At 44.3% G+C, this 53,889-nt stretch overlaps 5 protein-coding genes and 1 pseudogene across 9 annotated transcripts in view; 4 read left to right on the top strand and 2 right to left on the bottom strand.

Annotated features, from left to right (window-relative positions):
• The window catches only part of LOC117591217 (low-density lipoprotein receptor), a 57,335-nt gene extending 56,868 nt beyond the window's left edge, over positions 1–467 (top strand). The window contains exon 10 of the mRNA XM_034284370.1: positions 452–467. The gene's annotated coding sequence lies outside the window, so the exon portion shown is untranslated. The remainder of the gene's footprint in view (positions 1–451) is intronic.
• Positions 468–23,044: 22,577 nt separating this feature from the next.
• On the top strand, positions 23,045–24,801 carry LOC117591220 (probable cardiolipin synthase (CMP-forming)). 2 transcript variants are annotated; one of them, XM_034284393.1, is made up of 6 exons: positions 23,045–23,153; positions 23,218–23,286; positions 23,406–24,001; positions 24,068–24,283; positions 24,351–24,486; positions 24,554–24,669. In XM_034284393.1, exons 3-6 carry the CDS (start codon positions 23,486–23,488, stop codon positions 24,667–24,669), a joined length of 984 nt encoding a protein of 327 aa, XP_034140284.1. In that variant the 5' UTR covers positions 23,045–23,153; positions 23,218–23,286; positions 23,406–23,485. The 2 variants fall into 2 exon arrangements, with proteins under 2 accessions (XP_034140284.1, XP_034140283.1); XM_034284392.1 differs by lacking the exons at positions 23,045–23,153; positions 23,218–23,286 and having other exon boundaries at positions 23,486–24,001; positions 24,554–24,801.
• A 1,635-nt stretch (positions 24,802–26,436) lies between these two features.
• LOC117591221 (60S ribosomal protein L27) lies at positions 26,437–27,438 on the top strand. Its single transcript, XM_034284394.1, has 2 exons — positions 26,437–26,560; positions 26,929–27,438. The coding sequence occupies exon 2, from the start codon at positions 26,937–26,939 to the stop codon at positions 27,342–27,344; it is 408 nt and encodes a 135-aa protein (XP_034140285.1). The 5' UTR covers positions 26,437–26,560; positions 26,929–26,936; the 3' UTR covers positions 27,345–27,438.
• A 450-nt stretch (positions 27,439–27,888) lies between these two features.
• On the bottom strand, positions 27,889–30,812 carry LOC117591219 (isocitrate dehydrogenase [NAD] subunit gamma, mitochondrial). 3 transcript variants are annotated; one of them, XM_034284388.1, is made up of 7 exons: positions 30,653–30,812; positions 30,477–30,554; positions 29,626–30,405; positions 29,373–29,559; positions 29,229–29,304; positions 28,283–28,634; positions 27,897–28,191 (listed from the first exon to the last, which is right to left on the bottom strand). In XM_034284388.1, exons 1-6 carry the CDS (start codon positions 30,707–30,709, stop codon positions 28,604–28,606), a joined length of 1,209 nt encoding a protein of 402 aa, XP_034140279.1. In that variant the 5' UTR covers positions 30,710–30,812; the 3' UTR covers positions 27,897–28,191; positions 28,283–28,603. The 3 variants fall into 3 exon arrangements, with proteins under 3 accessions (XP_034140281.1, XP_034140279.1, XP_034140280.1); XM_034284390.1 differs by lacking the exon at positions 28,283–28,634 and having other exon boundaries at positions 27,889–28,191; XM_034284389.1 differs by lacking the exons at positions 27,897–28,191; positions 28,283–28,634 and having other exon boundaries at positions 29,225–29,304.
• Positions 30,813–31,838: 1,026 nt separating this feature from the next.
• Positions 31,839–52,072, top strand: LOC117591216 (nuclear pore membrane glycoprotein 210-like). 2 transcript variants are annotated; one of them, XM_034284361.1, is made up of 18 exons: positions 31,839–32,108; positions 32,788–33,850; positions 33,906–35,276; positions 35,333–36,083; positions 36,153–36,470; positions 36,725–36,856; positions 36,953–37,152; positions 37,289–37,552; positions 37,770–37,895; positions 38,105–38,210; positions 39,044–39,165; positions 39,223–39,321; positions 39,378–39,611; positions 39,673–39,819; positions 43,777–43,929; positions 44,839–44,974; positions 51,440–51,496; positions 51,571–52,072. In XM_034284361.1, exons 1-18 carry the CDS (start codon positions 31,951–31,953, stop codon positions 51,684–51,686), a joined length of 5,553 nt encoding a protein of 1,850 aa, XP_034140252.1. In that variant the 5' UTR covers positions 31,839–31,950; the 3' UTR covers positions 51,687–52,072. The 2 variants fall into 2 exon arrangements, with proteins under 2 accessions (XP_034140252.1, XP_034140253.1); XM_034284362.1 differs by having other exon boundaries at positions 37,289–37,558; positions 37,776–37,895.
• Positions 52,073–52,346: 274 nt separating this feature from the next.
• LOC117591227 lies at positions 52,347–53,250 on the bottom strand (annotated as a pseudogene).
• Between the last annotated feature and the right edge of the window lie 639 nt (positions 53,251–53,889).

The following is a 53,889-nucleotide window of genomic DNA, read 5'->3' as shown; positions in this document are numbered from 1 at the left end:
CGAGCGCGGGATCCTTAAGGCACACAGCCTGTACGTCGCCTCCACGCCTCGCCCACGCGGGCGCGGCGTACAAGATCTGCGAAGTCACTACACTCGTCAGGAGCTCCCGCGTTGCATGCTTCTGGCCTCTGGTGTTCAGAAGTATTCGCGAGAGCGATCCTGCTGTTCCGATGGCCTTCCTCTGCACATACTCCAAGGGCTCTTTAAAGGAGAGGCGTGTGTCAATGAGCACCCCCAGGTACTTGATTGCCCTCTTGGAGCGTATCGTGGTGCCACCGACCTGCACACATGCAGTTTCGACAACTTTCCGGCTCGATATGAGCACCGCCTCGGTCTTCTGCGCTGCCAGGTCCAATACGGGGACCGTAAGCCACGACTACACGGCTCGAACGGCCGCGTTGGCGAGCTCCTCCAGTGCTGCGAGGTGCTTGACCACCTCCACTAAGGCTACGTCGTCAGCAAGCCCCATCATGTTGGTGTTGGCTGGCATCGGTAGTCTCAGGACTCCATCGTAAATGACATTCCAGAGCAGGGGTCCCAAAACGGAGCCCGGAGGGACTCCGGCTGAGACATTGTATGCCCTGGAGCCCAGACTGGTCTCGTACGTCAGCACCCTGTCACTGAAGTAGCTACGTACTATCCTCGGCAGGTATCCAGGGATGTTAAAACGCTGAAGGGCCTCTAGAGTGCGGCTCCAATCGGCCGAGTTGAAGACGTTCCTTATGTCCAGTGTCACCACGAGAAAGTAGGATTTGGACCCTCCTCTCCATCTGGAACCAGCGGAGGCTTCCTCTGCCGTTTTTAACACCTTGGATATGGCGTCTAGCGTCGACTTCCCCCTTCTGAACCCGTATTGCACCGGGGAGAGACCGCCTGCTGCTTCGATGGCTGCACTCAGCCTCGTGGCGATCACCTTCTCAAAGCTTCCCTATCGTATCAAGGAGGCAGATTGGCGTGTAGGAGGACGCCTCGCCCGGCGCCTTTTCCGGCTTGGACAGCAAAAGGAGCCGTTACCTCTTTCACCTCGTTGGGAACGTAACCTTGTGGAGGCATCTGTTGAACAGAGCCGTGACCTCGCTCGGGATCAGCGCTAATGCCAGCTTCTCGCGTTGTTAGGAATCGCGTCCGGCCTCGGTACCTTCTTAGGGTTCAGGTCTCTGCCTGCCTGCAGCACCTCTTCTTCTGTGACCTCGCAGATGTCGTCCAGGCTGTGTTCTGGGCTCGGGGATGTTGTTATGGGCCGCCCTTGCGGGAACAAGGTCCTAACAATCCCCTCCAACACTATTGGGTCCGTTGGGGCTCTGCTTCCGGAGTTAATGCTCTTAACCTCCATCTTGTAGGCGCCTCCCCAGGGGTCCTCCTCGGCGTCGTCACACAGCTTGAGGAAGCATTATCTTTTGCTGTCTCTGATGGCGGTCTTCAACTCCTTCCGCGCGACTTTGTATGCCTCGCAGCAGGTCACTAGACACGGAGTTCCCCTGGCTCGTTGGAGCTGTCTTCTCGGGCGGTGGCAGATTTTGCGGAGCTCGGCGATGTCCTCGTTCCACCAGAAGACTGGGGCATGGTGCTTCCCAAACGCACTTCGCTGGAGCATGCTCTGGTCGCAGGCCGCTTCCACTGCCTCCCCCAGCGGGGTCGCCCACTCGTTGGCTCCTTTAGACTTTGATGCCGTGTTGGGCCGGAGGGCGCTTGCGAAGGCCTGTATCCTCAGCGTGGCCTGCCGGTACGCCTTCCTATGCTGAGTAGGGGCTGCTCTTCCCCGGTCCGGTCCGCCAAACACGCACTCGATGGCCTCGTGGTCGCTAGCGGTGTAGGCGTCGCTGATTCTCCAACTGGCGTTTCTGGCCAACGCACTGCTGGCGAATGTGAGGTCAATGACTGACCCCATGCCTCCCCTGCTGAACGTTTGTTGGTACCCTTCGTTGAGCAGCACCATGTCCAAGGTGGCGAAGTCCTCCAGCACCGTACGTCCTCAAGCGTTGGTTCTGGAGGACCCCCACTCCTGGGCCCACGCATTGAAGTCGCCTCCGACCACGACGTCGCTTCGTCCTCGCAGGTCTCCGATCAGCTCGTCGATGATTCTGCTGAAGGTCTCCAGCGGGAGGCTGGGCGCCAGGTAGCAACTATAGACCCACATTCCGCCTACTTTGCCTCGGACGAACCCATCAGATCTGGGGCATCTCCACTCCGCATGTCCACAACGCAGCTCTACACGAGCGATCTGTGGCCCAGTCGCTGCAGCTGGGGACCCTATAGGGCTCGCTCAGGATTGCAACCTCCGATCTCCGCTCACGCACCGTCTGTTGCAGGAGGTCCTGTGCGGCCCTGCAGTGGTTCAGGTTGAGCTGGATCAACCGCATGTCTTGCTGCGTTGACCGACCCCGCTGAACGCGGCCGTGCAGCTTTGGACTCCTTCTTGCCCGCTGCCGAGCAAATGAAGCATGATGGCTCATTTGTGCAGACAGCGGCTTTGTGCCCCTGCTCGCCGCATTTGATGCAGCATCCACTCCTATCTATAGTGCTCCTGCAGCTGCTCGCAATGTGCCCAGGTTCCAGGCATCTGTAGCACCTCAGAAGACCTTCTCTTTCTCGGATCCTGCAGACAGTCCAGCCGATCCGCACCTGTCCCAGCTGTATTACAGCTTTGCCCAGGGAAAAAGGCAAGTTGACTACCGCCGTTTGGGACTCCGCGTAGCCGCGTCACCCTGACTCGTCCCTCCTCTATCCCGAACTGGCTCGCGATGGCGGTACATATCTCGCTCTCTCTCGCGAGGTAGTCGAGATCGCGGATCTCCAAGGCGACGCGGGCGATGCTCTCTTTCATAGCCTCCGCGCTCTCTGAGCTGCCTTTTGCCACCTTCAGCAGAAGATTACCGTTGACGGTGCGGCGTACCCTGGAAACGCAACTTCCCAGGTCCGACATCTGGTTGTCCTCCCTCCTGATCACCATAGCCAGCACCTCGCTGTACGTCTTGCCGCCTGCTTGCACTACAACCGCGTCGGGGCGTGCTCGGTGAGCTGTCCTCGTCTTCTTGGCCACTACCCTCCACCCGCTATACTGGTTTTCGTGGCTCTCTTGTTGCTCTGTTTTCCCCAACAGGACCATCCGATACAACAGGCTGGCTTAGCCTTCGCCACGGCTCGGTTTGCGATGCGGCGTCCTTCTTCCAGACGGTCGTTGTCTGCTGCTCCTTGTCCGCGCTCTTGTTGCTCAGTGCACATTTCGAGCAGAGGACTACGCCCTCCGCGCCCTCCTGCATGTCGCTGCTACCCGCTGCGGCTGCCTGGTTGGCATCCTGTATGGCCGCGTGCAGCTTCTTAATGCGTACGAACAGGCTTCTAGTCGCCTCGTTAATATGGCGGGTGCTCTTTTGCAAGCATCCTAGACGTGATCTCCTCCAGGAGTCTACCCAGCTTCGCTAGGTTCTGCTGACCGGTAGCTTCCTGCGATGCCTTACTCTTTTTTGGCGGCGTCGATCTCTGAGAGCTCGCCGGGCTTGCGGGTTCCCGAACCCTTTTGGGGGTCTCTTTGGGGTCAACCTCAAAACCCTGAACTGCTCCTGGCGCTGTCTGGAGTACCGGTGATCGGATGAGATTGTTTCTCTTTACGACCACCGAAGCATCAGCTTTCGTCCCTTCTTCCGGCAGTTGGCGCGGCGATCTTGCCAGCCCCGATCTGCCCACGAACGGGTTTCCCGTATCGATATCCGCGCTATATGCGCTACGTAGCTACGCGGTCCGCACTTGTGGGCTCCCTCGCTGGCCACGGATTTCCCCTTGGCTTCACGATGGGGGATATATCGCCCCACCCCGGTCCCGCCTGAGCGGGGGATCGTAGTGTGGTCGGATCCGTGACCTTTTTCCAATGCCCCTTGTGCAGACTTTCCAAGCCTGCTACGTGACAGCTGCCGACGGCGGAGTATCGATATATCGGTATATGCAAGCTCGCTTGCGCTCCCCACCACTATTAGCGATCAGCTGTTCGCAAACAAGCAAAGCAGAGTGCGGAAATGGGAAAATTGTTTTTGTCGTCCAAAGAAGAGAGCGCGAAAAACCCGTGGCCTCCTCGCCTCTCCTCTCCTCCTCTGTGTGTGGAACGTCCCCCAACGACTGGATTCCGCGCAGGGAGACTCACCCTGAACGCGTATGTCGGCCTTGCTCGGTACGTACCCATTCCTATCGGGCACCTTCTCACTTTTACCTTTTTTCAGGCAGTTTCACACACGGAAAATGATTTAGACGCTGGACGCTTTCACTCTCTTTGACTTGTGTCGTGAGCTGAAGTGTAAGTTGGTATGTGTGGCATACCCTAAACTTCTTCTGGCCTTGGCGAAAAATTGTCGCCTGTCGACTGTCTTCTGCCTGCTTCTGCCGTCCAGCACATGTGCGGTTTAAACTTCACTTTTTCATGTGGTGCGCTGGTGGTAAAACATTCGAGATTTCTTTCACTAAGCTTGTGTCGGGTAAAATTACTTTCGCATATCGACTGCCACCGTGCCGGTAGAAAACTAATTGCTGCTACACTATTTTAAATTTAAGTAAGAAAAATATTAAATTTAAATATGAAATATATTCGATTTAAATATGAAATATATTAAATTTAAATATGTAAAATATTACATTTAAATACGAAACATTTTTAATTTAAATATGAAACATATTAAACTACAATTTTAATATATAATAGTTATTTTAAAGAGTTTTAAGATTAAATAATAAATTAAATATTCATAATAGTTTTATAATCTCTTATACTAATATGCTATTGTCGCGCTCATCGCTCCCTCTCACAGTGCATAGAAGCGAACGCATATGTATGCACCCTTCGTACTGCTTATATTGCAGCGCTTTGCCCTTTTCTTTGGCCCAGTCTAAAATATTGTCTAAAATCACGGCCACGCCCCCTTTAAATTGTATAAAATTGTCCAATAATAAACAAATATATCAAAAACTAAAAATGAGAATAATTGTCGTAAATGTGGAGTCAGAGTTGCCGAAAAAGCTCGGCAGCTTCCAACAATGACCGTATTAAAAAATCCATTTTAATACAATTTTACTTGAATCAAAGTTTTTTTTTTTTTTTCTCTCTCTTTATATTTACAATCTGTTTTTAAACAATAAGTAAATTGTATAATTAATATTCAATTAACAGAAATAGCAGTTTTCCAATGAGCCCTGCTATTATATATAACATCTTTTCAGTTTGTTGGATTTATCTATCAGGGATATCGAGAATGTGGTATCTTTTCAGTCTTCTTACTGTTAGGCTATTGTCTAATAGACTTAAGGCTAAATTATTTTCGTGGTTGTGGAGTCTGTCGATGTATTTCTTACTAGTTTCCTTTATTTCTTCTTTAATGGTTGGAATATTCAGATCTTTGTGGATGTTTGCATTAGATACGTAAAACGGAGCATTGACAATGTGTCGCAAAGTTTTTTATTGGTAACGCTGAAGTATCTCAATATTTGAGTTGCTAGCAGTTCCCCAAAGCTGTATAGCGTAGGTCCAAACTGGCTTCAGTATGGATTTGTAGAGGCGAATTTTTTTTTCCAAAGTGGTTTCTGATTTTCGACTTATCAACCAGGACATTTTTAGTGTTTTAAGTCTAAGTTGTTGACATTTTGCTTTAATGTGGTTTTTCCATGTTAATCTGCGGTCGAGATGCAAGCCGAGATACTTCACACAGGTACTTTGTGGAATTGGTGAGCCNTTTAATACAATTTTACTTGAATCAAAGTTTTTTTTTTTTTTTCTCTCTCTTTATATTTACAATCTGTTTTTAAACAATAAGTAAATTGTATAATTAATATTCAATTAACAGAAATAGCAGTTTTCCAATGAGCCCTGCTATTATATATAACATCTTTTCAGTTTGTTGGATTTATCTATCAGGGATATCGAGAATGTGGTATCTTTTCAGTCTTCTTACTGTTAGGCTATTGTCTAATAGACTTAAGGCTAAATTATTTTCGTGGTTGTGGAGTCTGTCGATGTATTTCTTACTAGTTTCCTTTATTTCTTCTTTAATGGTTGGAATATTCAGATCTTTGTGGATGTTTGCATTAGATACGTAAAACGGAGCATTGACAATGTGTCGCAAAGTTTTTTATTGGTAACGCTGAAGTATCTCAATATTTGAGTTGCTAGCAGTTCCCCAAAGCTGTATAGCGTAGGTCCAAACTGGCTTCAGTATGGATTTGTAGAGGCGAATTTTTTTTTCCAAAGTGGTTTCTGATTTTCGACTTATCAACCAGGACATTTTTAGTGTTTTAAGTCTAAGTTGTTGACATTTTGCTTTAATGTGGTTTTTCCATGTTAATCTGCGGTCGAGATGCAAACCGAGATACTTCACACAGGTACTTTGTCGAATTGGTGAGCCGTTAAGTGTAACATTTGGGCAGTTAGCTGGTCTTAATGAAAACGTAATTTGGACGGATTTCAGGGAGTTTATTCTAATTTTCCATCGAAGGAAACAGTCTTCAATTAGGCTTAGGTCACTCTGCAGGAGTTCAGAAGCTTCATTTATAGATGTGCTTGTGGCTAAAAGTGCAGTTGTTTGTAACTGGCATGTCGGCCGTATATAGGGTGTAGAGAATTGGTCCCAATACGCTTCCTTGTGGGACGCCTGAGTTGATGAGAAGTAGTGATGAACTATCGGTTTTCTGCTGCACGTAAAAGCATCTTCTAGCCAGATATGATTTGATTAATAAATAGTACGGAGCAGGTAGCCATTTCTTTATCTTGTACAGCAAACCTTTGTGCCAGACTCGATCGAACGCTTGTTGAACATCAAGAAATGCAGCAGTGCAGTATTTTTTGTTTTCAAATGCCGAAACTATATCATTAATAACCCTGTGACATTGCTCAGGGGTCCCGTGACCCCTCCTGAATCCGAATTGGTATTCAGCTTACTACCTTTCAAGCAGATTTTAACCATTGTAAGAGAAGAATAGTATTTTTTCAAACACTTTCGAGAAAATTGTCAACAGACTAATGGGACGGTATGATGTCAATTCCGTTTCTATTTTGTTTGGTTTTAGGATCATAACGATCTCTGCACATTTCCATTGACTTGGAAAGTGGTCTAGTCTGAGAATCGCGTTATACATAAGAGTGAGAAACCGAATGCATTTTGGTGGTAAACTTTTTATGGTGATACCGTCTATTTTATCAGGGCCTGGTGCTTTTTTATTGTTCAAGCATTTGATTTCTGTCACAACTTCTTCATATTTAATTAATGAATCAAAGTTAATTCTATTTAATTTGACACTGTTTGATTATAGTTATTTTTACTAAGGCTTTTTTCTATCAGTGTTTGTATCCAACCTTAGTGTGACAAGAAATAAAATAACTTTGCAGACTGTCGTGGAGCGGAGCGTGTGGAAAATGTAGAATGTACATATGTATTCTGACTGAGTACTGGGTACACATCCCTCTTCGTTTTTTAACGTATGCGTTATTTTTATTTTCTTTAATGTGCTCTCGAGAACCTCAACTTAATTTCCAAGCTGAAAGCACATACATATATAATTTCTGTGTGTCGTTTTCTCGATTGCAATGCCATCGCCATCGCCAGAAGACAGAGAACAAAGCCCAGGCATAGTTTTAATTTTGTTCCCATTTCTAGAGAGAGAAGCAAAAGTTCACTGCGGTTGGCAGTCGCCTACACTTGACAATGTGTGTATTTGTGTGCGTGCGTGCGTGAGCCTGAGAGCTGGTTGCCATTTTGTTAACATGTTAAATAGTGTGTGTGACAGGATTGCAGTTCCAAAAGCAGCAGAAACAGCTGCAATAAGAATCCAACCCGTCGGTAGTACTTCCATGTGTATACCTAATTAAGAACAGACAAACAAATCGGAAACCATTCGAACAAATAAATCAACAGGCACGGATTTTAGCAAATTAATTATATTTAACCGAATGCCAGTTGTGTGTCATTACACATTTTGCCAAGTTATCAAAGTGCCTCCCACAGACCATCACCCCACTGGCCACTATGTTGGCCCAATCTTAGTTGTTCCATCGAGTGCGTGTGGCAGCTGGGCAAACAGGGTGAGTCCAGCATGGCAGATAGATAGGCAGACAGAACAGACAGAAGACGCAATGGAGAGACAGAGAGAGGTGGCAACAGGCGCAGGCGGGCAGGAACAGTCGGTGAATTGGCTGCCAGCACGTTTAATACCAAAATTGACATTAAATTGCTTGTGACCTGCATCCCAGCCAGATTCTGCTCCAGTCGGGATAGCTTGGCCCCTGTTATCGACTTTTACGACATTTTCCAATAAAGAAACATTGCAAACGTTGTCCTGTCAGCATGAAGCACTTACCCTGCAGCTGACACGAAGCGTTTTTGGACAGAGCGAGCGAGAGAGATAGGGAGAGCTATTGAGTTGTTTCTAAGAATAGTTAGACCCTTTACAGGCGACAGGTTAATGTACGAGAAAATTATGAAAGCGAAAAGAAAACCGTTGTCAAAGACAGCTGTGGAAAGGATTTTCAAAGGATTTTGGAAACTGATAAAATGTTATTTGTTTTGTACATCATTATAACAAATACTTCCATTATTTTAATCAAATTGAAAGGATTCCTGCACTCCACAATAATCATTCCCAAGTATTGCTACAGCATCTCTTTATTATTTAGAAAACTCTGGCCACATTGACCGGCATGAAAGGTGCCAAAAAAGCGTACGCACCTTTTGCTAATATGATTTTGTTATTACTTTTTATACCCGGTACTCGAAGAGTATATAGGGTATATTGTATATGTGGGGAATAACGGCTGTATGTAACGCACAGAAGGAAACGATTCCGACCCCATAAAGTATATATATTCTTGATCAACATCGATAGACGAGTCGATTGAGCCATGTCTGTCTGTCCGTCTGTCCGTCCGTCCGTCTGTCCGTCTTGTTTGTCGGCTAGTTCTCAGAGACTATAAGGAGGCTAGAGCCCCCAAATTTTGGTTCCAGACTGCTGTATGCTCACACTGAAGCCAGTGTATTTAAAAAATTAGCCAAGCCAAAAGGACGAAAACCTCCCAAACCTATAGTTTTGAAGATAAAAGAAAACTAAAGACGCCATTCCCTAGGGAATGACCATATCTATCAGATTGGGATCCGATTGGATCATTATTATAGCCAGAATGAAGACATTAATATTCAGTGGCTAAACCAACCCCGTCCCGCAGCTTATATTTGTTTTTTGCACATTCTCTCATTCACACTCTGCTTCGCGCAGACACGTCTCTGACGCGTCTTTGCCCTGACTCTGCAGTGTGTGGCTCTAGGTGAGGGTGGCGAGCTAAAGGAGCGTGTTGGCGTGAGAAGTGTTGTTGATGTAGATGACAGATGAAGAAAAAATGTAAAACTTGACAAATAACCGCTAAGGTGCAGATGTAGTACTGAGTGTCGGGTATAAAAGTTATGACGCGTAAGAAGCGTCTAACACGTCTCTTCTCGTTTTTGCTGAGTTGGAGTGTTGTATGGTAGAGGGGGGACAAGCACACGTTGTCAACAATTGGCATGGCTGCCCCCCACTAGCCACCACTTCCTTTGGCAGCCATTTTCCTCAAAATGAAGTTGTTGATTATGTCGAATGCTGTTGTTACACGTGGCTCAAGCAAATAAATATGTACGATTGCGGGTACGGGACCACACAACAACAAGACAACCAAAAGAGGAGACTCCCAGCAATGGATTATGGTATGAGTAAGCGATTCTCCAGCAGGGAATATGGGACTCGGAACTCCTGAGTTCCTCCTAGAGGATTTTTGGATTTCCTTGCTGCTGTTCACTTACGTGACGTAAATGCCTAACGTAATTGTTATAACGGTGGCAAAGCGACCTCCTCAATGCACCAATCTGTTTGGAAAGCAAATCCCATGGCACACATTGTTAAAGATCGACCAGTGTTCATGTAGGGGGATTCATAACAAACCCACACACACTTGTGCTTTCGTACACTCATGAAACAAGAAAAAACCAACCGAAACAAAATAAAATAAATAAAAATATGAAGACGCAGAAGTAAAACTAATTTAAAACGACCTTCGACATGTGGGCAGTCTGCACAATGACCAGGAAGCTATGTTGCAATCTACAATATGTGTCCCTACACATGGGTATGTAACAGTGAAGGGAGGGATTCCACGGGGTAGAGCATAGTACATACATATGTACGTATAGAACTGTGGGTGTGTTGCCAACCACAACATGTTTAACTTCATTTAAGAAAAGGCGAGAGTGGCTACACAAATTGTTCAGTGTAAATGGGGAATGACTGAAGAAGGGCAGGTTTAGCTTAAGATATTTTACCTCCATATCGATAAGTGGTCGTCAGCGTCGTTTGCAACGTTCATGGGAAAAAAGATCACTGGCAGAACATCCACAGCGCATAATGCAACTCGTGGTCTCTTCGGCAAAAAGTAAATGATGATTAAAAAAGGTCAATTTTTTCTGCAAAACGCACTGAATAATAGTTGACCGAAGGCCGAATTTTCGGGAAGAATGTACGAGACCACCTTGCATAATTACATCATATCACAGCGTATCGTAAAAGCTTCGTGTGGCTTCGGCTACAAGCAAGACACGTTTTTACCGTCGACTCTCATACCTCTGCACACAAATAACCTTCGTGCAAATATCCTGATTTAGCTGTACAAAATAAATGCCTCTGCTTGTGATTAGAGTTTAGTTTAGTTTTACTTGAAGGAAACTTTACAGCAACTGCACTCACCACCCTCTGCTACAGAGGCCGCACGCCAGGCCCATCCTCACTCTCGATTTGCCTTGCCTTTTCTGCTGGGAAGGCACTGCACCAGTCCCATTCATTCTTCAGTGCCATTCAGTGCAAAGAATCGCCTCAATGCTAGTTTAAGACTACAGCTCAAACAGCTGCCTTTTAGCATTTTTCTCTCCGTTTTCGCTTTTCGTTTTGAGTTTCCTTTTTCCTTTTTATACTCGGTACTCGAAGAGTAAATAGGGTATATTGTATTTATATTGTATATTTATTGTATTGTATTTTATAGGAAACGTTTCCGATCCCATAAGGTATATATATTCTTGATCAGCATCAATAGCCGAGTCGATAGAGCCATGTCTGTCTGACCGTCCGTCTGTCTGTCCGTCTGTCCGTCTTGTTTGTCGGCTTGTTCTCAGAGACTATAAGAGCTAGAGGCACCAAATTTTGCATCCAGACTGCTATAATCTCACACTGAAACCAGTTTATTTAAAAAATGAGCCCCACCCCCTTCCGCTCCCGCAAAAGGCCGAAAGCCTCCCAAACCTACAGTTTTGAAGATAAAAGAATTCCGTAGGAAATGGCCATATCTATTAGATCACCAAATTGGGATCCGATTGGATCCTTATTATAACCACAATGAAGAAATTAATTTCCAGTGGCTAAACCCACCTTGTCCCGCAGCTTTTGTTGTTCTTTTCACATTCTCTCATTCACACTCTGCTTCTGCTTCACTCAGCCTCAGCCTCTGCAGTCCCTCTGCCGTTGCCTCTGGCATCTTTTAACCCACCCCATCCAGCTGCTTATATTTGTTTTTTTTTTTGTGTGCGGGCGCTGCCTCTGCCTCTGCCGCGAGTCTGCAGTGTGTGGCTCTAGGGTAGGGCGGCGAGCTAACGGAGCGTGTTGGCGTGAGAAGTGTTGTAGATGTAGATGACAAATGAAGAAAACATTTAAAATTTTACAAATAACCGCTAAGGTACAGATGTAGTACTGAGTGCCGGGTATAAAAGATGTAACGCGTAAGATGCGTCTCACACGTCCCTTCTCGTTTTGTTTGGAATGTGCCGAGTGACCAACACTCGGGCGCCCACATTTAAGGCTCTCTCTACTCCGGTCGGCTCGCTGGGCCCTGCCCTGCCCACTGCTTATTAGGTTGGTCTATAATTTTTCCTGTTTTCGCCTTGGTTTTGCTTTGGTTTTCTGCTTCTCCTTTCAGCTTGCCCATTCTGGCTTTAGTTATATTTTCCGCATCTTTTTGGCGCTTTGCTTTTGCTATTTTAGTTTTCTAACCAACAAAACAAATTGAATCACGTTCGCCTGAGAGAAACGTGAGTATTTTATTTTTTCCGTTAAACATTTTCATTTTTCTTCCCTAAAAAAAAATTAGTAAAAAATAAGCAGGCGTGACAGAATTTTGAATACCCTGGAAATTATAAACGTAAATAAAAAGAAAACCAAAACAATCACTTTAAAATGTAAAATAAAACAAATCAATAATGTTTAAGGACAATTTAAAATTTACTTATTGTTTACAAAAACAGATTGTAAATATAAAGAGAGAGAAACAAAAAAAAAAATGTTTAAGGAAAATTTTTATTTAAAATCACAACAAAACACAAAAATAATAATTAGCAAGCAATAGTGTAAAAACCAGCATTGGTATCGGCTAACGTAAAAAACTGTTCTTCCTCTCCCGCTCACAAAACTTTTGCAAGTAGCTCTCTCTGCGACCTGCTCTCTGCAGCTGTTGCCGCAACTGTTCTTCTTTATTTTCTTCTTTCTCCGCTCAGTTTCTTGCGAATATTCCACCATTTTCTTTTGAAGCTGATCAGTCACTTATATTTGCTCTAATTGAAACACCCTCTGCAAGGGTATCGAAAGAAACCATTTTCATGGATTCGATATGGGGACTGCGAACTGGCGTCTGGATGAAACTGGGACTGTGGCACTGCGTTTTCTCCGATAATGACGCCGTTGAGTCGTTGTTGTTTCTGCCTCTGAACGTGTTAGCTGCTGAAGCATGCCCCAACACCGGCCCGCCCTCGGTGTGTTTTGTTTATTAAAAAGAGATTGAGCTCAAAAAAATTCCTATTTTTGTCATGACTGCTGCCTGGTGGCCACTTGGGGTTGGGCGGGCGAGGTCCAGTCTCTAGGCAAGAGCAAATGCCGAGACGAGGCGCACCCATTCATCATCATTCCAGGAAACGTTTTGGGATTTCCAGACTAATGATTTTATTATAGTTTATCTTTACCCTCCTCAAGCATATTTTGATTGATTTGCTCGTCTTTTGACCAGACCTCTCCAGCATTTCCAGCTTCCATATTTTAGCTTCCTGATTCATTGTCCTGTAGAGTAAGTGGCTTCATTATATTAAAAGCGATTTAATGACGTCGCCATGGAGATACTTTCAATTAAAAAAAAAAATCCTTTTTCATTATTTTGCATTGCAAACAAAGTCAAAAGAATTTCAGTGCACAGCAACGATTTGAGGAGCAGCTTAAGGAAAGTATTTCATGATATTTTCGGTTTTCTTTGAAAATTTTTTTTGGGTGCCATAGACGAACTTCGAATGCTCTAAGTTATATCTTCGTTGATATAATTTGTTATATTTTGTGAATAAAATTGTCTATTAACTAAAATAAACGGTATACAAAAAAAAAATTCGAACAAATTGATTTTCATCTTAAAGCCCTTGAACACAACAAAATTTTAAACGAGTGTTTCTTTGAGCTGTGAATGTAAGTACATGTGTACGTACATATGACATTTGTACATTTACGAAAATCTATTATCAGTGGCATCTCCGGACACACAGGCAATCTTTTGTGTGTAAAGAACCCTTGAAATTTCGCTTATCTCTTGGTCTTTTGTTTCTGCTGACTTCACTCACGATTGTTAATTTGTTTGCGGTTTCTCCGACTGCGACACCCATCTGCAGGACACCGTACCCCGCTGTCGAACCCTGTCAAGGCAGCCCGCATAGTCGAACCTCCAGCCTCGCTTCTCAACTTTTGATGCAAGAACATTGTGAAGGCATAAACGAAAACGTGGCCCACAGCATAGAGCATCGCATTCCCTCCCTCCACTCCCACATTGTTATAACTACGCGTAACTTTCGACAAGTGTCGCCTGAAAATCGCCAAGCGTTCTCATGTAAAGAGAGCCCTCGACCGAGTCCCGGCCCCCAACAGGAGCGGTTCAAAGTGCTCTACCAGTGCCGTTGGAGACGAACGAATCCGCTCTTGATGGCCCGCTGCCAGCTGTGGTTTAATCTTCTTTTAAGTTGCGCCCCCCACCGTCCAAGTGGGGAAACCCTAGAAAAAGGAGGGCGACACCGTAAAGCAAAAAGTTTGCCGCCACTTGTGGGTTGATAACATAGAACAAAGCAAAGTTGGGGGCTAGCTCGACTAGGGTCGGGTCTACTAGCGCAGTGACTGTGGCTGGGCTACTGCCAGTCCTTAGTCCTGAGCACAGCTTGAAAATAGTTGGAGTTTGTAAAAAGTCATTGTAACATTTCTGAAAAGAAGACTTTGCCGTACTCTGCTCTCCCTTCTGCACTCTAATTAGTCGTCCCTGGCTTGTGATTTGTGGGCGGACTGTGGGCAGTTGCGGAATTGAAGGACCGACATCCGATCACCTGAAGAGGGGCTGGACTGCTGGTGCTGCCACAACTTTTCCCGCCACAAATTCAACTTGTAATATTGTGCTGATTTTTTTTTTTCACAGTCCGGAAAATTCCATATAAAATACACTGAGAAATGGCGGCCAAAAGTAGTGGTTGCCAGGGAATAGAATTTGACATTACTCTCGGTATTTCGCTCAGTGTGGAAACAGCTTGGGCACGATAAATCTTGAACCGCATCTGGCCAAGTCTCGGACTCCGGCTCGGACTCCAACTCGGACTTGGTTTCTCTCTCATTAGTGGAGCCAATTATACATATACAGTTCATACATGTCTCGATTATTTCAGCCCGCAAGCGTTATAGAAGGCCGCAAATAATTTAAAGCCAAATGAGCCTGCCACATTTTATGTTGACCACATTAACCATTTTTGGCAGAGCGAGAGAGAGGGGAGAGGCCAAAAGGCCGACAAAGTATTTAATTAAATTAAGCATAAAGGAAAACACCGGACAGCGAGTGCTGAGCCCGGGAGACTTCTGCTACGGATGAAGTTGGCTTCTGTTTTTATGGTTTGGCCTTTAAAGCAGTCATAAATCATTTAAGAAAATGGCCAATCGTGGGGAGAAGTCTGTGGCTCAGAGCGAGAAACGCACAGATATTTCCGCTAATGGCCAGTGGTTGCTCATTGTCCGAGGCCGATCACGCCCGCCGCCCAGCCACTCGAAACGCATTAAAATAGACTAAAATATTCGGTGTCCCTACTGGACTGCGTTTATGGCCACTTAATGTAAAACAGTTAATTAGCGGCTCACACATATACAAACATACACACCCATATATCGTGGTAGCGGTGGGCAGACAAAAGCAAGAGAAATGTCCAACCTTAATGCAAAATGGCAGCCATCATTTTCGCTTTTCTTTCCTTCCTATTCTTTAACAGCTTCTACTGCTTTTCCTCTGCCGCTGCTGCTGACGTTTGCCATCTTCACTACGCCAGGAACACAGTAGGGAGGTATGCGGGGTGTCCAGTGTGAGAGGCGGAAAATTACTTTTATTAATAAAGCGCAATGAGGCGTGCAAAAAAAAAAATAAATTAACATTATACAAAAAACGAGAAGGTACGTTTGAGACGCTTCTTCCGCGTCACAACTTTTATACCCGGTACTCAGTAGGACATCCGTACCTTAGTGTTTTTTTCCAAATTTTAAATTTGATCTACATATGTCATCTACATCTACATCACTTCTCACGCCAACACGCCCTTTTAGCTCGCTCCCCCAACCATAGAGCCACACACTACACGAAGCAGAGTGTGAATGAGAGAATATGCAAAAAACCAAAACAAAATGCTGGATGGGGTGGGTGTTAATTAATTAATAAAAAATTAATCTCTTCACTATGGCTGTAATAATTATCCAATCGAATCCCAATTCGATGATCTTATAGATATAGTCTTTTCCAACGGAATAGCGCTTCTAGTTTTCTTCTATCTTCAAAATTTTAGCTGTGGGATATTTTCGCTCTTCGGGCCGGGGCTAATTGTCGAAATACACTTGTAACAGTGTGAGCACACAGCCATCTGGATGCAAAATTTTGAGGCTCTAGCTTATATAGTCTTTGAGATCCAGGCGCTCAACAAGACGGATGAACAGACAGACAGACGGACGGACAGACAGACATGGCTCTATCGACTCGTCTATTCATGCTGATCAAGAATATATATACTTTATGGGGTCGGAAACGTTTCCTTCTGTGCGTAAAAACATCCGTTATTCCCCACAAATGCAGTATACCCTATTTACTCATCGAGTACCGGGTATAAAAAGGAGATGGAAAAAGTAAAACGCAAAAAATGAGAATGGCGAAAATTAACATACAGAATGACTTTTGACATGCCTCGGACATTATTGTGTCGAACACCTTCGCCTGCAGTTTATTATTAATACTGATGCAGTGTGGACACTTGGGAGGGATTGCAACTTTTCTTTTGTCAACTTTTCGGCACCCTGTCCCTGTCCCACTTGTAATTACGATGATGGCCATCGAACGCGCCGGAACGTGACACAAAGGAAACGAGGTGCTGTAATATTTAAAGTTTGCCTTGCTGTTTGTCTCGTCGAAAATGCACACCTGGCATTTTTATAATTATTAGCTCAGTATCGACATTTAAATGGGTCCATCACTGCCGTCCGTAAATTCAGCCCAATGCAGAACATATTGGCAGCTGGCAACTTTTGACTAAATTGCCAAAGTATATTTTAAGTAATAATCATTAACCGCGACTTCATTTGCATATTCAAGACGGCAGGCACCGTCAGTCGCCCGACCCAACCACCAAGCCATGACAGCGTACGCTTTGGTTAAGTGGGAGCGTAATTTAAATTAGGTTCGGGGCGGGCCTGCGGTCTAGCTTATTAATGATGCTTTCATTAAATTTGATCTCAGCTGGTCACAACGGTGGCTTGATTTAATTTCGCAAACCACGTCAGGATATCTTCATGTTTTTTTTGTTTTTGAGGTTCTACCCTTGGGTGGAGAGGGATTATTTGGCCGCCCGCCTTTACAAGGTGGAAATCGCCACGTCGAGATATGTAACTTGTTACAGTTTTACTCAAATTTTGTCGATGAACTCGATTAAAGTTTGGTACGAGCTAATTTGTTCTTTTTCGAAGAATTTATAGATATTATTATATTTCCTTAGCGATGGGTAGTTTAGTCTTATTGTGTTGTACTTGGTACAATTAAAAATTATATGCGATGCGTCATCGATAATATCGCAAGTATCACAAATGTTACTTGCGACTACGTGCATTTTGGCAAGTGTGTGCCTATCAAATGCACTGCCGCTAAGCAGTCTATTGATCCTTTTAGCGTCAATGGCTTTTAGCTGATTTCTATTTAGGAACCATTGTTTTGTTGAGGTAGAGGGAAAAAGTGAGCAGTATCCTCTGCGTTTAACGCTGGCAAACTCGGCATACTCTCTCTCCCATTCTTCCTTCAGTATTCGGTGTATCTCACATATTGCATCTTTAAGATTCCATTTAACGACTGTATATTTTCCCAGTCTGTGTGCTTCTTTGGCTGCTGAGTCTACTGTCGTGTTCTGAGGGATGTTGGCGTGGCCGGGTATAAAATGGATTTCTACCTTCTTTAGGTATTGGGCTTGACGGATCTTCTCCCTGATTTTATAAGCGATAAAATTATCCTGAATGCTCCTTGCCAGTATTAGAGCCCCGTTTCTGCTGTCCGTTAGGATGGCTATACGAGAAAACCCGCGGGAAATAGCATGGTCCAGGGCCTTTTCAATTGCAATCAACTCGGCGGACAAAGATGACAAGGTTTTGTGCGTTTAAAAGCTGTCTATGAAACCTGAGCTGTCGTGTAGGAAAGCTGCGCTAGAGTTTCTGTTAGCTACTGATCCATCAGTGTAGTAGGTCTCGAAGCCTTCCCTTGTCAGGAGTGCCCTTTTTTCCCTATGGAGAACCAATATGCCTGGTCTAAGCTATGGTTGTTCTCAGCAGCCCCCTTAAAAAAGTCTAAGTCTGACCTAATTTTGGTGCAATGCGAAGTTGTACTCTCAAAGACCTCGATATTCTCCAGAATATCACCGAACTCCCGAAATGCCTTGGCGTAGCCTGTGTTTATGTCCCTGTTTAGGGACACTGTCCTACTCGCTGGGAGGCTGTACGCAAATGCCTTGGCTAACTCTCTTGCCGCTAGGAATCTCATTTTGTATTCCGGGGGAAGTTCTCCTGCCATGTGGTAAATAATCGGGATTGGGGTGCAGATGAAAAAGCCTAGTGACTTTCTAAGGTGGTGGTTACAATGAGATTTGATTTTGGCTAGAGCGGATTTGGACAAGTTGCTGAAAGACGAGCAAGCGTATTCTAGTCTACTCCTGACAAAGGCCTTGTAAACTATGAGCCCTCCCTTGGGCTGATACCGTAATGGCACCCACTGAGTAGTCTTAGGAACGCACAGGTTCTGTTTGACTCCGAAATGGCTTGCTCGATGTGCACTAAGGCTGAGTTGTTCGCTGAAATTATTCTGCCTAGATATTTTATCTGATCTACTTGCATAATCTCGACTCCTTGGTGCACAATGTTCAGCTCGGTTCTTCGGATGCTGAAGTGAACCACTTTGGATTTGGCTGGGTTGAAAGCAAGGTTAAGCCTGTTGCATCTTGCCTCAAAGCTGTCTATTTTTTCTAGGAGCATACGTTTGGCAATGGAAATCTCCTTGTGGAAGCAAATAATAAAGAAGTCGTCCGCATACTGAAACAGTAGGCAATTGCCATCGTTTATCTCGTGCAGTTCACGCCACATGTTCAACTTGTCTCAACCTGACTCTGTCGACGGGACTGATTGGGGGGACAAGTGGAGTTGGAGTGAGAACGGGAACTACTCTAGACGCTTGCTCAGGAAGCTGGCAATCCAGGCAGTGTGATTCGGGTCGAACTGCATGACATTCATCTTCTGCTCTAGCGTGTCGACTCTTACGCAGTCAAATGCCCTTCGTAGGTCAACACAGGCCGCCACGACCTGATTACCTCTCGCCTTCAGAGCCAGGACCTCGTTGATCAGGTCGTTGATGCAGAGCGCCGTGGACCTGTTCCTCCTGAAGGCGTATGATCTGACCGGCAAAAGCTCATGCCTTGTAATATGTTCGTCCAGCTTTAACTTTATCAACCCCTCTATAGACTTAAACAAGGTATTTATTAGGCAAATAGGTCTGTAGTTTTGGAAGGAAGCGGGGTCCGCATTCTTCTTGGGGATTTGTACCACCTCGATTCTACGCCAGACCTCTGGGATGTTGCCACTGAGCCATACCCTGTTTATAATTTCAAAGGTGGAATGTTCTCTGGGGGTCTACTGCTTGCAGTGGAGGGGATGTCTTTGACCATTTTTAGAAAGCCATTGTCGTTTTCGTCTGTCCATGTGTTCCCTACGTATTTCTTTAGGTTCTTTACTCTACTCCACATGGAGGGCGTATAGGAAAGCTCTTCTAAGAACTTTAAGAAGTTTGACCTTCTGAAATTTTTAATCTCATTTTGCAGGCTGCGGTCGGCCTCTATAGTGGCCCTGGCATCCTCAAATTTTTTTGGTGTAATAGTATTTTTGCCTGCACGCATTTCTAACGCGAAATAGTCTCTCTATCCCCTTGTTTCAACATTTTTTGGCAATATACTTGTTGGTGCTGGGAATGGTGACTGTGTTCTTACTGGTCAGGGATTTGACCTTATCGTTGAGCTCTTGTTGATTGGTAAAACTGCTTGCTCCTAAAATACGATTTATTCTATTGTGCAGCACTTTCTTCTCTTGAATGTAGGCATCTAAACCTTCGACTGTTATGACGATTGGGAAGTGGTTGCTGTTGGTTATTTTGGATTTAAGGGCTTGCCAGTCGATTCTACCGATCCTGTGATTGGAAAAGGTGAGGTCAAGAACAGAGAATTGGGAAGGGTTCCTGGAAAACGTTGGAGATCCGTCGTTAAGACAGATAAAACCCGCCTCACGAGTAGCATTCTCGATGCTGTGGCCCTTGCGGTCACTGGAAGGGTTTCCCCAGATGGAAGACTTGGCGTTGAAATCTCCTCCTACGACTGAAGGGTAGTCTAGGGACTCCGCAAGCTCGAACACCTTTTAAATGCCCGATTTGAATTGGGAAAGTGTCATTGAAGGCGCAGCGTATGCGCTAAAAATGTTGAGGTTGTTTTTGAGGTTCAAGGTCTTAATACCTACGATCTCTAGATCACTGTCTATTTTCAGAATGCTAAATCTAATTTTCTTTCTAATATAGATTCCTACTCCGCCGTAGCCGTCTTCTCTGGGCTTGCCGATGAAGTTGTAATCTAAGATACTGCAGTCCGCATTATTTACAACCCAGATCTCCGAAAGGATTGCAATGTCTATTTCGTTGTTTATTAGAAACATATTGAGGAGCTGTTTGTTGTTGTTGTAAGTCAGACTTTGAATGTTTAGTTGTAGAATCTTCATTGTTTTTTGTTAGAGTATCCCGCTTCCACCCCTTGCACAATTTGCAAACGGTCGAGTTCAGCATTGGAGGAGCTAACATACTCCAAGATCTGTTGGAAAAACTTCTGTAACAAATCCCCCCTGGAAATGTTTCTGGGTTCCACCAGGAACGCTGTAAGCATGGATCCCAGTGCGTTAAGCTTTTCCTGGGCCACAGATGAGACCCCGGAAGTTGTTCTCACGAATTTCTCACTTAACTGTGGGCTATCTGCGTTGATAGCGTTCCTCCATTCTGCCATGTTGGCAGCTGCCTTAGCCGACTCCGAATTGCGGGCTGCCGCTCTTTTGGCTTTTGTCACCTCGGCGAACGAAGCAACCCAGTGAATTTCCCTAGCTGCCTCAGTGTTGTTGTTTTGGCGTTCGGGGAGGATGCCGTTTTGCCATGTGGGTGGGGGAAACTCCCCTGGGTCCCCTGGGTTGGGTGGAGATCTACCAAAGAGTACCGGGNATCCTGCTTCGCCGTAGCCGTCTTTTCTGTGATTGCCGATTGAGTTGTAATTTAAATACTGAAGTCCGCATTATTTACAACCAAGATCTCTAAAACGATTGCAATGTCTATTTCGTTGTTTATTAGAAACATATTGAGGAGCTGTTTGTTGTTGTTGTAAGTCAGACTTTGAATGTTTAGTTGTAGAATCTTCATTGTTTTTTGTTAGAGTATCCCGCTTCCACCCCTTGCACAATTTGCAAACGGTCGAGTTCAGCATTGGAGGAGCTAACATACTCCAAGATCTGTTGGAAAAACTTCTGTAACAAATCCCCCCTGGAAATGTTTCTGGGTTCCACCAGGAACGCTGTAAGCATGGATCCCAGTGCGTTAAGCTTTTCCTGGGCCACAGATGAGACCACGGGCATTGTTCTCACACATTTTTCACTTAATTGAGGGCTATCTGCGTTGATAGCGTTCCTCCATTCTGCCATGTTGGCAGCTGCCTTAGCCGACTCCAAATTGCGGGCTGCCGCTCTTTTGGCTTTGGTCACCTCGGCGAACGAAGCAACAGAGTGAATTTCCCTAGCTGCCTCAGTGTTGTTGTTTTGGCGTTCGGGGAGGATGCCATTTTGCCAAGTGGGTCGGGGAAACTCCCCTGGGTCCCCAGGGTTGGGTGGAGATCTACCAAAGAGTGTCGGGTACCTAGCCTTGACCTCAGCCCGTGATAGGTTTTCGAGCGTCATGCTTTTTTGAATTGCGAACGCTTTCCTTCTGGCCTCGCACCCCGAGCATAGCGTGTCACTGCTGTGGTCCCGACCACATTTGAAACATCTCGCCAGGCTCTTGCAGTGCTGCGCCATATGACCGAACCTAAAGCACCTGAAGCATTGGCTAAACTGGACGAAAGGTTTCACTGTTACCTTGGTGTACAGGAACTTGATTTCCTTGGGCAGCTTCTCCCCTCTAAACCATAGTTTGACCCTGCCGGTGGGTACCCTATCCCCCGAGGTTCTGTCTGTTCTGGAAATCCGTTGTATTTCCTCTATGGGGACGTCCGAGATGATCAGCTCCGAGTGCTGCTCCTCCGAGTGGTGGCCAGGGATCCCAAAGTTTAGGCCCGCCTTTTGCACAAAGTGCCGCAAAATTCGAGGAGAGTACCCGTGGGCGGCGAAGACACTGTTTTCAACAAGCTTGTTTGCACCGTCGGCCGACCTACATACAATCTTGCACCTGCCATAGCCTATCCTCGCGACCTCCTCTATACCGCCAAGTCCCAGTTTTATCAACAGTTCGGATAGCTCGAACTGGTTAATTGCGATCCTGGAAATATTATCGCTTAATTTGTCTATATACACTACAAAAGGGCCTTTGTGGCCCTCGTAGTATTTGTTGTTGATGTTTTTGTTGTTGTTGTTTTTGTTGTTAGTTGTCGTTATTGATCTTGTACTCACGGACGTCTGACAAACATCCACATCCGCTTCCTCTTTCTCACTAGTAATTGTTTTGGTAGTTTTGTTTTTCGTCTCTTTCTCTTTCAAGATGGTTTTTGTCGTCGTAGCTGTTGTTTTTCCCGCCATTTTTACGCCTTCCCTCTTTTTTCGCGTCTCCACTAGGGTCCTTGATCCTGTGGCCATTTCCGTGGCCATCCTGGTCCATCCGATGCCAGCCATGGTTCCGGATTACGCTGCACCAGCTTCCGTGTTACCGTTCCATCTTTTACAGACAAATCTTTTCAGATAAATATAAAAACATATATATGTATATAAGCATATATGTAAACACATATGTACGTATATGTACATACATCTTTCCAATTTCTGTTCTCGTCGTCGGTTATGTTCTCGACTTAATGTGCGCTTTAATTGTTAGCGCTTGAAACCTATTGAATTTTTTTTTTGTTCTGAGCTCTGCAGTGTCCGTGTGAATCAAGACAAAACCGGTTTGGAGCGCTAAAAAATCATTGGCTACACGCACTTATACAGATGTAGCTGGGACTTCTGGCTGCGTGCTCTACACGCACTTATACAAATGTAGCTGGGACTTCTAGCTGCGTGTTCTACACGCACTAATACTTGTAGCTGCGACGTTGGCAGAGGCCTGGGACTTGCCGACGCGCATTCTGCGGTGACGTTTCGCTTCCTTTGAATTGACAATCTTATATGCTATTTGGTTAGTGATTGTGTGCCATCGCTTTAGTTTTTTTTTCAAACATTGAAAGCAGAGGGTATCGCACAAGAGTATCGCTTAGAGATACTATCTAACCATTGCAAATATCGATAGTGCATTCAATAGCTGTCCGACCACCACTACCTCAGCGCCGACTTGTGTAATAAAAAATAAAAACAAAATCTCTAAATTCCAGTTAAAACCAGTAATTTCTTCGAATTTAGATCAACAAAAAAGCATCCATGTCGTGTTACACTTGATTGTAGCACTTTATCAACGATTCTTAACAAATGGTAAGGAATTATGGAACGAATCCAAGGGTCATCGTTCGGCCAAATGGCACAAGGCCATGCTGCGCTAATCAAAATAACTTTAAACTCAATCAATGTACATATATATATATATTTTACAGTACGTAAACGATAAGGTACCACTCTGCAGAGTTCGTACTAATACATTAGCGAGTGTCTAGTACTGCTCTGCTTAAAGACCATGCTGCCCGCCATGGTTTTTCGCCAAGGACCGCACCATGGTGCCTCGACGCTGGAGCACGTACTGGGTGTGGGTGGCAGCAGTTTTGTAAACTGCCTAAATCGTTATGCCGCTGCTACCGGCTTCATTCGCATATCTTTCCTGGACATCAAACAGCGCCGCAACTGGGATGTGGCCCGTCTCCGTCTTTATGCGGATGCCAAGAAGCATTCGCTGCATCTGCGCACCCTTCAAGGACGGGATATACTGCAAGGGGTCATTGATAAGCAGCGTGCCGAGTTCATTGAGCGCAAGAACTTCCTTGTCGACGACATCCGAGAGGCACGTCACAAAGTGCAGGAGCGGGTTCGCGAGAAGATAGTTGAAATACGCGAAGAGCGCGAGAATATCATGACCATACCCAACATGCTGACAATCAGTCGTGCGATACTCTCCCCTTACATTGGCTATGTTATTGCCCAGGGCGACTTTACATTTGGCATGAGTCTACTGGCGATTGCTGGTGTCTCGGATCTGGTAAGGAACGAGCGCAAAAGTGTTTTAAAATCGATATAAATCATTTGTTCTTATTTCTGTTCATAGTTGGATGGACAGATTGCTCGGCGTTGGCCCTCGCAGGCCACCAAGGCCGGCTCCTTCCTCGATCCGATGGCCGACAAGCTGCTGATGGGTTCGTTGGTGATTTCGCTCTGCTATACCGATCTTATGCCCATATGGCTTGCGGGCATTATTGTGTTTCGTGATGTGTTCCTATTAGCCGCTGGTTTTGTCATTCGCTACATAAGTCTTCCCCCTCCAGTGAGTGTGCCGTCTGAAATTTGCAACCAAGTGTATGATTGTGTTACTTTGTACGTTCCTTCGATAGAAAACTTTTTCGCGTTACTTCGATGCCACCCATGTGACGGCTCAATTGGAGCCAACTTTGCTCAGCAAAATCAACACGGGCGTGCAGCTGGCTACAATTGGTCTTAGTCTAGGCGCTCCTATCTGGAACTATTTGGGTAAGCTCTTCACTGAACTAAAACTCAAGGGGATAGCCTGGTATATCTGCTGCTCCTATCTCCACAGATCATCCAGCCCTGCATGGCCTCTGGTATCTGACCGGACTGACAACCGCTGCCACTGCTCTTAGCTATGTTATGAACAGGCATAATACCTTCAAGATTATCCAAAAGAAGACGTAGTGCTGAGCATTTTTCTTCTACAACAAGAATTCTACTAAACAGTTGTAGTATTTCTAATTTCGCAATGATTAGTATGTAATGTGTTTTGTACATACATGAGTACCGCGTAACCCAGTAAAAGTAATTAAATATATATACATATGTACATGGTCGTTAAGGTTGTTAATGGTCGTATTTCAGGTTATGTATGTCTTGACTGCAAGTATACTATTTGACAGTTTTATCTTTCCAAATTGAACAGATTTATACTTACTAGTTTAACCCCTAGTTTCGATGGAGAGCAGGGTTGCTTTTCTTACGGTAAACGATATGAAGTCAATTCAGATGGAAGCAAGGAACACATCAGGCGGGCCGACTAGTTTAAGCTGATGAATTTGCTAAAGAAAGGAGATCCATCAGCATGGATCGCCTGCCACTTGTTTAGACCCAGGGCACCAAGCAAACTAAGCAAGCGCATAGAGGCGTCAACAGTGTGTAGGGGATTGGACCCAAGGCCTTCGGCTCTTGTTGCCGATGCATTCCGCTGAGAGAGTTTGTCAGACTGTCAGAATGGATAAAATCGCGCGGACTTGGCCTAAATCCCTCCAAATCGGAACTCGTCTTATTCACAGCCTCGTCAAAGTTCCGCCTCTCAAACCTCCAATACTAAATTAATTCAGTCTCTCCTTCAGCGACAAGGCCAATTATTTACGGTTGATAATTGTCAAAAAGCTTAATCGGAACCTGATTAGTAAAGAAAGAGTGAAAAAGGCCACAATTGCCTTTAACACTTGCAGGAAGGCTATCGGTCTAAAATGGGGCATGAGCACAAATATGGTCCAATGGATCTATTTAGCAATAGTTAGACCCATATTACTCTACGGACTCACAGTGTGGTGGCCGGCACTCTCAAAGGGGACCACCACAAATCAACTGGTCATAGGCCAGCGAACTGCTGTCCTATGCATCAGCAGGGCTCTCCGCACGACACCAAATGAGGCTTGAAGTGACATTCTATGCCTCCAGAGCCTTAACCTTGCTGGCAAGGAGCATGCTAAAATGGCAGCCATTCGTTAAAGAGATTCGGGCCAATGGAATTCACAGCAGATGGGTCATTCGTCCATCCTTAACAATAATAATGTTGTCCCCACGAAAACGGACTACTGCGTACCAGGGGAGTACCTAGATACTCCATTTGTAACAGTTATCCCTCACAGGGACAGCTGGCTCGAGTTGAAAAATAAAGTACCCCGAACGCCCATTTCAACTATAATTTGTTCAAGCTTTCTAGGCGTTGATTAGCTTGGTTGTTATATTGCAGATGTTCTTGTTGCCACCACTGTAGCCACGTTAGGAATTTCTGCTGCTGCCATTTCTGGAATTGTTGCTGCTGCTGAAACAGTGCCTGTACGTCACAGGAATTAATACAATTGATTCACAATTGTGCAAGCCTCTTAAAACCCCTATTGTGCAAATTTTGACATATTAACATTAAGAGGAACCATCTGCGTTAATAGATTTTGATCCCGATGGACCATGGTGGTCAAAAACGAACTATTTTTGGTGGTAAAACTTCAGATAGTGGTGGCACGCTGCGGACATCTAAGCGCTGGTTTAATATTACATTAATAAACTGAAATGAACGATACTTTTGGCTTAGATACTTCATGCGATTGACAAGATTCCTCAGACTATTATAAATTTTTCCAAATATTATATCTATATATAACTTGTAGAAACATTTATAATTTAATTCACAAACATGTGAGATAATTCTGAAAAAAAGATTGTTCAACTCTATCGCCCAAAACCATCGATACTATCGATAGTGCAGTCGATGGTTTTGCGCAACTGTCAAAGTCGTGCTATTGACGTCTGGCTTTTCTTTCTTTTCCGGTCGCTGAACAGACCTGTAAGTTGTGTGAAAATAAATCTTAAAAATCCATTGAAATATCAAACCAACATTGAACAATAATAATGAAAAGAACTGAGTACCTGTACGGAGTACTCGATAAGACAGCTATTGACATGCATATTTCCCAATTAAAGCAAAATAAACCCTTGTTAAAAGGACAAACAAAACAAAAAGCAGACGTACTTGATGCTTAAGAAATCTACTTGTTTGTGCAAGAAATTAACATTTGAACAGTGAAAATGTATTATTTTAATAGCGATTAGTAATTTAATGACCATTTTGCTAACAATGTTAATTTTGTTCTTCCCATTTTATGTATACGCGCCCTCCACCCACAACCAAAAACAATGATTGGACATCTACAGCCGCCAAAATGAGGAAAATCATGAAGCAGGGCAAGATCGTAATCGTCCTTAGCGGGCGTTACGCTGGCCGCAAGGCCATCATCGTCAAGACCTCCGACGATGGCACCCCGGAGAAACCCTTTGGTCATGCTCTGGTCGCCGGTATCGACAGGTACCCCCGCAAGGTGACCAAGAAGATGGGCAAGAACAAGTTGAAGAAGAAGTCCAAGATAAAGCCTTTCCTGAGGAGCTTGAACTACAACCATCTGATGCCCACCCGCTACACGGCGCATGACATCAGCTTCGAGAAACTGTCGCCCAAGGACCTGAAGGATCCCGTCAAGCGCAAGACACACCGTTTCCAGACCCGCGTCAAGTTCGAGTCCATCTACAAGGAGGGAAAGAACAAGTGGTTCTTCCAGAAGCTGCGTTTCTAAGCTAGAAACTAATGGGATGATGATGATGAATTATTGTCGTCGTTTTTTTAAGGTTAAATAAAAAAACATGATTCTGATATAAATGACCGAAGTAGGAAAAATTGTGTTATTTGGCAGCTATGTGCAAGTGTGAAAAGCGGTTCTAATGTTTTTCTAGGTGTGCTGAGTAAAGTTGAATAATCTGAAGACGATATGCAGAATCGCTCCTTTGTGCAATCGGACTAAGTTTTGGACTCTACTTGAAGATCTGTAGTGATCTCCTATAAGATTGGAGAAGTAGACAGCAGATGCTGCAAACATCGAAGTCTTAATCGAAGATCTGCTCAGTTGCTAAAACTGAACCAGGGATGCTTAAAGCGAGCAGGGAGTCGTAATATAAATCTTATTGGGTAGATTATAGTTCGATCCTTAGGGACTTTTCAACGATTCTGTCATTTCATAGGGAAAATCTGCAGATAACTGAGCTTATATTAGTGTATGTACCCTTTGGTGTATTTAAAGACGATCCAATCCCCTTATCACCCCAAACAATTAAAAACGCCCATTACAGAAGTCTTCTTTTTACATTTTACTAATAAATATTCGAACAGAATAATACATTTTGCTTGAATTTCTCTAGGTAATATTACACAATCGGTTCGTTTGGAAAATCGAATTTACAATATACATATCTTGTTGACTACTCCTGGAACTCTTGGCTACCTAACAATTTCTGAAGAGGGTAGTGTAGCAAAGGCTCGAACTTTTTTATTTAGGATAATGATAGATTTAAATAAAAGAGAGAGGATTAGGGGGAGAGAGGTGGCTTGAATAGTTCAGAGACAGTGACGGTTCCGGCAAAGAAAATCTGTGGAGTAGAATATTAAAATGCATTATTATGTGTGCTGTCCATGCGTACTACTATAAATATAGAAATATACGTTTAGAGTTTGTATTACCTGATGTATCACACTTTTGACATCGAATGGGGGAATACACGAATGAACATTGAGCATTTAGGGGTAGATAGTTGTTTTGGATTTTGTTAAACAGCGGAGACAATTTGACCTCAAACATAAATTCAACTGAATCTTTCGGGGTTTGGTTGGGTGGGGCTTCACATTAGACGCTGAATATGCATTGGCTTAGGGGTAAAAGATGCCTCTTATAACAGTTCTCTTAAATTGGCTTAGTTCAGTGTTAATTTAATTTTGCTTTGCTTTGTTTAGTTTTTTTGTTTTGGGTTGGGTTTAGGTTGAGTTTCGGTAGTGCGATAGTGCCTATAATTGGTTGAAATAGTTTCCATGTGGCCTGCGAGCGGGTAAGCATTTTTCAGGAGTTGGAGGGAGTAGAGAAAATACAATTATTTGTTAGATTTGTGTAAGCACATACAAGTTTTGGTTGCAAGAAGATATACCGAGCGTGGACGTAAACTACATACTTTTGGTGTGGTGTGCGTGTTGTGTGTAAGTGTGTAGGTATATTGGGTGTTTCTTTAAGCCACTAAGTGGACAACTTGAAACATAAATAAATTTCAACAAAAGCATTTTTGTCAACAGAAAATAAACTACAGACTACAAAATTAATAATGTTAGCTATAAGTTTAGTTTTGTGTGTGTGCTTGTGTTGTTGTTGTAGTTGTGGGTTAAAACAATAAAGTTTTACATAAAACACTTACAGTTCTGTTTGGGAGTACAAATAAAAAAAATAATACAATAAAAGAGCTTGAAATTATAATACAACATAAGAGGCTCGCGATATAGCGGGGGCTGAAGTACTCGATACAAATAGGACAAGCGGATAGATGGGTGTTTTCTGATTCAACACTTAAATACAGCATTTCGTTGAGAGCGCGATAAAACATAGTAAATAGGCAAATAAGGAAACGCCAGATGTTTATTTTACCAATTCACGCGCTTGGCGCTCAAGATTTTCAGTATATTCTCAACAACATCGGTACTGGAGTGGTTACCGCCCAGATCTGCAAAGATATTCCAGTTAAATATTAACAATTCGCAGAAAATTTTGGGTTGGGATATGGGTTCGTACCTGGTGTGCGGATGGCATCATTGACAATGGTCTGGTAGGTGGCCTCATAGATGACATTGGCATGCTCCTTGTGGCCTAGATGATTCAACATATCAATGCTGGCATTAATCATGGCCACGGGATTGGCAATATTCTTGCCAGCAATGGCAGTGCCTGTGTTGCGGGTGCCCGGCTCAAAGACTGCGTACTGCAAAACGAAATTATCACATATCAACGCACATTTTCGTAACAGACTGCAATGATTAGGTCTTACATGATCGCCGTAGTTGCGGCCGGAAATGAGGCCAGCTCCCCCCATCAAACCGCACAGTACATTGGACACAATGGTGCCATACAAGTTGGTCATGTTCATCACATCGAACTGGTGGGGCTTGGAGACGGCTTGCATGCAGGTGTTGTCGATGATCATGTTCTCGTGCTCCAGCTCGGGATAGTCCTTGTGCACACGCTTGGCACACTCCAGGAAGAGGCCATCGGACAGCTTCATGATGTTGGCCTTGTGGATGGTGGTGACCTTCTTGCGGTTGTTCTGACGCGCATACTCGAAGGCATAGCGGGCCACACGCTCTGCATTCTCGACGGTGACCACCTTCATGCTCTCAACAATGCCGGGCACCGACTCGTGCTCCAGCATGGCATACTCACCATCGGTGTTCTGACGGATCAGAACAACGTCAATGTCCTGGTGGCGCGCCGGAATACCAGGATACGACTTGCAGTGCACAACGTTCACATAGAGATCCAGCTCATTACGGATGGCCACGTTGCGCGAAACCTCGGACAGCTCCTGCGACTTGGTCTCAATGTTTCCCTTGAGTGCCACACCGTTGCGCTTGATCGAAGTGATGGCATAGTCCAGATCATCATTACCCTCGGTAGAGGGATCAATTTCAATCACCTCGAAATCGATTGGAGCGCCGCAGTAGCTAAAAATTTCTCTTACATATGTCATTAGCTCCGGGCCGATTCCACCGCCAGGTAGCATGGTGACAGCATGACGACCACCGTACTGCGCCGACGGGATATCTGTACGCTGCACAAACATATATATGCACAGTTATATCTATGCTATAACCTCAATTGTGCAAGGGGGCTAATATCTACCGTAACTTTCTTCTGCAGCGACGACTTGGTGTGGGCTACATCCTCGCTCTTTTCCTTGGTCACCAGCATGGGATAGCCCTAAAATGTGATTCGATTGAGATCATCAGTTCTGCTGCCTGTTCCCAGGCCCATCGCATTATGTAATTTTAGCCAATTTTCAGCCAACGAAAACCTACGCGTGTCAGGAACGGCGTCTGCGTCTGCAGCAGTCTCTGTGTCAAGCGAAGGGCCATGATTGCGTATTGTAGTGTAGTTGCCCTTAGTAGCCAATTGTTTTGCAAATTACTTAAAGAATTATCACGGCGGCAGTGTGACCGCGAAATTATCGATAAAGTATACCGTCAGGGCCTCGTAAATATACCAAAGTATACCCTTGCATTTTCAAAATATACTGTAAATATACCGTAAATCTTAATTATTTTCCTTGATATTGATGTTCTATTTGATATTACTAGCTAGTTAGGAGCATGAAGTAATTATATAAGGAGGTGCCGTCGGGTCGGCGTTCGGGTTTGCTCGGCCTATAGTTGCTCAGTGCGTGCTCGCTTGTTCATGCAAAAGGTTGTGTGCGGACGAATTTTTTCGATTTTATTAACCCTATTACCCCCCCATATTAAGCATATGCGCGCTGAAAATAACTTTTCGATTTTTGCCAATACAATATACATTTTTTTCAGAATGAAGAGCCTAAGCTGAAAAACCTACTGAAAAGCCAAAATAACGACTACTTTCAAATAGTAGCTTATTGAAAAATCAAATTTAAAAAAATAACTTAAACTCCCTTTCTTGTAAGGGGTAACTTTAACCTTATATAATTACTTCGTGATGAAGCACATGTATTGCTTGTTTTTTTTTAACGCTTCACACCGGTTTTGTCTTGATTGACACGGACACTGCACGTAATGTATGTTTTGGTGCGTTGACTTGCTGAACGGCGATGGAACGATTATTCCTTTTGATGTTTTTATACCCGGCACCCGGTGGATGTGTGTAACGCAGAGACCCCATAAGGTATATATATTCTTGATCAGCATCAATAGCCGAGTCGATTGATCCATGTCTGTCTGTCCGTTTTGTTTGTCGGCTAGTTCTCAGAGACTATAAGAGCTAGAGCCACCAAATTTTGGCTCCAGACTTCTGTATGCTCACACTGTTACAAGATTATTTCAAAAATGAGACCCGCCCCCTTCCGACCAATGGATTTAGGTTCGAAAACACCACTGACTTCCGAAGGAACGATGGACCAGGGCGGCATAACAATTTAAAAGCAGTTCGATCCAGAATCCCGTAAAATAAACAAAATATATCGATAAATACAAATATTTCAACATAACATCCCTAGCATTGCACAGCGCTTTTATTTTCTTAAAACTCCGTTATTTTCGCTAATTAGTTGGCATCGCATCAAGTGGGCAAGGCAGCCAAGCAGCTTTACCACATTGTTGTTGTGAAATAACGCGACTAGCAACTCGAAATGGCAGCCAGCGTCGTGTATTTCCTTTTGTTAATTTGCGCGGCACATAAATTGATCGACGCTGCCAAATTAAACCACGCACGCGTGCTCCTGCCTGTATTCGAAGGAAAATCCATCAACTTTACCTTGCAGGTGGACCAAAAAATGTGCTACAAATGGTGAGTTGACTTTTTAACCTACAATTGCTTTCTAGCCTTGGCTGCCCGGCCCGACCGGCTTGACCGACCGGACCGGTACTTTAACCTCAAACCAGAAGGGACGTGTAAGACGCATCTTACGCGTCACAACTTTTATACCCGGCACTCAGTCAGTGTACCTGTACCATATTCTTTTATTTTTTCGAATTTTACATTTGACATTTTACATTTTTTCTACACCTCACATCTACATCTTCATAACTTCTCACGCCAGCACGCTGTTATCGCACGCCTCCACCCCTAGAGCCACATCCATCGCGTTTAGTTAACTTTTAGCTTCAAAATTTAAGCTTTGGGAGGTTTGCCTACCTTTTGCGTGGGCGGAAGGGGGCGGGGCTAATTTTTGAAATACACTGGTTTCATTGTGAGCAGTATGGAGCCAACATTTGGTGGCTCTAGCTTTTATGGTCTCTGAGTACTAGGCGCTCATCAGAACGAACAGACGGACGGACGCACGAACAGACAGACATGGATCAATCGACTCGGCTATTGATGCTGATCAAGAATATATACACTTTACGGGGTCGGAAACGTTTCCTTCTGTGCGTTACATACTTCGACTTTGTGCACAAGTAAAATATACCCTATTTACTCTTCGAGTACAGCGTATATTTACTAACCTACTAAAAATATCTCGCAGGACGACTTCCCGCCAAGACCATATATCCGTGATGCCTGTGTATCATGGCTTCAGCGAATGCGCCTACGAGGCGGTGGTCACAGTGCGGACTCGCGAGCGACGTCGTAACACGGCCATTGTGTTTGCGGAAGAAGTGCACACCGGTTCTGTGCTGCGCTGCGTCGTGATAGTGGACATCATTGCCTGCCTGAACGTAAGGACTGCCACACGCCAGCTTTACCTGGAGGAGTCGCCGGCGATCTTAGAGCTGCTCGCCTTCGACTCTCAGGGCAACGAGTTCTCCACCCTCGAGGGAATCGAGTTCAACTGGGACATTTCGGATCCCGATAGCAAAAAGCCACCCGCTATGCGATTCCTAACCTTCTCGCGAAGCCCGCTCCATTCGGTGCCCCCCGCTCTCGAGAAATTCGAAGCCGTCGGTATCAAGGGCTACATGATTCTGCTGGAGGGAATCAATACGGGCACTTCGAAGATAACCATCACCTTGCCCTATGCCGATTACAGCAATGTGAAGCCCCTGGAAGTATACATCAGTGTGCTGGCCAATATTATTATCGTGCCTTCCGAGGCGACGATCCTGAAGAAAGACTCGATTAGCTTCCGCATTCTTCAGCTGAAGAAGGACAAGCTGCACGACATTACGGAAAGTAAGCAATACTTCCTCGAGGTGGAGGATACCGAGGTGGCCAGTTTGAGAGGTAGCACCGCAACCGGAGAGACACTAGGGCGCACTCAGATCCTGCTGCGTGATAGAAACATGCCAGAGACGGATAAAAACACCAAGGGGCCCAGCACTCTTTTGACCGTGGCAGAGCCCCATAAGCTGGGCATCAGCCTCCTGCCATACAACAACTGGGTGACGGTGGAGGGCGAAAAGCACGAAGTGGTCTTCGACCTATACGCTCCAGATGGCCAAAAGGTGACGCTGGGTAACCGGTTTGGCATCCACTCCAATCTGGACAAATCTCTTTTCGGCATTCTCAACAAAACGAAAAACGGCAGCTGTCTGTACGGTGAAGCTCTGCAGAAGGGCGTTAGCACAATCTCCGGCATATACAACAAGGTAAGTAAATGACATTGATCATTCCAGTTATCTTCTGAGATTAAATCCATTGCAGCTTGCGGTGGAGGCAGAGCTGCAGATCTTTGAGAAGCTGCAGCTCAGACCCAGTAAGGTGATTCTGCCCTACGACACGAACACCATAAAGCCGCTTAAGCTACAGTTCTATGCGGCTGGTGGGGACTACAGCTATATGTGGCAATCCGGCAATCCGCAAGTGCTGCAAGTCGATGCCCATGGTTTGGCCACCACCGAAATCCGGGACGTGAGTCTCTCCACTGACTCGCAGGGGCAGTATGATGATGGAAATCTGCTGACTGCCCACACCACCGTCAAGGTGGCCCTGGCCAAGAACCAGAATGTCGCCCAATTGGCTCAGATCTACTTCCTCTCCCCGCAACGGCTCGAGATCAAGCAGTACAACTTCGAGACAGCCCTTAAGGACTACGTTCTCTTGCATGTGGCTGTGTACGCGCACGCGAACGACTCCGAAATGCCGTACACAAACTGCGATAACTTGCACTTCCAGCTGGACTTCAGCCAACCCATCCTTCAGCTAGAGAACAACTGGGAAGTTGAGAAGTTGGCTACTGATGCGTGCCATGTGGTGAGACTGCGGGCCACTGCCGTGGGCAGCACCTCGCTGCGCGTCTCGTACATCTATCAGGACAAAGTGCTCCAGGACAAGGTCGATTTGCATGTGTTCGAGGCGCTGAGCGTCCTGAATCCCTTGGAGAATGAGCTGGTTTTACCCATTGGCGCGTCGCGAAACGTAATCTATGTGCATGGGCCGCGCCGCATCTTTACACTGGAGGCGGAGCTCACCAAGGCCACAAACTTTAATGAAAAGGTCGTGAAGGTGTCTGAGATTGAGTTGAATGCCGAGGACCCCATTACCGCGTTCAGTATCCTGTGCCGCGAGCTGGGCGAGACGGTGTTCCAATACCGCGTGTACAACAGCCTTGCCACGTCCAAATTCGTCGCCTTTAAGTCTGAAGTAACAACCAAGGTGCACTGCGTGATGCCGCGCTTCCTGAAGCTATACTCCAGACAGGTGTTGCGCCAGTCGTGTCCCCTGGAGCACCGCTCTAAGCTGCTGTATCTCAAGAGTCAGGGGAACAACTTTGAGATCGAAATCGAGGTGCAGGACGCCAAGAATCGCAGGCTCATGAACGTCAGCTCGTTGTGGCTGGACTGGGAGTTTGCCGCAGGCGACGAGCGATACCATGTGGACAACATTACCTACCACCAGATGTCCAAAGTGGATCTCGTCCACGGCGTCAATGTCACTTCCACCGATGTGCTTGTCCTCACGCTGAGTGAAGTGTCGCCCAACTTCCGCATCAAGGGCACGGTGGTCCGTTACAATGACAAAATGCTGGCCCAACAGGACATTTACGCGGAACGCCCTACTTTTGAGGTTAAGGACGTAAGTGGAAATAAACACTTGGAGTTCCTAACTAACAGCTTACTGACTTCTCGCAGCTAAAAACGGGTAGTATTACGACGCCATTGATTGAGAACGAGATCAGGTTCCACACGGTGAACAGTAAGCTGCTGAAGAAGAATCACATCAGCGTCTATCTGGCCCCCAATCACAGAGAACGCATCCCCATTGCCCAGGGAAGCGGCTTCTTCGAAATGGAGCTCTCCGAGTCCGGTATCGTGAATGTGGTGCACGACGAAAAGGCCGGCATGTTATTGGTGACGCCGCTTCGTCAGGGAAATACACGTCTCGAGTTGACCGACCGCTGCCTGCTGAACGAGAACAGTGTCCTGTCCATCTCCGTGGTGTGCATCGGCTCCATCAGTGTGGTCAGCATGGATCGGGTGGAGCGCACGAACTCCATCGAAGCGATTGTGAAACTCTTTGACACCAACGACAATTTACTGGACGTGGATCCCAACAAGCTGGCTGTCTACGACCTTTCCGAGGCGGTCTTTGATCCGACTATATTGAGCGTGCGTCTGGACGAGCAGCGCCATCTCGAGCCTGGCCAGATACGGTACAGCATCACTGGCAACACTATCGGGGAAACCAAGATAGTCTTCCAGGCCGGCAAGGGGTCGCAGCAGGTGTCCAGCGCTTCGATTCTTGTCCAGGTCTTTGCCCCAATCCGCCTTTACCCGCGCGACTCCACACTCGTGGTGGGCAGCAGCATTCAGATCTACTACCAGGGCGGTCCCAAGCCCAATACCAACGTGATCTACACTGTGGAAAAAGAACAAGTCGCGAGTAGGTACCAACCGACGGTTCCTTTACGGACACGAATTAACCCAATCTTCTCACGTATTTTTCACTTAGCCATGATCTCCGCCATTGTCACGGCCCATCGACTAGGAGCTACCCAAATCACTGGAAAGTGCCTGCTTAAGAACCCCGTCACTGGCAAGGATGACGTCGTATCTCAGGACACCATCGAGGTCCGTGTTGCTGCCTTGAAGGCTGTGCAAATACGCACACCGCTCGTCCGCATTCGCAGTGGCGCCGTCATGCCCGCCACCCTATGGGGCCAGCCGGACTTCTCGCCCATGGTGCTGGGTACGCTGGAGGACTTGCGGATCACCTGGACAGTCAGTCAGCCGGATATTGTGGAGATCTTCAATGTGTTTACCGCAGTGGGTGGGTTGTGTTTCTAAATAAGACTCAATACGTTTACGTTTACATTTACATTTACCGTGCCCCGATACGGCATTGCGACCAAAAGATCTCAGCCCAATGTCCACCCAGTGCACGTAGAACGAACTTCGAAATGTTCTCCGATGAGCCTGCATGGTTGAGCTCCAGTGCAGGAACAGATACGTAACATACGTCTGCTCAATAGACTCTCTTTGTTGGTCCCACATTCTAGCACTTTAATGTCGTTTCTTCCACAGGAATTGAGTACCAGAGTGGCGACCTAATATCGGTTCGTGTGCGGGCATTGAATCCCGGCAAGGTCACAATAATAGCGTCTGTGAGTCTGGCAGATGGCACAAAGCTGCCCGCCACCAGCGTGGAGCTAATTGGTAAGTGTCCACTCGGCTGAACCTCTCACTGCCTCACATTTCTCTAAGTCGAACTCTATCTGACAATGGCACCGCAAATTGAAAATGTGATCGCAGTTTTCAAAACACTGGAGCTGCTCGGACCCAAGCCCATCAAAATGGACTCGATTCTGGCGGCGCCCCGCAGCACGCTACAGCTGAAGTCCAACATGTGCGATGCGGTCTATAAGCTGGATGAGCAGAGCTGCGGCATTGTTAGCGTGACGCCAGATGGCATTGTCCACACAAAGGACACTCTCGGCAGGGATCTAATAATTGTAAGTGTGTGTGTGTGTGTGCTGCTTGTGTGCCCGTGCCACTCATGTGTGTGTGTTTTGGTGTGCCAAAAACCAAAATCGGCTTATTTCAAAATTTCCTAAATTTCTAAAATTGCATTTCTTTTGTTGTGTTCAGGCCAAAACCGTGGACCAAAATCTGCCCATGGGCATTGAGGTGAAGAACGTGCAGTACATCCTGGTGTCGCTGTTGCCCCACATGAAATTCAAGAAGCTCGAGCATAAAATCCCGCGTGGCATGAACTTTCTGTTCAAAGTGTCGCTGCACGACAATAAGGGAAACGAGTTCTCGCACAACATCGAGGACGCCAATGGGCTGCGCTTTGATCTGGCCACCAAGGATGTGGTCGATGTTCAGATCGACAATAATCTGAACATTGCGGTGAGTGTCCATTTCAGTGTCCAGCAGAAGCTGTTAATTTATTTCTGCAAGTTTTATGCCAAACAAAACACAAAACTTTTTGCTTGTCAATTTCTTTTTCTCTGCGTTTTAATGCACTGTAAAAAATCAGATCTCGAGTCAGAGAGTCATGGCAGTCTTAAGTGCAACACATTATTCATTTTGAATACACAATCGACTCTCCCCACTTTACACACAGGTGCAGCTGCAACGGGAGACAAACAACATGATATCCATCAGTTTAAAGGACACAACGGGCGTTAAGCATGCTGAGGACTATATAAAGCTGTCCGTGGTTGAGTCGAAGACCATCTACCCCACCAAGGTGAGTTGGCTGTGCAGGTAATTGTGGAGCAGATGTAGCCACAGGATGTGAGCAGAAAACAGGGCAGAACCCCCATTTTGTAATGCTTAACGTTTCTCATGATTTAATCCGATTTCTTGTCTCTCCCCAACTGCATGCAAAAACCCACAAATTGTCGACCGCTACTTTTGACCAACCTCAAACCAACCATCCAACCATCGAATCCACAGACTATTTTCTCTGTGGGCGACATCATTTGCTTCGATTCACCGCTAACGTTGTCATCGATTTGGAGCAGCTCCAATGAGCAAATTGTGACGATTAACAAGCACACAGGTGAGTAGTTTGTACTCCCCTTTTCCCCCAGTTTGGAGTGTCTCTTTTCTGACTTTGAATATGATTACTATTACGATTATTATTATCCCCATAATAATAATCTTAATCGTAATCATATTCAAAGTCGAACTAACTAAATCCCCAAACAATTAGCCATCTGTGTTCAGGCTGTTGTTATACCCGGTACTCGAAGAGTAAATAGGGTATGTTGTATTTGTGCACAAAGTGGATTTATGTTACGCAGAGAAGGAAACGTTTCCGACCCCATAAAGTTTATATATTGATCAGCGTCAATAGCCGAGTCGATAGAGCCACGTCTGCCATAGAGCCACCAAATTTTGCATCCAGAAATGAGCCAAAAAAATCTGCGGTATTAACAATTTTGAAGATACGAGAAAACTAAAAATGCCGTTCCGTAGGGAAGGACCATATCTATCAGATCACCGAATTTGGATCAGATTGAATCATTATTATAGCTAGAATAAAGAAATTAATTTGCAGTGGCTAAACCCACCCCGTCCCACAGCTTTTTTTGTTTTTCGACCATTCTCTCAATCACACTCTGCTTCTGCAGTGTGCGGCCTCTGCCTCTGCCGTGCCACTGCCTCTTCCGTGCCTCTGCAGTGTGCGGCTCTAGGGGAGGGGGCTATGATAAAAACCGCTAAGGTACAGATGTTGTACTGAGTACCGTTACTGAGTAACTTCTCGTTGGTTCTAGTACTAAATATTATTTATGCCTCGTTGTAATGTGCAACGGGCAACGAGCACTCCCCATTGGAGCATACTTGATAGAAGAAAGCATTAATTTTTGCCATAATTTCCGTATTGTTTAGGTATTGCCCGCGTGCTGAACCATCGCCACAAGCTGGGTGAAAAGATTGTTATTACCAGCGGCGATGAGGCCAACCAAGGGGGCTTTATCAAGTATGATCTGGAGGTGCGCGAGTCGGATGCGGTAAGCCAGTGCCTGCTCCAAATATGCAACTATCTCAGCTTTTATCTTGCCTTGCAGATTGTGTTTGCCAAATCGACGGACACATTCAGCGGCTCAGAGTATCGAGGACAGTTGGTGCTGCGCAACCACATGCACTCCGAGAAACGCAGAAACCTGGTAGGAATACCATACTCTCCTCAGAGTAACTCCTGCTAACGCTCTCTCACTCCCAGATCGCTCACAACGTTACAAAGTGCGCCGTTCAGATCGACAATGTGCGTGTGGATTTGTTCACCTGTCGCTTGGTGGCCAAAAACGCAATCGGTCGGCTGCTACTTAAGCTCTACAAGGCACAGCCCATGTTTGATGGTTTTAGTGGGCAGTACAGCTGTCGGTTAGAGCTGCTCTCTAGCTTTGTCGAGCTACTTGCCGTCGTCAAGACCAACGATGTCCTTTTAGAGCTGCAGGTAAGTGTTCGTTCCTATTGTCTTTGGCAACACAGCAAACCCTCACTTCTGCTGTGCACAGGCGGCGATGCCCAACGGCGCTTTGGATACCATGTCACTGAAATTGGTGCCGGGCATTAAAGTGATGCCCGAATCGGTGCAGGTGACCGATTTAAAGCCCCAGGAGCTGCACATTAGTGGGCTGGACAAGGCACTACACAAGCTGCAGGTGAGTGGGTCGAAAGGAAGCAATGCCCTGCATGCTTCGTCCTCAGAGAGGACGCACTTTGCTCTCATTTGCGAGACAATAATAAGTACAATTATGAGAGGATCAAAAGAGTCTCGCACTCACACTCTGTGCCGTAATAAAATACAGGAAATTCCTTTACAATGTACTCCACTGTTGTTTCCAGCCGTCGCCAGTGAGCGTGTTTTTCGAATTTAACGGAGCGAAGGCACATACAGCCGAATACTGTTCCATGAATTAAAAAGTGACACTTTTCTGTCCTCCGCCACCACAGCGTTGATTGCTGGTGGTTTGGTCTTGATTATTATTAATTAATTATTTTTAAATTTGATGCACCGGACATGCAGTGTCATCAGCTTCGGCACACCCACACAGAAGACAGACCGCAGAAGACAAATTATGTGGCTGTCAATGTCAGTGCTCTCGGCACATTTTATTAAAATTCACATTATCAATAAGACGACTGTGTGTGACCGCACGGCCCACGCCCGGCATGCACTCACTCACGCACTCCGATGCGTCCATGGACTTAATACAAAATACATTGCTGTGCATCATTTTTGAAATGAATTATTCAATATTCCCTTTCGTGTATTATCGATATACTAATAAGGAACTTTTGCGCCGTGTTGCGCAGTTGCTCTGGCTGTCGGTATGCCGACACTTCCGTTTATTAACAATGTCGATATTTTTTCAAGTACTTACTATTATATCTTAATCAGCATCATTAGCCGAGTCGATTGAGCCATGTCTGTCTGTGTAGCTTCCTGAAAAACGCTTTGTAGATTTCGCACTTTTTCGGGGGCGGAAGGGAACGTGGCTCATTTTTGAAATACACTTGTAACAGTGTGAGCATACAGAAGTCTGGATTCAAAATTTGGTGGCTCTAGCTTTTATGGTCTCTGAGATCCAGGCGCTCAACAAGACGGACGGACGGACAGACGGACGGTCGGACAGACGGACGGACAGACAGACATGGCTACATCGACTCGGCTATTGATGCTGATGAAGAATATATATACTTTATGGGGTCGGAAACGTTTCCTTCTGTGTGTTACATACTTTGTGCACAAATACAATATACCCTATTTACTCTTCGAGTACCGGGTATAAAAAAGCTCGCGCCCCTCGTAATGCAGAGCGAAATAATTGACCTTACATTAGTAGTCGATGGCATCTTAAAAGTGCATCAGGGCTCCAAATGGATTGAAACTTTTTTCATTGTAGCTTTAATCAACTGAGTTTATTGTTGTTGTGAGCTGTTTTTTATTTAAAAATAGTTTATTTTCGATAGAAAGTCTCTAAGCCGCTATATTTCTAATGAAGAGCGTTAAAAAGTTTTAACTTAACGCGAAAAGGGGATTTCACTACAGCAATTTGCTAAAAAAGATAACAAAAGCTATTTTACGATCCGAAAATTGGTAAAAGATCCTGAGATCACGCGAAAAACCCTTGCGCGTGACAAGCGCCGTAAAAAATCCTAGCAATTAAATAAAACCTTAGAGCACCGCCAATTTGTCACGAACTGGCTCTCTCCGTATTAAAGTATTGTGCAACAACAAACTTTGAAAGCAGATCAGAACATTTCATAAGAAACGAGAAGGGACGTGTGAGACTTCTTACGCGTCACAACTTTTATACCCGGCACTCAGGACTACATCTGCACCTTAGCGGTTATTTGTCAATTTTTACATTTTTTCTTCATCTGTCATCTACATCTACTACACTTCTCACACCAACACGCTCCGTTAGCTCGATCCCCTTCCCTAGACCCACACACTGCAGACTCGAGGCAGAGGCAGAGGCACCGTCCGCACACAAAAAAGAAAAAAAAAAAAAAGCTGCGGGACGCGGGACGGGGTGGGTTAAAAGTTGGAAGAGGCATAGGCAGGGGGAAGGCAGAGGTAGAGGCCGAGTGAAGCAGAAGCAGAGTGTGAATGAGAGAATGTATAAAGAACAACAAAGCTGCGGGACAGGGTGGGTTTAGCCACTGGAAATTAATTTATCCATTGTGGCTAAAATAATGATCCGATCGGATCCCAATTTGGTGTTCTGATAGATATGGCCATTTCCTACGGAATGGCGTTTTTCGTTTTCTTTTATCTTCAAAACTGTAGATTTGGGAGGTTTTCGCCCTTTTGCTTGGGCGGAAAGGGGCGTGGCTCATTTTTGAAATACACTGGTTTCAGTGTGAGCACACAGCAGTCCGGAACCAAAATTTGGTGGATCTAGCTCTTATAGTCTCAGAGAACTAGCCGACAAACAAGACGGACAGACGGACGGACGGACAGACGGACAGACAGACATGGCTCAATCGACTCGTCTATTGATGTTGATCAAGAATATATATACTTTATGGGGTCGGAAACGTTTCCTTCTGTGCGTTACATACAACCGTTATGCCAAACAAATACAATATACCCTATTTACTCTTCGAGTACCGGGTATAAAAAAGATCTTGTCAAATGTCAGCTACTTCCTCGACATAATGTTGCCCATATTGAATTTTCAAAAATCATAAATTAAGAGACTTGGAGTGGTCAAATATCATCTTCAGTGATGAGAAAATGGTTCAGATGGGTATCAGGGATATACAGGCTCTAAAACATGTGAAAATGTCTCCCAATTTCCAAGGAGGGTTCCTTATAAGTAGTGTGGTCGTGGTCTGTATTTGGTATTGCTGGAAAGTGTGCAATATGTTTTGTTACTCAGAAAATAAGCTCGGAAACATATGTTCAACCATTGGACGAAGATCTTCTTAATATTTGGGGAACGCATTATGGAGATTCCTAGACATTTCAACAGGATAATGCCGCGATGCATGTGTTTATGTACACAAAAACATTTTTTGAAGAGAGAAAAGTTCAAATTTTGAAGTGACTAGCCGTTGTTCCTGATTTTAACCCAATTGAATACATTTGGTGCATACTTTCCATCAAAGTGCACATGTACGGAAGACACTCTACCACATTAAAAGAGTTATACGAGAAGGGACGTGTGAGACGCTTCTTACGCGTCACAACTTTTATACCCGGCACTCAGTACTACATCTACTAAAACACCTTAGCGGTGTTTTGTCACATTTTACATTTTTTCTTCATCTGTCATCTACATCTAAAACACTTCTCACACCAACACGCTCCGTTGCCGCGAGTCAGCAGTTAGTGGGTCTAGGGAAGGGCGGCGAGCGTGTTGGTGTGAGAAGTGTAGTAGATGTAGATGACAGATGAAGAAAAAATGTAAAATTTGACAAAACACCGCTAAGGTGCAGATGTAGTACTGAGTGCCGGGTCCCTTCTCGTTTAAATTGTTATTTTGTTGACTTTAAGACAAAATTAAAGAAAGAAAAAAATATAAAAATTTAACAAATGTTTTTATGTTGTATGTGTTTATGAATTGTAATTTACATTCTCTCTTGATTTGATGCCACAAAATGCTGCAAGAAGTACAGGTACTTATTGATGAGCTTAATTTTTTGCAAATGCAATTTGATTTAAATATTTATTCAAGGCTCGAATTGTAGTGCTGTTTGCCAGCAGCCTTTCATTGAGAGAGTTCAGAGTGTTGGAAAAATGAAACCTGAAACCGAATCCGTGTTCAACATGCAATATATATTTGAAGTTTCAAGCAAATGCATACAAAAGTGTGAGGTTTTATTTTTTATTAAATGATTTTGCAGCACATTCAGATATCAAAATTCATTTCAACTCAATGCAAATCCCTCTCCCAGAGTTTTTATCAGAGGTCGTCCCGCCCACTCTTCTTTGCGTTGAATGCCGATGAGTGCTTATTGAATTTCCTTGGACGCTTTTAGCGTGGAAAATGGGGAAAGGAATCATGTTGAATAGAGAACCATAATATATAAATCCGCTCACACTAATTTTTAATCGATAATATAAATTTAAATTAATAAAATGAATGAATTTAATACATGGACAGGTCAAACCATCGAACAGCAAATACTTTTCTGTGGATTTCCTTGAGCACGGCCATGGCATTAGCAAATATCGTTTGCGATTCTTCGATGACTTTCCGATGGATGAACACTTTTACGTACTAATCGAATCCCCCGAAACGGAGCATATCATTGAGGTACGATATTTTATGACTCCAGACCTGACTCCAGCGCCGTTGAATCAGAATCTTTTATGGAAAAACATTAGACTGCGAGAAAGAGTTAACGAATACATGGAAGTTCCTGCCAAAGATACCAGGCAACACGATAACAATTTATGTAGACTTTTTTAGACTACTCGTGGGTATGTTTGCCTGATCCGTGGGTATTTTGGGGATATTCTTTTCGCGAATAGATGTAAAAGTGAGAGCGACAGAGACGGGGACAGGAGAGGCCTAGAAGAGAAATGTCGTCATAGCTTCAAGAAAAATAAATCTGTAGCACAGGTATCAACATATATAAAGGGTCCGTGGGTCTTCTCCTCTGCTGCGTGTTTTCAATTTGGTAAATTTTCTTGCTACCTGATGCCATTAGAGTGCAAACACGTTGATAGCCAGCCGCGTATCAATTTGTTGTTGCGGAAACTTGTTTTCCCCTCCGTTGGTGGGGGTCTTTTCGGGGAAGAATCGAATAAATAAGCGGAATGACGTCTGTCTGCACCTAAGCGGTTTTTGTAAAATTTAACAATTTTGCTTCATTTGTCACGCCAACACGCTCCTTTGGCAGTGTTACACTTGTAACAGTGTGAGCTTTTATGGTATCTGAGATCCAGGCGCTCAACAAGACGGACGGACATACGGACGTACAGACAGACATGGCTTAATCGACTCGGCTGTTGATGCTGATCAAGAATATATATACTTTATGGGGTCGGAAACGTTTCCTTCTGTGCGTTACATATGTACATTCACTTTGTGCGCAAATACAATATACCCTATTTACTTTTCGAGTACCGGGTCGTAGTCGATTGTAGTGAAATTGCACTGTGGGGTCAAGGATTAGCATTATGTCTGCTTATAATTCCGTTTGCTTATTTGTCATTACAGGTACCCATTGCGGGCAGCACAATGCTGGCCCAGAAGTGCGCGGACAGTCCCCATGGCGGACCTCTCTTTTATCGTCTGGTAAAGAATATTGGCTTCCTACTCACCACCACTGCGATTGGAGTCATCTCGATATGTGGTGAGTATAACTAGAAAATATTGTTAATTCTACTGACCAAGTAAATTATGCACAAAACTAAATGCGGCCCGGACTGGCTTGGCTTTGTTATAGCCGAAACATCATAAATCATTGGAAATACTGAGACTGAACTTGCAGTCTGAAGTTCCTGTGTCTGTTTCTGTTGCTATTGCTTTTGCTGCTGCTGCTGTTGTTGCGGTTGTTTACGTTTATCGCAAATTCCATGAATTTTTAATCAGCCCCTGGCTGGAGGAAACGGAAAAGGAAGAAGATGTTGAGTTGGAGCTGAGGGCCAGATAGAGCGTGGTATCCTTGAGCACTATCCTTTGACGCAGACCTTTTCAGTTCTGACGCAACCTGTGTCCTGCTTTTGGGACATCGCTTGGGTAAACCTTAACCACTTTTTTGCATTTTTACACGCGTAGCAGCAGCAGCATTCAGTACGGTAATCGAGCTGAGTCTGGGGTTGAAAGTTCTGGCAAAATTTCACTTTTAGGACTCGCTCTTTTGCCATTTTTCAACGTACTTCTGGCTTGTTTGCCCCATCCCAGCACCGCGGGGCTTGCAGTGTGCGGTTACTGTTAGTTTTGTGTTATCGCTTCGAAAACACTTTACACCCAAAAAAAATTGAGAATCACAACAAAACATAACACAAGACAACAAAAAACTAAATAAGAGTTACGCGTCAAAACTTTTATACCCGGTACTCAGTACTACATCTATACCTTAGCGGTTTTTTGTCAAATTTGACATTTTTTCATCATCTGTCATGTACATCTACAACACTTCTCACGCTCCTTTAGCTCGCCCCCCTTTTCTAGAGCCACACACTGCAGAGTCCCGGCAGAGGCAGAGGAACGCGAAAAAAACAAATACTTATAAGCTGTGGGATGGATGGGTTTAGCCACGGCAGAGGCAGAGGCCGCACACTGCGCGAAGCAGAGTGTGAATGAGAGAATGTGCAAAAAAACAATTAAAAGCTGCGGGTGGGTTTAGCCACTTCAAATTAATTTCTTCATTCTGGCTAAAATAATAATCCAATCGGATCCCAATTTGATGATCTGATCGATATGGCCATTCCCTACGGAAGGGGGCGGGGCTAATTTTTGAAATACGGTGGTTTCAGTGTGAGCATACAGAAGTCTGGATGCAAAATTTGGTGGCTCTAGCTCTTATAGTCTCTGAGAACTAGCCGACAAACAAGACGGACAGACAGACATGGCTTTTGGCTCTCGGCAATTGAAACGGAAACGTTTCCTTCTGTGCGTTACATACAACCGTTATTCCCACAAATACAATGTACCCTATTTACTCTTCGAGTACCGGGTATAAAAATGTATTCAAAAGATTAATTATGATAAAAGATCTTTTGAAAGATTTTAGAACTTAACGAGAAGGGACGTGTGCGACGCTTCTTACGCGTCTCAACTTTTATACCCGGCACTCAGTACTACATTTGCACCTTAGCGGTGTTTTGTCAAATTTTACATATTTTCTTCATCTTTCATCTACATCTACTACACTTCTCACACCAACACGCTCCTTTCGCTCGCCGCCCTTCCCTAGACCATAAAGCAACCATATAAGGAGGTCTCGTCGGAAAAAATTATGGAAACGTACGAGTGAAAAGTGCGAGTGAAAGGGCTCTCGCTGTAAGAGTGAGGGCAACGACAATGGAGTGTGCTGATTAATCATTTCACGGCAATGTGATAAAAACATAATAATTGTTTCATAATTTAATTTTTAATAGTTTGCTACATAATAGTAGTCTGTGTTTTGAAAATATAAACATTTTGAAAAATTGAAAAAAAAAAATTGTCCGCAACCAACCTTTCGCATCGACAAGCAAACGAGCACTGAGAATTGGGAAAAGCAGCGAGTAACTCTGCCACCGACGAGGCCTCCTTATATAGTTGCTTTATGCCCTAGACACACACACTGCAGACTCGCTGCAGAGGCAGAGGCAGCGCCCGCACACAAAAAAAACAAATATAAGCTGCGTGACGGGGTGGGTTAAAAGTCAGCAGTGGCAAAGGCAGAGGGGCGGCAGAGTCAGGGGCAGAGTGAAGCAGAAGCAGAGTGTGAATGAGAGAATGTGAAAAGAACAACAAAAGCTGCGGGACAAGGTGGGTTTAGCCACTGCAAATTAATTTCTTCATTGTGGCTATAATAATGATCCAATCGGCCCAATTTGGTGATCTGATAGATATGGTCATTCCCTACAGAATGGCGTTTTTAGTTTTTTGATCTTCAAAATTGTAGGTTAGGGATGTTTTCGCCCTTTTACGGGGCGAAAAGGGGCGTGGCTCATTTTTTAAATACACTTATAACAGCGTGAGCATACAGAAGTTTGGATGCAAAATTTGGTGGCTCTAGCTTTTATGGTGTCTGAGATCCAGGCGCTCAACAAGACGGACGGACGGACAGACAGACATGGCTCAATCGACTCGGCTATTGATGCTGACCAAGAATGTATATACTTTATGTGGTCGGAAACGTTTCCTTCTGTGTGTTACATTCATTCACTTTGTGCCCAAATACAATATACCCTATTTACTCTTCGAGTACCGGGTATAAAAAAAATATATTTAATTGACTGATTGTTTGGTTACAAGTAATTTGATTGGAATCGCTCCAACGTGCGATTGCATTTCGCTCAGTACTTGTTTGCCTAAGCAATAAATTGGATAATTTTCGTTTAAATTATAATACCTTCATCTTTAGTTAGACAGTTTTTGTCACAATTTTCTACAGTAGTTCTACAGTTGCTCCAGACCTCTAGCAGTGCTGCATGAGTAAACTCATTAGCATCTGCAAAATCTAAAATTTTCCGAAAAGGGGCAAACGCGCAAAAAGCATTAACACCACGTGATTCTATAATAAATGGTTAGTAACATGCAATTGTTAGTACCAAGTACACGAACAAAACATTGAACAATTAAAAAACTACACACAACTATCAAAAAAGTTGAATTACCGCGACTTATTATTTCCACATTTTTTTTATTTTTTTATTTAAACTTTGAAAACGAGCTACAATTAAAGCTGAAAGTTTCTTAATGTCTCCCCATTTTTTCACAAGCTTTTTCAAAGCGCGTAATATGCTTTCAAAGTCGGCTGACTTTAAAATGCTTTGACTTGTGAAAAAGTGCGGGAAAAATTGAGCAACTTGCAGCTGTAATTGAAGCACGATTACAAAGTCTTTACACAAGTAAAAATATGGAAATAACACGTCGAGGTATTTAAATTAATTGTTAATACATGTTTTTGTATAGTTTTGTGTAGTTATTTAATTGTCCAATATTTTGTTCGTGTGTCTTTTTAGCTTGGTACTAACAATTGCACGTGTTTTCTGTGGAACATTTCTTTTGCACAGAACACCACTGCACAGAGGTTCAAGTTACATGTTATTAATGCTTTTTGCTCGTTTTTGTCCCTTTACGAAAAATTTCAAATTTTGCAGATGCTTATGAGTTCACTCATGCATCGCTGCTGGAGGTCTGGACCAACAACAATCGTGAAGTAAACGCAATAAAATGTTATAGTTTAAAAAGAATTGACAAAACTGAGTAACTAAAGATGAAACTATTACAATTAAAACGAGAAGGGACATGTGAGACGCTTCTTACGCGTCACAACTTTTATACCCGGCACTCAGGACTACATCTAGATGTAGAAGACATCGCCAACCACTAGATATCGTTCACATTACAGAACACGTAGTAAAAAGCCTACTTAATAAAATGCATCAAACAAATTGGATCAGTTAATATTTTCCAATTTATGAGATATTTAAAACAGTAATAAAATTGGTACATTCTTGGACCGATAGGTTTCACAGCAAATTTTTCGAAAGTGGATCTATGAAAATTTCTTGTACGCAACTTTGCGTAACTCTTTTTCTAATACTGGGCGTTAAAAACCGAGTCTTGGTTAAAAGTCGGTAGAGGCATGGGCAGAGGGACGGCAGAGGCAGGGGCCGAGTGAAGCAGAAGCAGAGTGTGAATGAGAGAATGTGAAAGGAAAAACAAAGGCTGCTGGCCAGGGTGGGTTTAGCCATTGAAAATTAATTTCTTCATTCTGGCTATAATAATGATCCGATCGGATCCCAATTTGGNAAATTGTCCGCAACCAACCTTTCGCATCGACAAGCAAACGAGCACTGAGAATTGGGAAAAGCAGCGAGTAACTCTGCCACCGACGAGGCCTCCTTATATAGTTGCTTTATGCCCTAGACACACACACCGCAGACTCGCTGCAGAGGCAGAGGCAGCGCCCGCACACAAAAAAAAAACAAATATAAGCTGCGTGACGGGGTGGGTTAAAAGTCAGCAGTGGCAAAGGCAGAGGGGCGGCAGAGTCAGGGGCCGATTGAAGCAGAAGCAGAGTGTGAATGAGAGAATGTGAAAAGAACAACAAAAGCTGCGGGACAAGGTGGGTTTAGCCACTGCAAATTAATTTCTTCATTGTGGCTATAATAATGATCCAATCGGCCCAATTTGGTGATCTGATAGATATGGTCATTCCCTACAGAATGGCGTTTTTAGTTTTTTGATCTTCAAAATTGTAGGTTAGGGATGTTTTCGCCCTTTTACGGGGCGAAAAGGGGCGTGGCTCATTTTTTAAATACACTTATAACAGCGTGAGCATACAGAAGTTTGGATGCAAAATTTGGTGGCTCTAGCTTTTATGGTGTCTGAGATCCAGGCGCTCAACAAGACGGACGGACGGACAGACAGACATGGCTCAATCGACTCGGCTATTGATGCTGATCAAGAATATATATACTTTATGTGGTCGGAAACGTTTCCTTCTGTGTGTTACATTCATTAACTTTGTGCCCAAATACAATATACCCTATTTACTCTTCGAGTACCGGGTATAAAAAAAATATATTTAATTGACTGATTGTTTGGTTACAAGTAATTTGATTGGAATCGCTCCAACGTGCGATTGCATTTCGCTCAGTACTTGTTTGCCTAAGCAATAAATTGGATAATTTTCGTTTAAATTATAATACCTTCATCTTTAGTTAGACAGTTTTTGTCACAATTTTCTACAGTAGTTCTACAGTTGCTCCAGACCTCTAGCAGTGCTGCATGAGTAAACTCATTAGCATCTGCAAAATCTAAAATTTTCCGAAAAGGGGCAAACGCGCAAAAAGCATTAACACCACGTGATTCTATAATAAATGGTTAGTAACATGCAATTGTTAGTACCAAGTACACGAACAAAACATTGAACAATTAAAAAACTACACACAACTATCAAAAAAGTTGAATTACCGCGACTTATTATTTCCACATTTTTTTTATTTTTTTATTTAAACTTTGAAAACGAGCTACAATTAAAGCTGAAAGTTTCTTAATGTCTCCCCATTTTTTCACAAGCTTTTTCAAAGCGCGTAATATGCTTTCAAAGTCGGCTGACTTTAAAATGCTTTGACTTGTGAAAAAGTGCGGGAAAAATTGAGCAACTTGCAGCTGTAATTGAAGCACGATTACAAAGTCTTTACACAAGTAAAAATATGGAAATAACACGTCGAGGTATTTCGTATTCCAACAACAATCGTGAAGTAAACGCAATAAAATGTTATAGTTTAAAAAGAATTGACAAAACTGAGTAACTAAAGATGAAACTATTACAATTAAAACGAGAAGGGACATGTGAGACGCTTCTTACGCGTCACAACTTTTATACCCGGCACTCAGGACTACATCTAGATGTAGAAGACATCGCCAACCACTAGATATCGTTCACATTACAGAACACGTAGTAAAAAGCCTACTAAATAAAATGCATANCCTACTAAATAAAATGCATCAAACAAATTGGATCAGTTAATATTTTCCAATTTATGAGATATTTAAAACAGTAATAAAATTGGTACATTCTTGGACCGATAGGTTTCACAGCAAATTTTTCGAAAGTGGATCTATGAAAATTTCTTGTACGCAACTTTGCGTAACTCTTTTTCTAATACTGGGCGTTAAAAACCGAGTCTTGGTTAAAAGTCGGTAGAGGCATGGGCAGAGGGACGGCAGAGGCAGGGGCCGAGTGAAGCAGAAGCAGAGTGTGAATGAGAGAATGTGAAAGGAAAAACAAAGGCTGCTGACCAGGGTGGGTTTAGCCATTGAAAATTAATTTCTTCATTCTGGCTATAATAATGATCCGATCGGATCCCAATTTCGTGATCTGATAGATATGGCCATTTGGTTTGGTTAATGCCATAAAACGGGCTTTTTACCTATAGTGCAGTGCTGGCAAAAATTCCCCATGCAAAAATTCCTCCCTTACACAAGTGACTAACAGGCTACACGGACTAATTGCATGCTTGGGTCTTGCTTAGGTCGGCACGAGTGCGGGTATCGAAGCTGCTCCCTATTATAAATGTGTCAGGGAAACCCGAATTCCGAGGGAATTTTGATTTGGCTTCCTATTTTTTTAACCCCATTTTTCTTACAGTTTTCCAGATGCAGAAATCCAAAAACAGTCCCACTGTTGGTCCAAACGCATATGACAGTAAGTTGTGGATTCATTATATTTCAAATAATGATCGATGCCATAATATGTGAATGCTTTTGATATTGTTTTAGACTCGCCATCTATTCGCCATTTGAACTATTTGGACAACTCAATGGACTCGGATGTTTACTTCAGTCCGCGGCTCACCTCCGAAAACAGATCCGGCAATTCGCCTCGCTTTAACTAATTTGGTCTTAGTTATCTTAGCCTTGAAGTTTGATAGGAACTATCTGCGATCTATCTGCGATTCCCCCCCTCATTTGTATTATTTTTATGTTATTTATATAAGCCTTGTTCCATGTCCGTGCTTTTTGTAAAGCTCAAACTTCAAGGGCAATGGCGAGCCCCCTATATGTTTAAAACAATACTCGTAGTTTGGTGCCACTTTTTTTGCGATTTCCTTTGCGTCTGTATTTTTAGTCTGTAAATAAGTTGAAGTGTAACTTAGCCAAAGTACAATGTATATTTTCTCTTTAAACACTTATCAGATCGTTGAGAAGCATTTATTTGTTAAAAATCCTAAACTAAGAGATTAAATAAAATAGGAAGAGTGAAGTGTGCTCGTCTTTAAAGAAATCAGCATTCAACGGGTTGCCTTTCGGGTAACCTTTCGCTACCCCACCGCTGAGATCTTTAGAACCAAAGGCTGTCGGGCACGTGCAAAGGTACTTCAATTACTCTGCCGCTCTTTCACTTTCTCTTGCTCTCACCATAACCACTGTGTCTCTAAATTGCCATCGGAGTACCCGAGAACAAATTTCTAAGCATTTTCTTTCTGCCATGTATCCCGGTCCTGGCGACTTGAGAAATAGGCGAAGCACTTGACTGCAATTCCGAGTCTCTCTCTCAGAGTCAGAGGTGAATGTGAAACACTTACAGCTTTTGGGAGCGCTCCTTTCCAGCCAGAGGTCTGTTGCGTTCATCCCAAAGCGAAACTCCATCACATCTAAAGTTCTTCATTATTCCCGCCGAGCGAGCAATTATCCCGCAGGCGATTCTGAAGCGAAATATACACATATAATCAAAATATACTCTGTGTACCATCATTATGTATATACCTTTCGCCCGAGTTGCCGTCAATCAGACTTTGGTCGTTTGCACCAAGTTCCAGATCGTCAGCACTGCCTGTTACAACAACGGCCCTTCCAATTATCTTCGCCATCTTCAGCACAGAATCCACGAACCTGATCTTCGCCCGTCTACTCTCATCAGCGCCAAGTCGCCAGCGTGCCGTTCTGAAGGCGATGCTTCTGAGCTGCCTTGACGGGACAGACGCTGATTATAATGGTCGCCAACAGAGGCGCACCCTAGGGAAACATCGCCACTTTCGTTTATGTGGAAGACGTGCAATCCCGGATCCAGGCCAACCACTACGACATCCACCAAAATGCAGGGCGTCTTTGCATTGATGGCAGTAAACCGTACAACGCCTTGGACAGGCGTTCGGTTTACCACACTGCCCGTTGTGTTGATCAGAGCAACTGCCGACTTTCCGCCAAAGCCCGACAGCACAGCCTTTCGACCGGTGGCCTCAATCTTATCGTGCAACTCTGACCACTGACTCTCAGTCTGAGCGATTTCAATTCGACATCCACTTCTCCCAAACCATCCAGAGCCTTTCGCAGTGTGTTTGCATAGGCTTCGTCCCCCTTTTTTATCTGAACTGCAAATTCAATCAACTCTTTAAAACTCTTCTCCGCCAATAATTGCCTTAATAGAGCCCATTTCTGATCCAATGCACAAAGTGCCGACTAATAATGAATAAATGAATAATGTTAGACAAAGTTCAACTTATTATACCCGGTACTCGAAGAGTAAATAGGTTATATTGTATAATGTATGCGGAATAACTGATGTATGTAACGCAGAGAAGGAAACGTTTCCGACCCCACAAAGTATATATATTCTTGATCATCATCAATAGCCGAGTCGATATAGCCATGTCTGTCTGTCCGTCCATCTTGTTGAGCGCCTGGATCCCAGAGACCATAAAAGCTAGAGCCACCAAATTTTGCATCCAGACTTCTGTATGCTCACACTGTTACAAGTGTATTTCAAACATGAGCCCCGCCCCCGCAAAAGGGCGAAAAGCTCCCAAATCTACAATTTTGAAGACAAAAGATTCCGTAGGGAATGACCATATCTATCAGGACACCAAATTGGGATCTGTATGGATCATTATGGATGGATCAGGCCCCCCATAACTCTTCCTAGTAGTGAGGCCAGTGGTCCTTCCTCCTCTGCTCCATTCCCCTCTTCCCACTGCAATTCCTTGCAGTCAAAAAACTAACATCCCTCTTTGTAGCCTATCAAAATGCTCGCGGCTTACGTAGTAAGCTGAGCACTCTTTTTATGGATAGTTTCACATTTTCATCCCATGTTATTGTTTT

The sequence above is a fragment of the Drosophila guanche genome, unplaced genomic scaffold, assembly GCF_900245975.1.
Source record: "Drosophila guanche unplaced genomic scaffold, DGUA_6, whole genome shotgun sequence".
In the NCBI taxonomy this organism is placed as follows: Eukaryota; Metazoa; Arthropoda; class Insecta; order Diptera; family Drosophilidae; genus Drosophila; species Drosophila guanche.
This window is presented reverse-complemented; position numbering and strand designations above follow the sequence as displayed.

What these genes read in the sequence shown, in the direction of transcription:
- LOC117591220 (XM_034284392.1), top strand. Translation starts at nt 23,486, where the DNA reads ATGCTGCCCGCCATGGTTTTTCGCCAAGGACCGCACCATGGTGCCTCG. An exon ending in TTGCTGGTGTCTCGGATCTG is followed by an intron (nt 24,002 to 24,067) that starts GTAAGGAACGAG and finishes TTCTGTTCATAG; the next exon opens with TTGGATGGACAGATTGCTCG. An exon ending in TCCTATCTGGAACTATTTGG is followed by an intron (nt 24,487 to 24,553) that starts GTAAGCTCTTCA and finishes CTATCTCCACAG; the next exon opens with ATCATCCAGCCCTGCATGGC.
- LOC117591221 (XM_034284394.1), top strand. Translation starts at nt 26,937, where the DNA reads ATGAGGAAAATCATGAAGCAGGGCAAGATCGTAATCGTCCTTAGCGGG.
- LOC117591219 (XM_034284388.1), bottom strand. Translation starts at nt 30,709, where the DNA reads ATGGCCCTTCGCTTGACACAGAGACTGCTGCAGACGCAGACGCCGTTC. An exon ending in AGACGCCGTTCCTGACACGC is followed by an intron (nt 30,555 to 30,652) that starts GTAGGTTTTCGT and finishes ATCACATTTTAG; the next exon opens with GGCTATCCCATGCTGGTGAC. An exon ending in GCCGCAACTACGGCGATCAT is followed by an intron (nt 29,560 to 29,625) that starts GTAAGACCTAAT and finishes TTCGTTTTGCAG; the next exon opens with TACGCAGTCTTTGAGCCGGG.
- LOC117591216 (XM_034284361.1), top strand. Translation starts at nt 31,951, where the DNA reads ATGGCAGCCAGCGTCGTGTATTTCCTTTTGTTAATTTGCGCGGCACAT. An exon ending in CTACTTTTGAGGTTAAGGAC is followed by an intron (nt 35,277 to 35,332) that starts GTAAGTGGAAAT and finishes GACTTCTCGCAG; the next exon opens with CTAAAAACGGGTAGTATTAC. An exon ending in AAACGGAGCATATCATTGAG is followed by an intron (nt 43,930 to 44,838) that starts GTACGATATTTT and finishes TTGTCATTACAG; the next exon opens with GTACCCATTGCGGGCAGCAC.